This window comes from Dermacentor variabilis, chromosome 8 (genome assembly GCF_050947875.1).
Source record: "Dermacentor variabilis isolate Ectoservices chromosome 8, ASM5094787v1, whole genome shotgun sequence".
NCBI lineage: Eukaryota > Metazoa > Arthropoda > Arachnida > Ixodida > Ixodidae > Dermacentor > Dermacentor variabilis.
In genome coordinates, this window is record NC_134575.1 from 20828788 (window position 1) to 20900876 (window position 72089).

At 44.4% G+C, this 72089-nt stretch overlaps 4 long non-coding RNA genes across 4 annotated transcripts; 3 read left to right on the forward strand and 1 right to left on the reverse strand.

Moving 5' to 3' along the window:
• The first annotated feature begins 3332 nt into the window (after positions 1–3332).
• LOC142589794 (uncharacterized) lies at positions 3333–7685 on the forward strand. The gene is made up of 3 exons (XR_012829941.1): positions 3333–3642; positions 7040–7100; positions 7528–7685. It is a non-coding gene; the product is annotated as an uncharacterized LOC142589794 (long non-coding RNA).
• Positions 3649–28993, reverse strand: LOC142589795 (uncharacterized). The gene is made up of 3 exons (XR_012829942.1): positions 28665–28993; positions 15446–15530; positions 3649–4195 (listed from the first exon to the last, which is right to left on the reverse strand). It is a non-coding gene; the product is annotated as an uncharacterized LOC142589795 (long non-coding RNA).
• LOC142589793 (uncharacterized) lies at positions 15730–30598 on the forward strand. The gene is made up of 3 exons (XR_012829940.1): positions 15730–15964; positions 29007–29067; positions 30130–30598. It is a non-coding gene; the product is annotated as an uncharacterized LOC142589793 (long non-coding RNA).
• A 16051-nt stretch (positions 30599–46649) lies between these two features.
• Positions 46650–58424, forward strand: LOC142589792 (uncharacterized). Its single transcript, XR_012829939.1, has 2 exons — positions 46650–46896; positions 58259–58424. It is a non-coding gene; the product is annotated as an uncharacterized LOC142589792 (long non-coding RNA).
• The last annotated feature ends 13665 nt before the right edge of the window (positions 58425–72089 follow it).

Here is a 72089-nt window from a genome sequence, read left to right on the forward strand (position 1 = left end):
GTAAAGAGCAGGTAGAGAGACAAGAGAAAGACTAGAACTGGCGGAAACGATGAAGTCAGAAAACGAATGAATAACTTTGCAAAAACTAAAATGTAACAGCCGGAAACCAGAGAATATCTTGTGGCAGTTCGCATACGTGGGGGAGAGCACGAGAGAGGGAAAGTACGCAAGAAAGCAACAAAACGATGCTACTAGACAAGGCCTGTGTTGTGGAAAGAGTGCATAAATGCAAAATCGAAGTATACCATGGTTCACTTAGATTCCTTCTGAAATAGAATCCAAGAACATCTAAGCACCTCACGAGTTTTCAGTGAGAAAGAATTCATGTCCAGCTGAGCGCCCCTGATCGGTCATTCAAGCTATGCTCCCCTCGCAGGCAAACGATCTCGGTGAGAAGCTTCCCCAACACCTTCTAGACAGAACAAGGCTGGTACACTTCGGTCCATGACTTTACCTGACTGCCACAGAATGCAGTGAGGACGCTCCGGAGTCATGGGCGGTGAGTTTGACGTTACCGCTTTCGTCACGCAGAGGTTTACAATCGAAATCTCGCTCGAAGTAGTAGGATGCCGTAAAGGAGAGCGCACAAGCCTCTAATCTAGGAGGCGCTGGTTTAGCGCAGTGGTTTAGACACTCGGCCTCTGAGCATCGGGTGTCCCCTTTTTCCCCGCTGCGCTCTGTCGAGCAGCGCGCATGACTTCGTGCACTGCCAATGGGAATCGAGGTGCGTTTTTTTCTGCTACAGACGCCGGCCTTATCGCTCAGTTGACCATTTGATGCTTTCGCATCAATAACACTGTGTAAACTCTTGAAGTACCGGACGTGCCGACGGAAACCGTTATAAAACATCGCCGCATCTACACGTCACAATGAAAGCGGCCGCTCATCAAATGAACAACTTTTGTACCCGCAGCAGCACCCCTGTGGCGATTGCGCTGCAAGAGGTCGCAGGATGGGTCGTGACCCCGGCAGCCGCACTTCGACAGGGGCAAAATTCAAAAATGCTTGTGCTTGTTGAACTGGCGGCACATTAGGGAAACCCAAGGCATCAAAGTTACGCCGAAGTCACCCACGCCCACGTGTCTCATGATCAGGTTGTAGGCTTGGAACGCAAAGCCCTATAAATATAATCCAAGTTGATGACCTCTGCCACCATGCGATACCTGGTATGAGACAATGACAGTGACAACCTAGAGGAACTCACAAGTGCTTAATACTTCCCTACCATAGTTTTGTGGCACTTCGTGATAACTTGCAATTGCTTGTTTTTCCCACTTGCTTCCTTGCATATAAAGTAAACGTGAGTGTTTCTAGGTCATCGAGGTTTTCTGGACTGAGGGTTTTACCTTCTTAAATAGTGCGACAAAGGAGGCACTTCATATGTCCTTCCTTGCAGTTAAGCCAAATTCATGTCCCAAGCTCTTCGGACCTTTCTAAAAATAAATAAATTGTACAATCTCTATTATCAATGCTTGAGAAGCACTAATTTCCCGACAATTTTCCTGATTCCTGACGCGCCCTGCTCATGTGCTAGAGGTAGCACAAATGTCACAGGATTTCTGTGTGTTCCAAAGGTTGTGCCTCAAACTCACCCCACTCTGTTCCCTAAGTCAGTGTTCTTTATAACCTTGGGTATGAAATTTCTCAGATATTTCAAACCAAGCGTCAGATATCCGCAGATCACATTTAGACACAGGTTCAATAGGCATTGCTTGCTTAACATGAATTTATTGTGCTAGATTGTGCACCCGCCACATATAACAATAAAGAATTCATGACGACGACCTTAACACAATGGGATGGCCTTGCTGGAGTGATGACAATAGAAAATCGAAGTTGATATGGTGGTGCGAATGTAATAAAGATAGTCGAATGACTACAGCAAAATGACAACAATATTGCGGCCACAAAAACATGGCGGCCACTCTGTGACCTTGACGAAATGACGACTATGGCAGAACGGTGAATAAGGTATGAAGAAGGCGGCAACGTGATCACAAGGCAGTGTCAATGACAGAGTGAAGAAGGCGAAAGGATGATAATTGCATGATAATCAAAGAACGATCACCATGACATGAAGGCGATGAGATACCAATAATGGAGTGGTGAAGGTGTCACACATGGTGATGAGCATTCCTTGGACGTTTCCAATGAAGTAGACCTGTCATCAAAGAGCGCCCAGACGACGACGGGAACCGACATAGACTGACGCGTAAACAAAGGAGCTGACTTAGTTAAATTCAGTTATATAAGTTAAATTCAGTTATACTAGTATCAGCGACTCCATACCGCACTTTCGTATACTTACCTTTCTTAATATAAGTAAGTTCCAATATGTTTCGTTGCGTTCACGGAATCTATGCAGCTATAATGGATATTCTATTTGCCCTTCGCGGCAACGACACCTTGTGCTTACCGTTTCTGTTTTGCGTGTGTCGCACACAAACTTTTGACGGCATCACAGCGACTTGCATTCACATTGGACAGAATAACGCAGCCTGTCGAGAATAGAAATACGAAGTTGCGCGAGCATTGTAGTTACAGTATGTTAACGCATCGACGCCGCACCAGTTTATTGATGTTTGTAGTGCAGCGCTACGCAATATAGACGCGGCTCCAGGTGCAGAAAACGGCTACTACAGGATGTAGAATTCAGCTTCCTTTAGGGGTGCGGCAGCTCATGAAACTGTCCTTGAGTAATGGGATGAACAGAGAGACCAAATGAACAATATTGCCGGCGAATTTATGCCACAAACATATGGCCTACGCCATGTAATCTTCATCGTCTTCATCGAGCGGTATTAAGAATTCCTTTTATCCATACGTGAAGATTAAGTCCCTAGGTGTGAAGTGAGGTTTTGTAAACGCTAGCAGCACGCATGTGTCGACGTGCTAGGGAGCGCAATAGAACAGCCAACCGCGCATTTGCTCATTGCTCTAATTTAAAGGTGTCGTAGTTTGCGTGCAGAAACTCTGATGACTTACACATCAACACGCAGCTGAAGAGCGACGAGCCTCTGATAGCTAAGTTGGCTTCTTTTTGGCCCACAAGGTGCGCCCTTGATTTACACGTGAAGTGCTTATTTTAATGATGCCTTAAGCTTGTTAAATGTTTTTCATGCTTACAATTAAAGAGAATTGCTAAACTCGGGTGGCGGACAATATATGACGTAGATATATAACCTGTAATGTTCAGTTGTACTGTTCAGAGAGTTTTCCCTCACTGTAGCATTGTTCTTTGTACATCATTCTGCAGCATTGTACCTAAAAGCATCTGTGATCAAACAATAGTCGTGAGAACTTTGATTTCATTTCGCCTAAGTAAATTCATATGAAATGACACGGCACGATTCAAATTTAAATGCGAATATTGTTGCGAGCAACAACGTATGTACACGCGCTTCGTGTTAAGAAACGGACTTCGGCCCCTGGCAGCTATGGGGAAGGTTTGCGTCTGGGATGTTTTTGTAGTTTCTGCCACATTAGTCTTTTTTTTGTCCACGATGAATGGAGGAGGTTGGTCCACTGTTCTTGCACAGCCACATGGTGTACAAGTTGAGGAGAGAGTTTTCGTATTCCGACCTCCTGCTACTACTACTCGTCGGCCACCTACAACAACACCTCATCGACCAGTTTTCAGGGGTGGGTACCCACATATTTTCTTGCTTGAATAGGGGATATGGTTATGGCTAAGCCGCTTTCTCAAGGAAGGACATATAGCGCAGTAATATTGCAGCCTTCATTTACGCATCGAACGCCACCAAACACGCTGCATATACTTTCAGTCGGATGATTGTGCGTTGCAGCGCAGCTAATCTTCTGTTAGTAAGATCTTGATGAGGGCTAGTTGGTTCATATTTAGAACTGAGGGTGAACAGCGCGAACTAAACAAGGACACATGGAAACAAATACCACAGACAAGCTCTGACGGCCAACTGGAAGTTTATTTTAATTTCTCCAGAGATTTTATACCTTTTTCGGCATAGGCATGCGTACACCAGTCGCAAAAACTCCAATCGACGACGCAACCGCGAATCGCGAGCGTTCTGCGTATTCCGCGGCGTCAACGAACCGTGTCCCCGTTCCGTCTCCGTGGCTGTGTGGGAGATCTTTGGCCCTGGCCACTGTTCTCCGGTTGTGTTCCGGGTGGATGTTCCGTGTAGTGGACGTTCCGTGGGTGGACGTTCCGTGCTACCTGAGCGGACACGATGAGGTAGCACATGTAGCTGAGAATTTGGGCGAGTGCCTAATCGTATCGGGAGGAATGGAGCGGTAAAGAGTAGTGAAGACAATGTGAAGGCTATGAAATTTTTACACACAGCTCTTCGAGGACCACGTCCGAATGAGGAACGTGTTTAAGACGGAGATCACACTGTTTTACCTGTAATAAGTGCAGAGATAGAAAAGAGGACAAGTACAGTGCCCACAGCTCACCTACTGGGAAAAGGATACATTTGGGAGGGACCTAGATGGAGTAACAATCGAACCATCCTCTACTGCTTAGCAGCCACATTCAAGAAGTGACTAGTTGCGCACCAATCATATTTATGAAAGAACGCAGGAAAAGGCATAATGAGTGGCAACCTAAAGTCCACAAAGATCCATTAGCAGCAACGAGAATGATGACAGCAGCGTCCATACATCAAACGATGCATCAGAAGCCAACTTTGTAAGGACTAAGAAACACGTTGCGCTTGGCAGCAATCCATCGCTCAAAAAGAATAAACTGTGGCGTGTTGTGGCCTAAAGGAAACTGCATCGGTGAGCAGCCATCTTGCAACGGCAGATATTTGAGAGAAGAGAAAGATGGCCAGGTATAATTTACTGGAGAGCAGTCAGTCACCTCAAGATGAAGACGCAATGTGACAAAACATGCACTTGAGGCACGTCGCTTGGCAAACTCAAGGTAACAAACGACCATGATTGCTCGGTGGAGCATTCTCCAAAAAACGTCGCGAAGAAAGAAAGAAATGTATAATGGTTTCCAGCAAGTACAGAAGCGAGCACAAGAAGTAGAAACAGACAGGACAACGCTGTCTGTTTCTACTTCTTGTGCTCGCGTGCGTACTTGCTGGAAACCAATATACGTTCACCATGCACCAACTGGCCCTGCAAACTACTCTACCAAAAAGAAAAAAATGCTTGAAGACGAAATTACGTTCATTAAATAAAGTGAGCAAATGGAATGACAGAATGCAAAGGTATAAGAGGCTGGACACATTATAAAAGCGGAAAAATCTCACAGGAAGCACACAGGCAAATGAAGAAACAAACTTAACATAATCATAGCTTCTCATTCTTCTTGGAAATGACGAAGAAGGAAACAGCCTGGCTTATGAGGAATAATATGACTAGCTCTAAAGTGTGGTATAGATTTAAGTGCATTTGAGACAAGACACATCAAGAATTTTAACAAGGAGACAGAAGCTAGGTTAACGCTAAACAACTCGAGACTGCATATCTGTAAATGACTGAAAGAATGAAAATCTGTGCGAATGAATGAATGAAAATGAATGAATGAATGACCGAACGAATGAATGAATGAATGAATGAATGAATGAATGAATGAATGAATGAATGAATGAATGAAAAGATCTGTGCGTAGCCTCCAGAGGTGTACAGGCGCGATAGCCTTAGGTTGGAAAACCGCCACAACACATCACGACCGACAGGGTGACGTCCTAGTTAAAATATTGGTGCGCTATTTGATAGATCAGTTGGAAAGACAGAGGCCATACTAACAACGTGCTGAACATAAGGGTATGCGATGTTAAACTGGAGAGATTTCGGAAGCTGCTGCAGTCATTTTCAATCAAAGAAGTTTATTATTTCTCTGACAATATTGCCGTTGGCAGGGAAGCGTGGTTAGCATAAATCTGTGTTGTTTATGCATCATATTTTCTTATTCAAGTAATTCTCGTTGGACAGTTTGATGAAGCGATTCATAGTGATTCATCCTTGTAATGAGGAATCCAAAGAGTAATTACACATTTCGTTTGTTAATTTTAATGGTGTTGATTTGAGAACTGCCTATGGAATATTGGTTGTGCTAAAGATTTAGAAATGATGATCATGATGATGTAATGTATACCAAGATGAACTGTTTTGTATATTCATATTCAATTTTCACATTTCGTGACATAAGCAGTGCAGGGCTATAATGAAGGTCATATGCGCAGTGTTCTACACTGCTTGTGTTCATGATTAGGAGACCATCTACGAAAACAGCCATCCACAAGTGTTCCTTTAGCAAAAAGCTATTTGATTGAGGGGAGGGGTCATACATAACTTGTCACGGTTCTCGGTGCATAAGACCAACATAGAAGAGAACAATCAAGACAAAGAATCAATGAGCAAAGTACGTTAGTTGAACAACAACAAGTACAAGCATTGAACTTAAACCTACACTTGTCCAGGCGTAATATTCAGGTGTCATTAAACTTCACAAATCGCAAGGCAGTGCTCGTTTTCCCAAGTAAGTGTCCTAAACCTTAGAGTAGAAGGTGTCACATGTTTGCATCAGCGATACAGCCGTATCGTAGGACGGTCTGTTTCGACGTTGATTTTGGTGAGCGCGAGATTGTCACCGTACCGTAGGACGTGGCCATTGTTGCTGGGATGAGCGTTTGCCGGAGACCGCGGGGCACAACGCGAGTCATAGAGGAGCAAGCCAGACCAGGGAGGTGCAGCTGGTGCTCACCTCCAGCTGAGGTTAGGGAAATCGATGCCATCGGTTCGCCTGCCAACAATTGCTTATGTGCAACTATTGCCTTTTCCAAGGTCACTTCAACTCTACTTCTTCTATCTTTGCTTCGTTGTTGTATTTCCTTACTATGTTCGTAGCAGGCCTGCTTTTTCCGTCGTCTACATGAAGTAAAAGTAATGCTGCCTTCCTACATACCCTTTTATTCAGTGTACTTGAAGCCAATCACCTGCTCTTCCATTTCATGACGATATGCAACCACTCTATTGAAGCACCTTTCGTTGGTGTAGCTTTTCGCAAAGACGACCCGCTTTGATAAAAACACTTTGTTTGCAGGTCAAGGACGCTAGTGAAACTTCTTGCAGTCGTCCCTCCAAGCACTGAACGGAGCCTAGAGGTGTGCACGGTCAATATTCTCTCTATCTCGCAGAAAAATAGCATGGGCTACTGGCGCCATTACTATGAAACTCAAGGCAAGCAGAGTGGATTATTTTTAGCAAACAGACATTGTGGTATCCATCATCTGAAAGGTAGAGCAAAAACAGCACTTATATGCATAATAAGCAACAAACTGCAATACAGTGATGCAAGTAAAATGTATTCCGCCAAGAATGATGTTACCCCCTATTTCCCTGGAAAGTGCTTATTATTAATGAAACATTTCCCAGCCCCACCTCGGCTTTAAAATCAAGACATGCCTCCGTCTATTTTTTCTTACCATCTACAGCTGTCAACACAAAGAATTATTTTAAATCAAACGAATCACATGTGTGAAGGAAAGGCGTTGTCAACGGAATCTGACATATTCGTGCTTCTTATTTCAGCAACATGGAAGAAATGCCATTCTTTGTTTCAGCGGATAACAAAATACAACAAAAGGTTCATTGGACACCTCGGGCATTACAGTGAAGCTGAAGAATAAAATTTTCCTCGTCTTTCGTTGAAAGACGCTGCATGTCCTAAACATTTGTCAAATCTTACTCATTAGCATTGCTGTAAGACATTTGAGCATATTTATCTTCCACATGTTGTAAAACTTCTTTGAATCGGCTTCATCTTTTAACTCATGTCAACATGATATAAAAAGGACGTTTTCTTTCCACACTCAGCTACAATTTCTAAACTCAGTATCTCTTCTCAGAGCTACTATCTGGTTTTAATACTGACTGTACTGTTTTCAATTTTGCCGAAAATTTTGTCACCGTTTCGCACTAATTACTTTCTCTAAACCTTGATGACCTAAACCTTGACCAAAATGTTCTTTCTTGATATAAACAAACGCTTTCTGCAAGGTTGAGTTCCCACTACATAGTCGCTAAGAATTATTCTTCGTCTTTTGAACCTGTAACATCTGGGTTAACACAAGCATGTGTCCTTGGGCTACTAGTTATTATAATGTATCTCACCAGCTTCCCCGAAAGTTTACTGTATTTCTATGGTAATATATTTGCAAAAACTGTGTAATATACCAAAAAATTGTTAATGCTGTTGATTCTCGTAAACTGCGAAGTAACCGTGATAGAATAGCTTCGTAGTGCAAGAGCTGGAGCATAAATATCATTAATAAATCTAAATATATGCATGTATCTCGTAGTATAAACACGAACAGAATTGCCCTTACTTTTATCATCAATGGTACCAGACTAGACTCCGATGTCTCCTACAACTTCTGCCGTATGGCATCACCTCTAACCTTACATGGAACGCACACTTCAACTACGTAAGTCACAATGCCAGTACTGCAATAGCGTAGTTAAGCCATAACTTTAAACGTTAACCTAGTGAACCTAAACTAAACCTCTACAAGCCACTTGATCGCTCTAAACTAGAATATATTTAAGCAATGTGGGATCCTTCTCAAAGTACTTTAATTCAACTCATTGAAAGAGTTCATAAGCGGGATTCTTGTTTGATATTATCTTATTGTTCTCTTTACACCAGTGTTACGCCTATGAAGCCTCAGTCTACATGAATTCTAATGTCATCCCAATGTGCACAATTATGTCTTAAGTGGGAATTTCTGAAGCAATTTTTAGCAATAAGTTGTATTTCGATTTTTTTTCGTTACACGCCAGCGGGATATAGACGCCGGATAGCTCAACACTTAAAGGTCAGAATCACAAACATAGAGCAACGATTCAGTGTATGGCAGACTGAGATGCCAAAGGATCATAATAACAGCGAACTGAAAATTCTTAAGTCGCGCATAACGCAATAATTACTGATACCCGTTTGGCATTCACCTAAAGCGCTAACGCAGCATCGCAGTTTTGCGAAACAATGTAGTACTCAGTATCTGCAGCAAAATGGTTAACTGGGCGAGCTAATGTTAAGCCAATGGCTGCACGCTTGCTAAGTAAACGCGCAGAGGCAATAAGCACAGGCGTCCTTTGTTAAGATGCATTTGCCCCTTCGCGCTTTTGCTAACAATGAATATCTGTAGCTTTTAAAAGGCAAGGGTCAAGTAGAGGTCAAGCATGCCACACAGCAATGAGGTAGGCGCAGCTTGTTCATAGCCGTGGTGGCCGAGACGGAACTTGGGAAACTATTTAGCGCGTATACCGTATCGCAAACGCACAGTGGTGGCAGCGCCAGGTGTCATTGATAACGTCAGAGAAATGATGTTATAACAAGAAACGCGAAGCGAACCATCATCCATGCGCCGTAAAAACATTCAACAAAGCGAGTGTAGACTACCTCATAAGCACGAAGATCCCTATACTCAGAGATGAAAACGCTGCGAAGCGGGACCTATCTTTGACCCTCTAACCACTTTTCTAGTAATAGGGAAAAATTAGGGGAGACGTAAGATTGCACTGAAGATTGGAGTGAGTCAAGCAATACCTTTAAACGCTTGAATTCAGGAGGTGGCTGTGATACTATAAGTGAATCCAGAAATAAAGGGTGGAGCTCATCGCGCAGAAAAAAAAAGATGGATGATGCGGAATTGACGAAAATTCTTCGAATGAGGGTCCTTTCTTATCAAGCTATTTTGAATGTTTAATTTGTTGGACCGTCGGAGGACGGGCACTAAATACATTGAAACTCGCTCCCGTCTCCTTGTCCATAGAACGAGCAAATGAGAGGTATGCTTTTGCTTCATGATATGCGTCCGAAGATGCACAACTGTGGTTGCAATATAATTGCACTTCACCGACTTTACACGTATTTAGCAGAAAGCTGGAGATATGTTGAGCGAACGCGAGCATTTTACGTTGTGCACGAAATAGATAGCATTATTTTTCAAGTTTTAAGTTTATTTCACAACATTCGCAATATTAACACAATTGTGTGTACACACTGTGTGGCCCCAGAGGCAAGGAATAGTCGTGGAGTCATTTACAAAAAGTTACGTGGGAGTAATCTCAGTTATTAACATACGATTTCACATGTATTGAAATAACAAGAAACATCAATTCAGAGGAAAAGTACACCAATATTTACAACATAAGACTGCCGTAGACAAGGTATTATTATAGAAAGTCAAATAAAAAATACAAAGATTTCTGAGAGATATGATATATAGAAACATACGTTTCGTAAAGTATGTTGTGAAATGGCATTTCACTCATGTTCCAAACGACAGTCGAGTCGTCATGGTCCTCACAATCTATGTAGGCTATCACATACTCCGACAGTTAGCTGACAAAATTATGGAAGAACTCATCTCACAATGATTGTCGATGGCGATGTGAATGAGATTCAAGGAAAGCTGCATCTGCATTGCCGAAGATAAAGAAGATCTAGAGCTCCCTGACCCTTCGCAATGTCAGTGGGTTTATAGCAAACAATGAAAGACACAATGGCCCACTTATAATAATGCCAACTTTTGATATGGTCGTGTTCTCCGGGGCCACATATAAAGAACGGCCACGTTTTTGTGCCAATTTATTTATTCTAGCATGTCATTCATCATCTGGCTAGAATGCCAGAGGATGAATGCTGCATGCCAATTGCCGAGGGTGATGCGACCAAGTATGAGAAACTAATTTCTGTCATTCATCTAAAACATACAAATTTGATGATGACACGATTGTCGTTGAGAGCAACGCAACCCAGCACTCATCGCATCATAAGTGCAAATGCTGAACGAAATGTGGCTGCTGGTTGAACGCCCGGCTGCGGTAGGCACATTTCGATGAGGACAAAATAGAAAAGCGCTTCTGTACTGCGCGTTGAGTGCACGCCACTACTACCAGCTCGTCAAATTTTATTGTGGATTTCCCCACTAACGTGAGCGTCACAATGAGTTCATGATTTTTGCTGGCACGAATAAGTGTGAAAATTGAGGTTAGTTATCCGGTACTCGCTATTAGTGTTGGATTTGTATTCAATAAATTCGATATGTTCCCGTCTCCAGCTATTAGGTAAGCTTAGCTTGAAGTTTACTTCTCGTTTCACCAACGCCAGCGCATACACGGCTTGCCACAACCTGAACACAAGTGTACATACTGTTGTGCAGCGTGCGCGCAGTGTTCATGTAAGCAGCGCATGTAGTATATATAACCTTCGCGCTGCCACCAAAGAAACTGAACGGGCCGCGATCGTAGGTCCACTTCGATTCGTCGGTTGTGCAGACAAACACACTCTAGGCCTTTACAGGTGAGCTTCTAAGCGTACTCGCGCGTGCCGTTTAAGTGTAGTCGATAGCAAGCGCCCGACAACACCCCGGTCAAAGGTCGCACTAGCGCCAACGGTGTAAATGCACGTTGAGCGTTCCTATAACGGATGTCACAATAAAATAAGACTAATAATAATGCCATGCATTTATTAGTTGTATTAGGTCCTGAATGACAGGAGTACAAGCAATCCTCTCATCTTCACTAATGAATGATATTATATTTTTTACATTAGAGTTTTCAATGCAACTGCAACAAATCATTAACTCTTAGGAAATATCAATGCGGGCTTTTAAGGGGAACATTTCATATAGCCTCCGCGTGTAACCCACCGACAATCCTGATTTAGTGCAGGATTCTCCATTTAGTGTTCTGAACATTTCAAATCAAAACTGCCTTAAAATTTTTTTAATGTTGAACGAGGAGTATAGTTACCCATCAAATAAAGCTACTATAGTTTCCCCTGCAGCAGCGGGATAGAAAGCGACACGGCGCCAAAGCAAAACTGTAGGCATAAAATGTGAGGCAGTATTCCTTGTTCATTGGCTTCCGACGCCTATATATGCACGGAAATGTTGCGCAGCATTCAACAGCTCTTAGCCATGGCAACGTTTTCGTCCTTCACATTTCCTTGCGTTGCAATCATGTTTTTCTTCCTAGTAATCGCGATGCAAGGGGAACATTGGTCATGTGCTAATGCAGCTCCACTTCATTACGAGAATCACAGAAGTTATCCGAATCAACATAAGACACCTTATGCCTACCAACTCGGCCAACACCTCCACGGAATACCCCACGTCCAAACCCCAAACCATGTAAGGAGTACAGTTGTTACTTTTAGGCACCAGAACTGAGCAGGCAATTTGGCAAAGGAAGACGTTGCGAACCTTATGTTTTCAAGTATATCTTAAAGTGGGCTAAGATGAACATTACACTTGCGATAAACATATGCTAGGCAAAAAAGAAGTTAAAGTAGAGTAAAATATAAATTTTTCTGTCTGTGGAGTTCGTGCCAAGAACTTCGCCTCAACGCGTGCGGTGCTTCTTCACTGAGTGTACATCAGAAGTGCCTGTTTCGCATGGTTTATTGGCGCTGCGCAGTAAATGACGGGCCATTTCGATAAGCTTGACAATAAGTTAATGACCGCGCAACGTTTGACGAAACAGAAACAAGAAATAGGCCTAAACCTGACACCAAGACGGCGGAATTCTAAGAAACACAAAAAAGAAATAACTGCGCTTTGTGCATGCGATGTCTAGAGGAAGTCTTCAGATGTGGACAAGAAATTTGGAGGATGCTTAGGCTTCGCCTTTAGGAGTGGAACGCCACTGCGTTCAAGAAAATCTCTGACTTGTCACAATTCCTGGCAATGGTAGCTTTATCGCGGATGCGTGGAGGCCAGTGCCATCTCGATGGCGTTATTGCAAGGAACCGAGCGGGCCGCGCCGTTCTATGAATGGCAGAAACGCTTGAAAAGGGCTTGTGTTTCAGTTCTTGCGTAACAGAATTATGTTTCGTGGCCTACTGTAATTGCAATCCGACGCTATCATGTCTGTTGGTTGAGCTTGGGTCGTACTTTGCGATTTTTCTGACGCATTTCACTTTGAGGAATGAGTTCTGTAACGCCTTTGCGCCACGCGGAGGGCCAGCGTGGTTGCGGTTCGGAATGATTATTCGCGGAACTACGTCCAGCGCCGCAATTTCTCGACACGTGGCCCTTAACGCTATCGCGTTAATATAATCGGAACAGAGGAGCCGGAGCCATTGCCATTATACAGCCTCGGGGGGAAGCAGCAAAGAAACCTACGCGCTAACGCAGGCTGGGGCTCATAGAGAATTCTCATTCCTTCATGTGTCAAAATACCAATGAATGGCAGCGCTTATCGCACGTTCTGCAGCTGAAATCTCACCATAGAGAAGCGGCGCCGATAGCGCAGCTATATTCCCATGGGTCACGGAAGCCTACGCTGTAACAGCTATCTTCTCAGCGCCAATGCCCTGGCAAAGAATAACCAGAGAAGCGATGAACGACAGCGCTCTTCACGGAAAAAAACAACAACAATCGAGTGGTGTGAAGTAGCCATAAGTGTTGGCGTGCTCGTACGCATGTATGCATTTCAAGGTCACTCCCGCGGCTGCTAGAGGGCAATATATTGCAGCTCGGCCGCTGGTATCAGCTTAGGAATATTCACACCTTCTCCCGTAGGTGGAGAAGGTGTGAAACAGTGGTCTGTACTACTTTTCTCGATGCTGAAGTGCTTTGTTTAAGAATATCAATTCACACAGCATGATAAACACATGTTGTTTACAAATATATATTTTATGAAGTCTGAATTTCATCCTTAGAGATTTCCCAGAAATGACCACATTGGCTTTGTAATAGACTCGAAACATGCCATAAAACGGCACTGTAATTGTCTGTACAACATCCTAAGTGTGCTTCTATACCGGAACGTACTTTTACATAACCTTAACCTTGCCATAATTAGTGGAGGTGTAAGTACAATAAACAGACAATTCGGCGGCAGCATTTCAATGGCGGGGAAATGCAGACACCCCTATATCCAGCATTCAGTGTGTGCTAACGAACCCGAATTGGTTAAAAATTAAAAGTACGACGTGCCTTATTTCGACATCGTCAATTTCGAACCTAAAACGCCGCAATTTCCGTAAAGCAAATATACTATTCGAGTATTTGTGGAGGTGCATCGGCGCAGCACAAAGTACGGTACAACTTCCTGTAAGTATTTTCTTCCTAAGTATTTTTCTTTCCTATTGCGTCGGGCTAATCTGGGTTATGTCCTGCAGCGGACGACGCAGCGGCATTGTGGCGTCGTGGTAAGCACGCCCACGTTTGCCAGTGCAGCATTTCAATGACTCGGCAAACAGCTCGGTGACAGTTGCATTAACAAACAATGAACTACTCAGCGTTTTGATGGTAGGACAGTTTTTAGAAAAGCATGAATACTTATGCAGACATACCCAGGAAAGGGCTCCCTTAAGCTGTACTTCTTCTTATTACTTTTTCTCGCCAACGACTTCTTTGTAAACTTAGTGTACCGTCTTCAGGTGATTTTTTCTCTCCGTAGTGCATATAATTGAAGCAGGAACGCTCGAAAGCGCTCAGTATCTTAACAGCAAAATATCTATAATGAGGCAGTAGATCCAGGAATAGGGCATCTATACAGATGCACTTTCACCACTCCCAACGCCCCCATACCGTTCTTTCATACATTTACCTGTCTTAATATGAGTAACTTGTTCGAATGTCTGTCGCTATGCTGATGAAATCCAAGCAGGCATAATTGATTTTCTATTTGTCATTCGCGCCAACGACAACTTGTGCTTACCGTTGCTGTTTTACTACGCGCATTAGCACAAAATTTTGACGGCATTGCAGCGACTTGCATTCTCCCTGGACAGAACATAGCGTGTCTCGTTTAGAAGTACTAACTGGCGCGTGCACTGTAGTTCAGAGTAGGTTAACGCATCGACGCCGCCCCAGTTGAGTTGATGTTTATAGTACAGCGCCACGCAATTTCGGAGCGGCTCCAGTTGCAGAAAGATGCTCCTACTGCATGTAGAATTATCAGCTATCTTTGGGGGTGCGACAGCTCGTGCAGGTATCATTGCACATTAGTACGAACGGACACACAAAATTAACGGTATTGACGGCGAATATACGCGGCAAACATGTAGTTTGCGGCGTGTAATCTTCATCGCCCTCGTCCAGCGTGATTACAGATTCCTTTAATCCATACGTGAGGGCTAAGTCACTACGTGGGAATTAAGGCTTGTGTAGAGGTCAGCAGTACGTATGTGTCGACGTACTAGCAAGCGCAATAGAACGACCCACCACGTGTATTCTCACAGCTCTACATTAACGGTCTCGTAATTTGCATAAAGGCCGATTACTCTGGTGGCAGACGTGTGAATATGCAGCTGAAGGGCGAGAAGTGCCTGGAAGCCGAATTTGCTTTTTTTTTGGCAGACAAGAGCCTCCTGCGATTCACGTGTCAAACGCTTATTTTTAATAATGCTTTTTTAGATATTGGTCACGCCAACAAGTAAAAACGATTGCTAAAGTTGTGTGGTGGACAACATATGAAATAAATATACAACCTGTAGCGTTAGTCGTTCCTTAGACAGAGTTTGCTGTCAATGCAGCATTGTTCTTTTCGGCAATTTTTGCTTGACCTAGAACCACCTGTGGTAAAAGAATAGTAGTTTTGCAACATTTCTGTGAAAAACTTGCGTCACACTCGAAAGAGAAAATTATAATTACATTTTGCGTCAGAAAATTATTAAAAATATAACGTTTTTAGTTTCGAAATATAAAGGCGATTTTTTTTTTGTCTCTGTGCATGCCTTGCGAGCGAGAACACATAAATGCTTGTCGCCTCGGTCTAACATAATGACTTCGGCGCCTGGTTGCTATGGCGAAGGTTTCATTCTGGGAGGTTTTGATAGTTTCTGCCACATTAGTCTTTCTTTTCTCCACGATGCAAGGAGAAAGTTGGTCAGCTGTTCTTGCAGAGCCACGTAGTGTACAAGTTGAGGAGAGAGTTTTCGTATTCCGACCTGCTACTACTACTACTCCTCGAACAACCACACCTTCGCGTCGTCCAGCAACCTTTCGAGGTGGGTAAACGCCTAATTTCTTGCTTGAAGAAATGGTATGTTATGGTAAGGTCACTTCCGCAAAGAAGAAGATATAACGCAGTAATATTGCAGCCCATATTTACTCGTCAAACAGCACCAAACACGCTGCAAAGGCTTTCGATTGGATGATTATGCATTGCAGCGCAGTCAATTACGGAATACAAAAAAAAGAAATGGTACGTACTTGCGCAGCCGAAAATGTGGAGCACTGACTGCAATTATAGACCCCTGATGAAATATTATTAATTTTCACAATTTATATGCCGTAAAATTAGAACAATAGCAATAAAAGTAGGTTTATAAAGGAACAGTACAACTGTATGAGAAACAATTAGTTTCCCATCTTTTCGTCTTCTTTATTCATGTGCTGTAAAAACGGCGCACTATGCTAATGTTTCGTGCTTACCATTCACTTGAGGTTTTCAGCACTTTTGTCGTGGTGGTATTTTTCTCGTTCTTTTTCTGGAAATATTCTCTTATAAATGGCATCCTGAAAACTGCATTTGCTGCTCTTTTTTAAATTGTCACTAATTGCAACCCGTAAGGCTCCGCAAGGCACTGTTGCAGTCTTTTTAAAGAGCACTAAAAGAGGTATATTACCTGTAGCACGAGTTATTGCTACTGTAAATTTTCCTGTCACATGCACCGTTAATGCTGGCTGATTTCGTATTCATGCACTACGCCGAAAAGGCATTTACTATAAAGGATGTGCAACAATATAAACAAAGGTCCATGACGGTTGCGTAATCTAAAGTAATGGCACTCGCTACAAAAGTTATAAACAGGGATAAGGTGCCTCAGAAAGGCTGGCCAAAGTTTCGATAGGAGGACCTGTCTTCGTCAGAGGCAGCCTCATCATCATCGTCAAGGTATTTTTAACGAGTTAGCATAGTGACGCCACGTGCAGTTGTCGTCGGTGGCGGCCGGTTGTAAAGGAGAGACTTCAAAGTGAAAGAGCGCTGTCGCCTGACATCTGTGAGCGTGGTTCCGAAGACGAGGGGCAGGAGCGGCAAAGTAGGAAGGCGGGGAGGATAAAAAGAGAAAAGAGAAAAAAAGAGACCAAGAGTTAAAAAAAAAACCACAACGGAAAATGAAGGGCATGGAAGGGTGTTGGGAGGAGCGAGAGTTTGGGGAGCATTCAGGTTTGCCGTTGGTGGCATGTATTTGTGGCTTTAGAAGAGCTAGTCAGACAGTCAGTGCGCGAGTAACACAAAAGGCCCAAAATGACTTCAGTTGAAAGAATGGCTTCAGTAGCGTAGCAGCAATGCGTCGGGTAATTTTGGAGGAGTTATGATAGCGAAAAGGAGCGTGGGGTGCAATGCATGGGGTAGCTGGAAGGTAGCGCCTTGGTCTTTCAAGGGACGTTAGCCCCAGTAGCTCAACGTAGGCGTCGACACGGCAGCACACAGAAGTCGCGACACCTTGTGTAGCTGAGGCGCCAAAAAATGTATCCTGGCGTCTGGGACTTAGGAATGCGTTGGTGAGAGTGTTTCAGAAAATAAAATTAAAAACAGACAAAGACAAACAAACTAAGAATGGTGGGACCTAAACTCAAATAATATATAGGAGATTCACAAGAGCGAGAGCGGCCGCGGGCTGATGTATATTGGAAAAGGGGTCATACTGTTGATATATGCACAAAATATGAAAGAGCGTGTTAAATTTAGTAGTAGTGAGGGAAAATTGGAAATGTAGGAATTGGTGAGGTTAATACTTAATGGTTAGCCGGTGGCACATGGTGTTTTGCACTTTGGTTGATGGTATGAGAATTTCAGATTTAAGTTACGGCTTTTAGAGATTCTAAGTAGGCACGTGCCAAATTATTTGTCGAGTGTTGGCATTTAAACTTGTGTATGAGTTATGTATATGATAGTGTATATTTCCTCTTTCGAGGTGCACGGAAATTTGATTGTATTATATACAGCCTTGCTTTGTCGAATATATGACCATGTACATTGAAGTGGCTGGCTACTGCTTTAGGTAAATTTTGTTTTGCACCTGCACGGTGACCGTTGAATCTTGTATGAATTTGTTGTCCACCCTCACCTTTGTATTGTTCGCAACAAGCGGCACATTCTAGACAGTAGACTACAACTACGTAGCTTGATGTGCAGGTGAAATTCGAAGTTACCTCGTTTGAGTAATTGTACGCTGTGGTTCTTACTATATCAGTAGGTTGAATATTTTTGCATGTAGAGCACCTGAGGTGGCCACAGGGACTGGTTCCTAACTTCATCTTTGTCATTAGTTTGGCATGTACAAGAATATCCTAAAAATTATTGTGGCGTCTGTAGGCTACCCTGGGCAGGTCGGCACGTATTTTATTAGGTTTCTGGTTGCTGGTGCGAATTGGGTAGTATTTACTCAAGTTATTGTTCGCATTTGGGAGCGCGGTTGAGAATTTAGTCGTAAGAAGAGACGTTGTTGTTCTTGTGATTCTAGGGCAGGGCTTGAGGACCTCAGCTCGATCAAGTTTGGTTACATCGGCGTAGGTTTTTTGAAAAACACTGTTTGGGTGATTCCTGTTTGATAGCGTTTCGTTAAGGTGATCCGGTCTATCTATGTAGTGTTGGTTTTCAACGCAAATGGGACGCAGTCGTGTGGCTTGGCTTTTAAAGATGCCTTGTTTGCAATGTCTGGGATGGTGGCTTGTATATTCTAGATACTGTTGTTTGTCACAAGGTTTCCTATACAGCGTTGCGTTTAGTATCCCATGGTCAATCTATATCGTTGTGTCCAGAAAGTTTATGTGCTGCGTTGAAAATTCTGATGTAAACTTTATTGTTGGGTGAAAAGGATTTACAAATGCTACGTATTTATCTAGACTTGCTTGCCCATGTCCCCTCCATATTATGAATATGTCGTCTATGTACCGAAGGTACGTGTGGGGCTGGTCAGTGCAGCGCGATTGGAAATCTGTTTCTCGAATCCCCATCAAGAAGTTCACGTAGGTTGGTGCAAAAGGCATACCCATACTTGTCCCGTGGATTTGTAGGTAGTACCTATCGTGAAACTCGTAGTTATGTGGTAGAAATAATTCAAGCAGATGCAAGTACATTTTTATAGGGCGTTGCGCATTGTGTTTAGAGAGCGTTTGTTTTGTCGAAGATAATCCATCGGAGATTGGAATGTACGTGTACAGGGCCGTGACGTCAGGCGTTTCGGGAATTACGTTTTGGGGTAGTGTACTTTTAGTATTAATGTCCCCATAATTCTCAGTAATTCTCCATAATGCTCATATCCTGAACCAAGGCACAAAACACATTGTGCATCTAGCTAACCTTAATTCTTAGCCTCACCTATTCCTCCATTTCTAATTTTCCCTTACCTACTACTTAATTTACCATACTCCTGCATATTTTTACGAATATATCGACCGTGCGACCTATTTTCGGATATAAATCAGCCCTCGCCCGCTTTTACTCATGTCACCCTCCTTTTTGTTATTCCGGTTTTGGTCCTCCCCCCTTTCTCGTTTGTTTTTCTTTGTCTGTTCTTTATTTTATTTTATTTTTTCGGAACAACCTCACCAACACATTCCAAAATCCCTGACGCCAGGATACCTTTTGCGGTGCCTGAGCCACACAGGTTGTCGCCACTTCTGTATACCGCCGTGACGACATCAAGAAAAATAAACTGTTCATATAAGTGACATTGCTATCAGAGGCTTGCGCACAAGGGAGAAAGAGACTATAGTCATTCCTTGAAGGCAATACACAGCACGCTGACAAGGGAGCGGTGTTTATTTAATATTACCACGGCTCTCTAGCCAAACGCGAGCTTCGCTCTCACTCGTTTTGCGCAGCGCACCTATCTTTTAGAAAAGGCGCCGCAACTGCAGCAAAGGTGAACTATAGCCAGGTGATTCATAGCGCAGGCATTAAGCCGTAGTTGCGCCTTTCTCTGTCTGCCGCTCGGTCGCTGGTTACGTTCTCACCGACTAGGTTCAACCCGTCTCTTCTGGCAGCGGAAATCGAACTTCGGCACGCCTCTACAGCTGCCCGATGGTCCAACTATTACGCCACAAACGCGTGTGTGCTTCTCTTGCGCCAATACGAACTAATTCTTTAAGAGACTCACCATGCATCGAAAATGATTAAGAGTTCCATACTATAACGCACACCCACATTGGGGGTTCGGCCAAGAAGTGGTTGTTATAATCTGGTGCAAACACCGACTAGCGGTTCGAGACTATAGTATTCATAATTTCGATTATTTCCGTGCTATGACAGATACCCATAATGAGAGATTGGCCAAGAAGCGCGTCCACATGTTGATTTTAATGAAGATTTCCATGCAATCAAACATACCCACAACGGTGGAGGTGGAGGGGTTGGGGGGGGGGCGATTGAGTGCAGGCGTCGCAAAACTGGCGAATAATATTTGGCGGCACCAATTACGCGTCTACTATGTCGGTAAAAAATATTTTGCATACAATTCTTTCAATACAATAATTTCCATACAATGATTTCCGTGCGATAATATTAATATTATCATTTCCATGGGATGATTTCCATACAATAGCACTACCCGCGTAAGAGAGGATTGGTGAAGAAGCGGACAGTTCATGTCGTACTGTTCCCAACGTGCTGCATTAGAGGATTGGCGCAGTTTTATGATAATTATGTTTACCATACCATGAGACATAGACCCAACGAAATATTTCATAAGAAGCGGCGGGTACATTTAAAAGAAATAAGATGAAATCAAGAAGTACCAATGCACATAACATTTCTCACAATGTGTAGCACACTTCAATAGAACATAATATGTGCGTTCGATCCCCCTAGTTCTTATGTTCTAGTGACACCCAAACGGAATGCAAACACGGCTTCTGAAGATATGGGACCGACGCGAGGAATGGCATTTGGCTTGGGGTTGATTCCTGAACCAGGACCTTTATGTAATAGAAACCTTTCTTTGCTTTCTTTCGTCACTTAACGGTTTCTCGCTGCTGCTGTCTTATTAATTCTACGGCAACTTGCGCCACTGCCTTGTTTCACTAGGCTTGTGCCCGGAAAGACAACTTGTGCAAGCAGGTTTGTAATACTACGCATGTGCCATTTACTATGTGATCAAATAAACAGCTTTAGAGACTGGATATGTGCAACTGCGCATATGCTATTGGGTGTGTGAACATTGTCCAAGCCCCCAGAGTTGTTCCGTTCACACTGGGTATGTGTCTGGATAGAGAAGCGGAACACGAGGTAAAATCCGAATATGTCTTCGACAGAAAATTTCAGAAAGCGGCTAGAGAAAAGTGAAATTGAGGACGAAAGCAGCCAAGTGTATATAAAGAACCACGTTAAGGTAATGAAATGAGACGAGAACATGCATTGAGCGACGTAGCATTGAGCAATATAGAGAACTTTGCGACACTGAGTGCGGCTTGTTCGCTCTGACTCCAGCGCCTTTATTTTCTAAAAATATCCAGACGAGAGACACATTTACCGACTGATATCAAATCTGCGCTAGATGAAGGAAGATCAGAGCTTATATCCACCATGTTACATAGCTTTATTATATGTGATCGAAACGACTTGGTCATTGGTTAAACAAGTTCGCTGTGAAATTGAACTTTATTTCTTGCGTCTATACCTTTTAGCTAAGCTCTATCTTTTCTTTATTCAAAACCACTTCGCTAAAAACTCAAACTAGCATCTCAAGATATTTAACTTTAGAGCTCACAACCTTTTTCTCATAGATTTTTATCTTCTGCAATGAAATACGTTGGGCTATTGTTCCAAGATCATTTTATAAAATGGGACTTCATTGCTCATATTCGTATTTTGCTGGAGTTTATCTTCTGTTCCTGAAAACTACTTCGCTACATATTGAAGAAGCAAGACGAATTCCGACTAGATGAGAACCATAATGTTGCTTTTGAGAGAAAGAAACGACCAGAGATTTTTATTCAAAGTCAAACATTTCTAGTGTATCTTGACCTGGTTTTATGGTACTATACCCGGAGAAGTAAATGAATAATGTGGAAACCCTCTGGAAAAGCGTGCATAAATATTAGTTAAAAAAAGAAGGATATGATAAGAGGTCACACGTGATGTGACACAAAAGTAATCATTTCACAAGAAGCCAACAAATAAACACACCAATTACATGAGAGAAGAAATTGCATGTACGTAATAGTTTAATTGAAGACGTGATAAATTAATGGAAAGGAGTTGATGAAAAACACGTTCATGTGACGCCTACAACAAAAAGGCGGGGGAGGAATGGGGAACATCCGCTGTCAAGGCCGTGAGCTCTGACCCTGGCTAACTCTCCCAGGTTTGTTTAGTTCTAGTATGTGAATATAAATGTCGCAGAAAATGGATGGCAAAGCGGCGCCGCGGTAGCTGAATTGGTAAGAACCTCGCCTGCGTAATCCAAAGACGCGTGTTCGTTCCCTACTTGCCGCCAGCTGTTTGTTCATCCACTTTTATTTTTATTATTATATAGTTTCTTTATTTCAGTTATTAGGTAACATATATTTTCGCTATGCTGTCCTTGGTGTCTAATTGTTGGCTTATGATATGACTAATGACTTATGATATGACCGCCCTCCGTTTCCTTTCTTTTCGTTCATAAAGATGAATAATCGTTTTCGTTGTTTAAATTGACTTTGGTCATGGTTTGTAAACCTTCTCAAGTGAGCAAAGGTCAAAGTGTAAAGGGCCTCAAAAAGACAAAGCATGAGGCAGTTAAATATTCCTCTGCAATATTGGCGGTCTTCAGTATTATGCTACTGATAGCGTATCATGTTGATGCGAATAACAATAGTGAAAGCAGATTTTGCTTTCTTTTAAACACGTTAATCTAGAACTACAACTTTTAAAGCTGTACATGCCCCCTAACCCCACCCCTTTGAAGGGCATTATTTTCATCTGCAATAGAGCGTATGTCAGATTGTTCTCGCTTCCGGTGCTATGTCTTCCAACTTGGACTATTTTCTACATCTTAGCTGACATGAAATATTGGACGCAAATATTGCAGAATATTTTTACCAGCAGAAAGCGTGATTCGTAATGATTATTTCTTTCCTGAGCTAGAACATCGACAAGTGAGTTGGCCAAACGGATGCTGAAAATAATGGGATGTAGCACCAGCAACACAACTGTTGCTTGATGTAGACAACGAATAAAGTATCGAGCTTCACGAACATAACAGAAAAAATTGTCCAGACCCAGACACACTGTGGAAATGGACGGCGTCGAAGCACTTTGCAAGCAGCTGGCTGTGCAGCATTGTTTTGGGCTCCCCAACGCGTTAGCAGCCTGTCCAGTACGTTTGTCTAGATCCATTGTTTGTGTCTGTGACGCAAATTGAGTGAAGTAGAGTTAAAGCTAGTGCGTGTGCTCGAGGACAGCAGTATGACGACGGCGGTAACTATGACTACACGATATTTACGAACAATCGTATTGAATAAAGGGCAAATAAGGCATCCACCCGTTCGTAGCGATTGCTACAAAGGAAACCCATACGGGTTCCTCGAAAGAAAAGTCTCATAGTTGAAGAAAAATTCGTCCTGGTCCGGGACTCGAACCCGGGAACACCGCCTTTCCAGGGCAGCCGCTCTACCATCTGAGCTAACCAGGCGGCTAGCAGATGGCAGGGCGAAGTCGAATTTGTCGACAACACGAAGCAAAGGCAAGAGTTTGACGTAGTAGTTCTGCGGAAACCCGCAAGGTGGAGAGAAGTTCTGCGCGTTTGTCATGCGTGCATGTCATAACCGACACGTGGTCTTTAAGGAAATAAAAATGAATGAATGAATGAATGAATGAATGTCATAGCTTGACATAACGACCATGGCTTTCGAGCCAGTCATTCTATGAAAGACACTGCATGACATGTTATTAATATCACACATGCATGTTATACTGCACGCATACCCAGAATATATCCAGTTAAAATCGTTCTTTTAATGTTTTTGAATCCATAATAGTTATCTCGCTGATGAAATTTGCGTCATTCACGTAAGTTCCATTTTCTAACATGACATTCATGACATAAATTGCATCACATGCATGCCACGATGTGAATGTCATTATTGAAATAAATGACATGAGGTGACGGTGCCCTAGTGATTTCTTGACCGGATTTGTATCAGGATATGTGTGGCCAGACATCCGTGCATAACATGACAAGAATGAATAAGTAAGTGCTCATGCTTGCCTCGTCATTAGTATGATGTAATGGCAGGCATGTCATTCATGTGACGACATTAATGGCATTTGTGTGATGCGATTCATATCAAGGTATATGTCGATTTAACGGAATCCTGAATACTCCCTCGGGCTTCGTGAAAATGCAATGTTTGTGGATAGCAAGCACTGCTCTGAACATCTCAGCCAATTTTAGCGGTCGTGCGGGTCGCGTGAAGATCACAAACGGAGCGCGCAGTCACCTTTCTCTCAAGCGCGTTCTTTTCAACAGAAACCTGCTCCTCACATTTTACTGGTCACTTTGTTTCACAATAAGAAGAATTCCAATACGTGGCTACTATTGGCCAACGGCTGACGTCAATCAAGTAGGGTGTTTGGATCAATGAGCTTGTTGCCACTGTTACTGTGTATATTTATCGACGAAGTTTAGTAAACAGGCTGTAGTAAGGTAAAAGACGCTTTTTAATTTCGATAATAGTTACTTCCAGAAGAAGCCAACTTTCGTTAGCTCAAGCTCGTCCATGGCCGCCCGCTTAGCAAATAAACTTTCGACTAGTTTTGATTGCTCAACTAGCCTCGAACCCTACGAAATTTAGGCCTTGACAACACGCACGCTTGCCAGCACGCGCTAACACCTGTGCGCTACTGGTTAGAGGCCTTGGCTGACTTGGTAATAACGCTTCGAAAGGCGCAAGATGGATGCGCCTACCGTCCGCCGGTCAAGCTGTCAGACGAGCCTATGAGCGCGAGCACGCACTGAAACCAAACGAACGCAGCCCCTATGCACTACACTCCCTAAAGTTGCATGTAGCTGCGGTCCTCCTACGTAGCGTAGATACCTCTGCCGCTGCGGTGTGTCGCGACGGGTCCACTGACTGAGGACAAGCTCACTGAGGGCTACAGCGTTCGGTTTCCGTTTGGCGCGTCGTAGGCACCAAAATTTGGATTAGTTGCATCCCCGTTAACACTTAAAATGAATCTTGACCTTCGTGCCACTGTGACTTGCAGTAGGTGGAGCGTTGTGGGACACGCCCCACTCTGCCGTAGCCTTCGCAGGGCAAGGCATTAAAGATGGAGCGGAAGCACCACGAAGCGCGTGTTTGATTGCTAATAACTCCGCTTCTGCAGGACGCATTCAAGTCATTTTTGCGTGAAAATATTGATGTCATGAAATGACATGCGCTCATGTCTTGTCATTCATGTCATGGCACGCATGTCATTCATGCCATGAGATTTACGACATGTAATCCATGTCAGCGCATGCATGCATTTTATTCATATAGTGATGTCATACGGGATCATGTCATTCGTACCATAAATCACGAGACATCATTCTTGTTATGTATGCATGCATGTAATGCGTATGCATGTATGCATGCATGCATGTAATATGTGTTCTGTTTAAAACGCCAGACAGAGCGACAGACAGACAGACAGACAGAGAGACAGCAACACTGTCCACGTCACGATATAGGACATTTACTTCTGAAAATGAACAATAGTTGGTGATTTGTGAAATTTATTAAGACAACTAAATGGTTTCCCGTGACAATCGCAAGGCTAGGTTTGCTGACATATTATTTGTACTTACGGTTAATGCATCTACTGTAAATAGTTCGTGTAATATATTACTGCTGAACGAATGTTGGTTTCAATTTATACATCTGTTTTGATTGTTCTCGCCTATCTTCGTGTCTTTTCATCCTGGGCCGAAAACCCTGTCAAAACAAGTTGTGAGCCGGGGAGGAATCTCGCTTTTTCAGTTGCTATGAAACTAGTGCAGAGAGAAACTTTAACGTAGACAAGTTAATAATTTTTCTTATGGCATAAGGATGGGGCTCTAGTAGACACTAAATAGAGTTATTTTACAGTAGCCTAATTTACAAGGAGTGCAAGTAACTTTACGAAGAGAAAGGGCATCAGGATGTGAAATGCAAGATAAGAGTAAGATTTCCGAGGCAATACCAAATGAGGAAATAGGGCCAACGTGTAAAGAACTTAGTGTGGCCGTGATAAGTGTATTAGGCAAAGAAGACACTGTAGTTTACATGGAGGATGAAAGAAAGCTTCTTTACAATATGTAGCACTACGCGGTACGGAAAGAATAGACAGAAATAAAGACATCTGGATGTAATGAAGACCGTGAAGCGATTATGAAGCTATAAAGAGAGAAAAGACAGGGTATTAACGAACATCAAATAAAGCTAAGTTGCTTAAGACAGAAACCAATGAGTTCATTTCATACAAATGACGAAATGCGGCAAAGGAACAGGAAGAGCACTGTCGTGAGATGCAAGACAGGAGAAGCAATACTACAGGCAGCACATGAAACTGAGGAATTGGGCAAGTGCTTAAGCGCCGGTGGAAGAATAGGGCTTTAAAGACTAACGAAGACAATGTGAAGGCTATGAGATTTTTACAGATAGCACTTCGAGGACTACGTCTGAATGAGGAACCTGTTTAAGACAGAAATCAATCACTCTGTTTTTCCTATAATGAGTGCAGATATAGAAAAGAGGGCAAGTGTTGTGCCCACAGCTCCCATACAAGTAAAAAGAAATACTGGGGAGGCATCTAGATGGAGTAAATATCGAACCATCCGCTACTGCTTAGCAGCCACAACCAAGAAGTGACTAGTTGCACGCCAATCATATTCTTGAAAGAACGCACGAAAAGGCAGAACGTGTGACAACCTAAAGTTCACAATGGTCCATTAGCAGCAACGAGAATGACGACAGAAGCGTCCATAGGCAAAAAGAGGTCTTCCACGAATACACACCGAAGAAGGAGACTAAAGGGCAGAATTTATGCCTTAACAGAGTGAAGGATGTGAAATAACGGAAAGGAAAAGGAAAGATGCATGAGAATCCAACTTTCCACGTACTTAATAAATCGACCAACTGCATCGGTGAGCAGCCATCTTGTAAAGGCAGGTATTTCAGAGAGAACCAGTGAGGTATATTTTACTGGATAGCACTCAGTCACCTCAAGATGAAGAGGCAACGTGAGAAAATATGGATCTCTGGCACGTCGGTTGACAAGATCAAGGACAGCAATGACCATGATTGCTTGGTGGACCATTCTTCAATATAAGTCGCACAAGAAAGAAAGAAACGCTTGATGACAAAATGATGTTCAACAAATAATATAAGCAAATGGCATGACAGAATAAGAGACTGGACACATTAAAAAAACTGAAAAATCGCACAGGAAGCACACAGGCAAGTGAAGAAACAAACTTGACATAATCAGAGCTTTTCGTCGTTCTTGGAAATGGCGAAGAAGGGAAGAGCCTCGCGTATGATCAAGATTATGAACACGCTAGAGTGCAGAATAAATTTAGGTGCATTTGGGACAAAACATATCAAACATTTGAACAAGCAGACAGAAGGTCGCTTAGCGTGAAAAAACTCGCGACTGCAAATCTGTAAGTGAGCAGTTATCTGTACGTAGCCTCCAGAGGTGAACAGGCATGATAACCTTAGGTTAAAGAACCACCAGAACGCATCATGATTGACATGCTGACGTCTTAGTCAAAATATTAGTGCGGCAATTAGCAGATTAGTTGGAACGACAGAGTTCATAGTAACAATGTGCTGAACATAAGGGTATGGGACGTTAAACTGGAGAGATTTCGGAAGTTGCTGCAGTCATTTTCATCAAAACTGTTTTTTATCATTTCTCTGCCAAAATTAGCGTTGACATGGAAGCGTGCTTAGCATAAATCTGTGTTGTTTATGTATATCTTATTATTCAAGTACATTCTCCACGGACGGTTTGATGAAGCCATTCAGAGTGATTCATCATTGTAATGAGGGATCCAAAGAGTAATATACATTTGTTTGTTAAATTTAAAGGCGTTGATTTCAGAAGTGCATATGGAATGTTGGTTGTGCTGGGGATTTAGATACCAAGATGAACTGTTTCGTGTAATGGTGAATTTTCATATTGTGTGACAGGCAGTGCAGGGCACTAGTGAAGGTCATATGCACAGTGCTCTGCAATGCTTGTGGTCATGATTAGGAGACCATCAACGAAAACAACCATCCGCAAGCCTTCCTTTAGGAAAAAGCTATATGATAGGGGGAAGCTGTCATACTTAATTTGTCATTGTTCTCGCTGCATAAGGCCAACACACGAGAGAACAAGCGAGATATACAGAAACAAAAAGCAAATACATTAGTCGAACAGCAATAAGTACAAAGAATATGCCAGTGAGTATACCTTATGCTTCTCCAGGCGTAACATACAGGCTGCGATAAACTTCACAAATTACAATGTAATGATTGTTTTCCCAAGTGTCCTAAACCATAGTGTAGATGGTGTCACGTTTGTGCATCAGCGATGCCGCCGTATCGTAGGGCGGTCTGTTTGGGCGTTGAATTTGGTGAGGCCGAGGTTGACACCGTACCATAGGACATGGACGTTGCTGCCGGAGCAAGCCTTTACCGGAGACAATGGTGCACAACCGCGAGCCATAGAGGAGCAAGCCATACCAGAGAGGTGCAACTCGTACTCACCTCCGCCTTAGGTCTTGGCAATCGATGCCACCTGTTCGCTTGCCAACAAGTGCTTGAGTGCACCTCTTGTCTTTTCCTAGGCCATTTCAACTCTACTTCTTCTATGTTTATTTCGTTGTTGTTTTCCATTATTATGTCCGTAGCAGGCGCTGCTTCTTTCGTCGTCTACATGCAGTAATGGTAGCGCTGCCTTGCTACTTTCCATTTTCTTCAGTGTCACTTGAGACCAATCACCTGCTCTTCTATTTCATAACGATATGCAACCACTCTTATGAAACATCTTATGTTGGTGTGGTTTTTTGCAAAGACTACCCACATTGATATGAAGCACTTTCTTTGCAGGTCAAGGACGCTAGTGGAACTTCTTGCAGTCGTCCCATCAAGCACTGAATGGAGCCTAGAGGTGTGCACAGTCGATATTCTCTCTAATCTTTCGTAGAAAAAAAGAGTATGTCGTACTGGCGCCGTGGTTATCATATTTAAGGTGAGAAGAGTAGGTTACTTTTTGACAAACATTCGTTGTGATATCTTTGACCTGAAAGGTAAGCAAAAACAGGCCTTCTATGTATAATAAGCAACACACTGCTAAATCAGTGAAACAAGAAAAATATATTCCGCGTAAGAGTGATGTAACCCCCATTTTCACTGGAAAGCGCTTATTATTCATGAAATATTACTCAGCACCACCTCGCCTTCAAAATCAAGACATGCCTCCTCTCACCATCTTCAGCTGTCAACACAAATGATAATTTAAATCAAACAAATCATATGTGTGAAGGACACATGTTGACACCCCTATGTTGTCCTTGGTGTCAGTGTTTTTTGGCTTCTTTTGAAATAATTTTCCCTATGTCGTCCTTCGAGTCAGTGTTTGTTGGCTTTTTATGACGTAATTTCCCCTATGTTTTTCTTGGTGTCAATGTTCGATGGGGGGGGGGGGGGGCTTCTGATGACATGGCTAATAAAAATCGGGTCCCTCGGTTAACCCACTTCCTTACGTATGGAGGGTCTCGAATCCAGCAACATTGATGCATTCAGGTAGCATGTGTTGGTTTATTGAACGGTTGCCTTCACCCAAAAAAGATCACGTTCTCGTGACGCCTGCGGCAGAAAGGATGTTCCACATTCGCCGCCAAGGTCAGTGAGTTGTGGCGCTGGATAGCACTCCCAGCGTTCTACTAGCAAACATAAATACCCAAGAAAGTGGATGGGGTAATGGCGCCACGGTAGCTCAATTGGTAAAGCATCGCACGTGGAATGAGAAGGCTGTGGGATCGTTCCCCACGTGCGGCTACTTTTTCCATCCCCATTCATTTCCATTATTTATAGTTTCTTTATCTGATTTACTAGACACAAGTAATTTCGCCTATATTGTCCTTGGTGTCAGTGTTTGTTGGCGCCTTATGATATGAGTGAAGGAAAGGAATTCTCAGCAGAATCTTAATTATTTGCGCATATTTTTCAGCAACATGGAAGAACTGCCATTCTTTGCTTCAATGGATCACAGAATACAAGAAAAGTTTGGTTGGACACCGCGGGCATTACAGTCGAGCTGAAGGATAAAATTTTCCTCATCTCTCGTTCAAAGACGCTGCATGTCCTAAACTTTCGTCAAATCTTACTTACTACCATTCGTGTAAGACATTTGAACATATCTATCTTGCACACGTTGTAAAATTTTTCTTAATGGAATTAATTTTTCAACTGCTGTCAACATAACTTACAAAGAAGGCTTTCTTTCAACACTCAGCTACTATATCTAAACTGAGTATCTCTTCTCAGTGCTACTATCTGTCTTCAATTCTGACTGCACATTATTCGACTTTGCCGAAGCGTTTGGCACCATTTGACACCAATGTCTGTCTCTAAAGCTGGATAATGTAAACCTTGACCAAACTGTTCTCTCTTGAAATAAAAGATTTCTGCAAAGTTGAGTGCCCAGTAGGTAGAGGCTAACAGTTATTCTTCGTCTTTTCAACCTGTAATCTGGCGTAACACTAGGATGTGTCCTTGGCCTCCTGCTTATTCTCATTTTTCTTACCAGTTTCCCCAGCAGTTTACAGTGCTTCTCTGTTAAATTATTTGCAGAAAATTGTGTAATCTACCACAAAATTACTAAAGCTGGTGACTCTTGTAACCTTCAACGTGTCGTTGACAGAATACCTTCGTAGTGCAAAAGCTGGAACATGAATCTCAATGTTAACAAAATTTAAATATACGCATGTATCTCGTAGTATGAACACGAACAGAAATGCACTCCCTTATATCATCAGTGGTACCAGACTAGACTCAGATATCCCCTACAGCCACCTGCCATGTGATATCAACTTCTAACCTCACATGGAAAGCACACTTCAACTATGTAAGTCGCAATGCCAATCGTCGGCAATGCGGAAGCCTTGTCGAAGTACTCTAATTCAACTCATTCAAAACGTTCATAAGCGTGATTCTCGTTTTATGTCGTCTAATTGTTTTCTTTACGCAGGCGTTACGCCTATGAAACCTCAGTCAACATGAACTCTCATGTCGTCCCAATGTGCAAAATTGTGTTTTTTGCGTCAAATTTATCATTGAAACCCCATTATAAATGAGCAAAGTATAATACGTCCATCATGAAATCGTCGCGCTACGATCATAGCCTTACAAATCGTTTACCATTTGTCGTACAAAGCTGTGCCATCATGCTTATACAACGAGAGCAAATCATCAATACAACCACCTGCTCTTTTCCATCTCCGTTATTCCGGACAATGCAAGCTTCCAAACGGCCGTGAACAACACGGTATGTGCAACTTTACAGTGGGAGATATATGTCTTTGTTATTTATGAACAACTCCTTTCTCTAGTGCCATCAGGCTTGTAAATGAAACTAATACTAAATAAATAAATCTGTTGTTACTAATTTGAGTTTAACGAAAATTTCACTGCGGAAAGCATTTCAACAAAGTGTATTACAAGAGTGGCCACTGCAGTACAGTAAAGTTTATAGTTTGTAATAGATGTAAGAACATAACGCGGAAGTTCTAAAAGAATATATTTCTTGTAGGAGTCATAAACACTCAAATAGGCGACCTGTTGAAAGACTCTAAAACCAGCAAGACCGCAGTTTTTGTCTATGCGAAAATACATTGCCATAGCAACCAGTGCAGTGCCGTGGCGCCGCATTCTGCAGGTGTAACCAGGCGGCCAGGCAAGCAAGCGCGACAGACAGCGTGTGACCGCGTGTTTTTGCATACGCACCACCCTCACCGACCGTGTTGTTGTCGGTTCGCCTGTTTTTGCGCTGTGTGTTGGCAGCAACGGATGGCACATCTTGCATAGAACGACGAAATTGCCAGCTCTGCAAAAACGAGCGGTCAACCGCCATCGCACGCTCTGGCTTTTCTGGCCGCCTCATTAGACGCGTAGAAACACGGCGGTACGGTGCTGCACTCGCCGCCGTGGCAATCCATTATTAAAGCCACATAGGCATGCAGCGTGACCCTGGCGGTGGGAAGCGAATGCGCAAGTTGGGAACTGGAACCAGGAACTGATGAGCAGGCGTCCGGCTCTTTCTGCCGCACATGGGCAGTGGACACCTATCTTGAACCCAGCGAATAACGTTACACGTAGCTGCCTTGCTCGACTGAGCTCTGGTGGCGCGTTCTAAAAAGGGCTGTTCACCTTTGTAGCTATAATGTCGGCGTACATGTATTTGCAGAAGACGCATATGTTGCAGAGTGGCATATCACACGGAGGAACGGTGGAAAACGGCTTCAGTAAACTTTTTTGTCCCCTTTTGGTATTTGGGCTAAGATATTCCGGGCTCTTTCCTAGGCGCGTGTCTTTAAAAAGTACCTAAATACGCAAAATCTGTGTGGCTTTTTTTGCGCATAGACTTCTCGTGAGCGTTCTTCAACGTAGCAATGCGCATGTATCTCCTACATCCTCTAGACTGCCCTGAATCGACGTGCAAGAGTGTGAATCCGCCTCATTTTCTGCTTGCAAAAAGCATAATTCCAGTGTCGCGTACTTCAAGAACGGTACATAAACATTCCATTAGACTTGCACGGCCCAACACCGGAAGCCTTGCACCTAAATTGTTCGTCAGTGAAGCTCAAGATGCTACCACTAGATAACAAGCCAATAGCTTTGGTATTGATGTCTTAAAATCTTCTCAAATTAAATTATTATATTCTAATGTTGTAATTTGTTATCATGAATGTTATTAACAGCATGTTCAAAACATGCATCCTCCTTGACAGAATAAAACACGTTAAATCCTAGTCTCAAAAAGGGTGACAGGGAATCGATTAAGATTTCGGCGCATCTGGATGTTATCATTGTTTAGAAAAATAATTCGAAAACTACCGTAAACGGCCTAACAAGCAAGCGTAACAAATTTAACCTTCTATATTCCAAACAATACTCGTTTCGTAAATTTTACGTGACTGAATTAGGTATTGCATCGTAAACTTTGAAAATAAAACGTGCCCTAGGGTTTGGTAATATTGAAGGCTCAGTTTTCATTGATTTATGCAAACTATTTGAAACTCTGCAGTCACGTTTTTTTCCTACAAACTATAAGCTCTGGGTATTTGTGGGCCAGCCCTTCCTCATCAGCTATTACCTAACAACGAGGACGCAAGTTAGAGATTACATTACAGGGGCTCCCTATCGCATACTATACACATAACGAAAGGTGTCCCAGAAGGCTCGCTTTTGGCCGTGAATGAAGTCCTTTGAAGGGTGGCACATATTTACACGTACTCAGTGACCGGAGTTGATCGGACGGCTGGTCTACCACGCTGTTCTCTTGGAAGAGCAGCCCAATGCACTACCCATTCGACAACGAAATGCCCAGTAACCCAGGAAGGCGTGTTGCGTACTCCAGGGTAGCGTACCGTACTGCTGCCGAGAAGTAGCGGCGCCTGCTTATCGAAGCTCGACCGACATTACTCACTGGGTAGCGTGGCGTTGCGGGCGGGCTGCAGGCATCCGGTAGATCATGGCGACCAAGCAGGGGCGAGACAATTTGCTAGTGCGAAACTTGCACGGTTTATTCAAAGGTAGTTGAAAGAAAATAAGAAAAGCATGACGTATCAAGTATCATGTCTGAAGTCTCTCAAAAGTACATTTCGGAGCATCTTAAATAGGCTCTCTACAAGTGTGGGCGGGATCTTGCTTCCGTCCAATGACACATGATAGGCACGGAGAGAGGTCGCCCGTGGGCTCCGGCTCAGGGGTAGGGTGAATGACCTCTCCGGCGCCCTGGGGTCCGGCCAAGAGAAGGTGGAGGGGATGAGGTCGCTCGTGGGCTCCGGCTCAGGTGGTAGGGTGCATTACCTCTCGCCACGTGGTGTCAGACGCCAACCCTAACAGCATCTCCGGCGGGGGAGGAAGATCCCGACGTGTAGGGGCCAGCAGCCGCTGTACGAGGGATCGGCGTTTCGGTATCAGGATTCCCCGTAGAGGTCACGAACCCTTCGTTCGTAGCAGGTAGATTCCGGGGAGTGGTCATCCGTCCTCGTGGCGCTCTTGTGACTTTTCTCCTTGGTCTGGTCCGGTGAAATTGGTCTTGCAAGCAGGTCTCCGTCTCCTGCGTGGGCAAGCAACCATCCCAGAACAGTGCCGGACCCACAACTACAAAGCAGCGAGCGCAAGGCCACTCTCCCCCAAGACACACCCGGCTTTTAACAAAAAAGAAAACCCGCTACACCTTTCCCATTTCCTACGCGCGTCCTCCCCCCCCCTTAACACTAAAAACAGCCATTTCTTGAAAGCGTTAAGACGTCGTTATTAAAATCAGCTAACAATCGGCTTCACTTCGGAAAAACATATGAATGCCCGAAAAATATGCCACCGAAACCCGGATCAGCATGAGGCTTTCGATACTCTAGGGGCAACGACTTAAACCGTCGGCATTGCCGTTAAGCTAACCCTTCTTGTAGCGAATATCGAAGGTGTACTGTTGAAGAGCCAAGATCCAGCGCAAAAGACGTCCGTTTTTCGTAGACATGGACTGCAGCCATGTGAGGGGACAGTGGTCAGTCTCTATGGTGAATCTTGAACCAGCGACATAGCAAGCTAGTTTCTGTACCGCCCAAACTACGCAGGCGCATTCCTTTTCTGATGCACTGTATGCTGCCTCACGAAGTGAAAGCTTTATACTGGCGTACAGTACAGGGTTTCCGTTCTCGTCATCTTTCTTTTGACAAAGCACCACCCCCATACCCCTGTCACTGGCCTCACACTGGAGAATGAATGGCTTAGAGTAGTCGGGCGCGTTCAACGCTGGCTGACTCGTTAGTGCGTTCTTCAGCATACTAAAAGCCTTTTCTTTTGTGTCATCCCACTTTACCGTTTGTGGTTTTGTTTTTCTGAGAGCATCCGTTAAAGGACTCGCAATCTCGGAATACCGCGGAATATATCTTTGGTAATAACCCGCCAAACCAAGGAATGATCTGATGTCACGCTTGGTGCGTGGTTGCGGGAAGTTGTCTATCGCGGTCAGTTTAACCTCGGAAGGCCGACGATGGCCTTGCCCTATTACATGACCTAGATAAGCTACCTCCGCGCGTACCAATTGGCATTTGGGAGCCTTCACAGTTAAGTTGGCCTCTCGTAGCCGACACAACACGGTTCGCAGGTGTTGCATATGGTCCGCCCATGATGAAGAAAAAAGAGCTATGTCATCGAGATAGGGAAGTGCAAAGTCCTCCATTCCTCGTAGCACCTGGTCCATTAGACTAGAGAAGCAATATGGCGCATTCTTCAATCCAAAACTCAGGACTTTCGGACGAAAGGTTCCCATCGGGGAAATAAACGCTGCAAGCCTGCTTGCCCTCTCGGTCTACGGAACCTGCCAATACCCTCTGACTAAATCGAGCGCAGAAATGAAATTAGCACTGGACGCTTTCTCAAGCCTTTCCTCGATATGCGGTATTGGATAAGTCTGGTCCTTCGGGATTAAATTGAGCCTGTGGTAGTCGATACACGGCCGCGGCTCTTTTCCTGGGACCTCAACCAAGATAAGAGGTGAGGTATAATCACTCTCTCCTGGCTCGATTACACCTAGCTCTAACATCTCGTTTATTTCAGCGGTCATGACTTCACGTTGACGAGGCGAAACGCGATAAGCTTTCGAACGAACAGGGTCCGACGAGGTTAACTCGATATCGTGAACGATCGCAGTCGTCCTGCCCGGTGTGTCTGAAAATAAGTCTTTAAATTCAAACACGAGTTCCCTCAGTTCGGACCTCTGAATGGGATTCAACTGCGCCTGTTCTACTAACTTATCATTGGTCTCGTCAATGACTTTTGTCTCCGTCACCGCTGGTAACTCTGGAAAGTCGACAGGCATTTCCTCATGTTGGTTATTCAACGAGGGTTTCTCGATCATTCGCTTTTCCCAAACTTCGAAGCGTCGCGTGCGAGCCGTTCTTTCATAGTAATGCTTAGCATTGTTTTGTGCTTTACGCATTTCCTCCTCAGCAATCATTGTTGCAGGGCTTACGTTTAACAACTTTCTCCTACATTCTGCCTCTCGCGACATTTCAGGCTCCGCTGCTTTCCTGGTTTTTTTCATTAGCTGGCGTACTTTCCGCCTCATCCCCTATAGGGCTATCCTGTTCAGTACTGGTTGACGAATCAGCTGTCAAACCTGTTCTCTCCACCACTGGACATTCGTGCACTGACTTGGAACGAGTTAGGGCTTGCACTGTTCCCTCACTAAACCCGATTCCTTTGCGTCGTAGCAAATCCTCTGATTGGTTAGAAAACAAATATGGGTACTGCGGCGGGAGATGTGCCGAGACGGCGGCTTCAGTGTCCAGTACTGCGAAAGGGCCTTCAATACGAATTTTGGCCGCCGGGAGACAAACACTGGAGGCCTCTGCGGCTTGCCTTATCGAAGCACATTCCCCTGTGAATGACGTAGTAGTTCTGCGGAAACCCGCAAGGTGGAGAGAAGTAATTGATAAAGGGAAAATCAGACATCCACCCGCTCGTAGCAATTGCTACAAAGGTTTCGGTACGAACGGGTGGATGTAGCAAAAGGGTTTCCTTTGTAGCAATTGCTACGAACGGGTGGATGTCTGATTTCCCTTTATCAATTCCCCTGTGAACTGGCCTGCCTCTACGTACGGCGGATGCACTACGTCCATTGTGGCTGCCGAGTCGCGAAGCACTCTACGCGGTTTGCCGTTTACCACGAGGTCTCGATTGTACGGTTCGAGCAAGTTCAGATTCTCTGCGTTACTACTTAGTGAGATCAACACTACTTTGGGATTTCTGCACCCCATGGAGATATGCCCCGTTTGCCGACAGTTGTAGCAAACTACTGGTTTCTTGGCCTCGAAAGCCTTTTTCTTTTGCTTTTCTGCCCTCTGTTCGGGTGACTCCTTTTCTCCTTCGCTGTCCTCGCCACTGCTTTTCCCTGAACCTGATCTTTCCTTAGTTTTATACTGACTCGACTTTGACCATCGTTTTGGCTTGTCGTGTCTGCATTTATTCATCTCCTCCTTAGGGGCTTCGCTGCCTTCGTCCGCACGGCGAGTAACGTACTCCTCAGCGAGATCGACCGTTCTCGAAACAGTGTCTACGCCTGGCCTATCCTGAACCCAATGCTAGATGTTTACTGGCAGCCGGCGGTAGAACTGCTCTAAGACAACGCAGTGCATTGTCTTTTCGGCATCGCCGAGTGCACCTTCTTCTCTGAGCCATTTCTTCAGGTTTACCTCCAAGGTGTATGCAAAATCTGAACATGATTCACTTTTGGTCTTCTCGACTTGCCTGAACTTTCGCCTGAATGCTTCAGCCGATAATCTATACTTTTTAAGCAGATTTGCTTTGACTTCGTCGAAGTCCTATGCTTCTCCTTCACCCATGCGGGCGATAATATCAGCTACCTCACGTGGCAGTAACGTAAGCAAGCGTTGCGGCCACGTGTTTCTCGCGAATTTTGCCTTCTCACACGTGCGCTCAAACTATACCAGAAAAAGACCTATGTCCACTCCTACTGCGTAGGGTGCCATCAAGTCTGTCATTCTGCGCTCGCTTTCACGTGCGTTTGTGCTAGGTCTTTCGCTATTTTGTGCTTTCAGAAGCTCAATCTCTAGGCGCTCCAGTTCGAGGTCGCGCTCTTCTTTGGCCTCACGTGCTGCCAGCTCGCGCTCCTCTTTTACCTCTAGGCGCTTACGCTCTTCTTTGGATTCACGTGATGTCCGTTCGCGCTCCTCTTTTTCGTCTCTTTCTTTAATGCCCTCTAGGCATTCCGTCAGTTCCTCGTCGTCTGCCCCGGTCGCTTCGATTGCGTCAATGATCTCCGGCTTTCACTTTCATTCGGCAATTTGGAAGCCCAACTCTTTGGCCAAGCTCAACAATTCCGGCTTCTTTAGTGCCTTCAAGTTCATGGCTGCCCTTAGTGCTGCTAAACCTTCACTCTATAAAACCTTAACGTACTCAAATTTCCGTCAACGGTTTAAAGAAAAATCACTGCAATGTACTTTCCAAAAAATACGTAAAAGCCAAGTGATATCTCAGTTAAGAAAAGCCGTGCACTCACCATATGCAGTCATGATTCAGACACCTTCCTTCCGAACGTTGTTGCCAGGACGAAGAGGCTATGATCTAGTAGTTGTCGTCAAAGTTGTGGTCTCCGGGATTCCGTATCCCAATCGCTGCCAGCCAGTTTGTTGCGTACTCCAGGGTAGCGTACCGTACTGCTGCCGAGAAGTAGCGGCGCCTGCCTATCGAAGCTCGACCGACATTACTTATTGGGTAGCGTGGCGTTGTCGGCGGGCTGCAGGCATCCGCTAGATCATGGCGACCAAGCGGGGGCGAGACGATTTGCTAGTGCGAAACTTGCACGGCTTATTCAAAGGTAGTTGAAAGAAAATAAGAAAAGCATGAAGTATGAAGTATCAAGTCTGAAGTCTCTCAGAAGTACATTTCGGAACCCCTTAAATAGGCTCTCTACAAGTGTGGGCGGGATCTTGCTTCCGTCGAATGACCCGTGACAGGCGCGGAGAGAGGTCGCCCGTGGGCTCCGGCTCAGGGGTAGGATGAATGACCTCTCCTGCGCCGTGGGGTCCGGCCAAGAGAAGGTGGAGGGGATGAGGTAGCACACACGATGCCATGACCAAGAGAAGGTGGAGGGGATGAGGTCGCTCGTGGGCTCCGGCTCAGGCGTAGGGTGAATGACCTCTCCGGCGCCGTGGGGTCCGGCCAGGAGAAGATGGAGGGGATGAGGTCGTTCGTGTGCTCCGGCTAAGGGGGTAGGGTGAATGACCACTCGCCACGTGGTGTTAGACGCCAACCCTGACAGGCGGCAATACGGTTAGGTACACAGATACATAGGAAAATAGATATTTGGCTGCCGGAAAGTCGTTAAGTACGCTAAATGTGCTGACGAAATCAAAATCACGGTCTCACGGCCATAAGCGTGCCCCAAGGCTAGGTAATTTTTTTTTCTGTGCTTTTCAACGTAGCACAGAGGACCCTTTCCAACGTGTACGAAAAGATGAACACTGCTCGACACGGCCCCTGCATGGACTGCGTAAGCATACAAGCGCTTGGAGGTACGAAGAGAAGACAACAAGACGCTTAAGAGGAGGCAGTAAAGAGAATATAACGGTGTCTGACGACTTGTCGACTATCATGTGTCTCCGATCAAAGCGCGAGCTTTCAGCTAATTTGTGTGCTGGAGTACTCAAATGTCTTAAGGGCAGAGAAAGCATCGGGCTGCTGGGCTATCGAAAGTTCTTGCGGAACCCTTCGTGGCGAGAACTTGGGTCACTGGGTATTTACAAACGTGTTTCCGTCCAACTAGGGTGACTTGGTGTGTGGCGCTGGCCATGTGCCTCTCTTGGAAAAAAGAAAAGAGAAGCTTCTCTAAAATTTGCCGCTGCCTAGCGGAATAAATTTAGCATCAATATTGACATCTGTACGCATCACCCAAAAATCATGTGATAATTACTGTTGTTTCCAGAGACACTGTAGTATTCACGCCTAAATAAATAATCCGGATAAAAATAAAATCTGAAAATATATATTCAGGCAATCTTGTATAACATATGTTCATTTACGCGCACCCGATTGTGCGACAACACCGCCAGATGGCGCCATTTCTCCATAGAGAAGCGCAAAAGAGTCCGGCTGCGTGCACGTCTTAAGCATAATGCTATTTACAAGTGCAAATATATTGCGTTCCCACATTCTTCCAACATGTTTACGACACTGGTTATATTTAGACATTTGGGCAACTGCAATGACTATTTCAATAAGAATAGCAAGAAATTGTACAATCGGTAGAATGGTTCAAATGTTGCGGCATACTTTTGTGCGGCTTTTAAACAGATCTGTACCTGTGCTCCATTTCTTCGGCGAATAAATGAATTCTGAGGTTTTACGCGCCGAAACAGCGACTTGATTATGAAGTACTCCGTTGTGGCGGAGTACGGATTATTTCTGAGCATCAGGGGACCTTTCGAGTGCCCCCAATGCATGGGACACAGGCGTTATTGCATTTCGCCGCCATCGTAATGTGTCCGTTGCCGCCGGGATTTAATCCCACGACCACGTCCTGAGCAGCGTAGCATCATAGTAGCTAAACCACCGCACGGTGTCCAATTGTCCTGTACTCTCGTAGTTGTAACAACTAAACATATCTTATCCAACTCATATTTCCTGTGAAGTACTTCAGGATGTTTTATGCTGATTTATTGTAGTATGCACGCTATTATACACGGTGTCCCACGTGTCTTGAGCTCCCAAACAATAAAATGCCAATTAGCTGGACAGAACCAAGGTAATGTTGTTTGCCTTCTCTTGGAGACACTCAGTTTATTGATATTTTATTTCCCACTAATTATTTAGTCATAATTAAATTTTCAACTTCTCAAATATTGTGACAATGTGAAAAGTGTCAATGAGAAAGTTGTACATCAACATGAAAAACTCCTGATGCAGCTTTTAGTTGCTCAACACCTGCTACATAAAAGCGTTTTTCCTAGAGTGAAAGAAGCCCGCGCACACGCGCAGAGTCGCGAGCGGCCAGTCGAGCGGCAACTTTACGTGCATTGGCGGGGTTACTTCACGCTCGCAAAAACTCTCTTATGTAGCACGCATTGAGCAATTGAAAGCTGTATCGGGAGATTTTTCTGTACGTCTACAATATTGTAGTTGATATTTCTTATCTGATTATAATACTAGAATAGTTGATTATCTAATTGAGACTAATTATCTAATTAGGCGGAATGAAAAAAAAATGCGTATCCCTAAGTGATGCCAAACAACGTTAACTTGGTGCTGTCCGCCTACGTGGCATTCGCATATTTTTAATGTTTGGCTCAGGTTACGTGGCACACCCAGTAGAATACGCTTGATATAAAGTCTCGCGTGCTTGGCTTACGCAAGAATCATAGCGTCATGGCATCTGTGTATTCAGATGCCTGAAATTGATGTTTTGTATTTCGTTTTTGTTTAAAACAGCTGTGTAAAACAAAATCAGCGCAAGAACAATACTTTGAATATACTGTAACCTGAGAGTTCCACGTACAGCAGCGTTCTCATTGCTTTATTTTTCCACTAGACTGTATAGTGAATACGAAGCGTATACTGAAACATTTCTGCGCAATATTTTTAATAATTTGCCGGTACTTATCTTCTTAATAAATGGTTGCTCAGGTACAATAATTTACTTTTAGACGTTGACTGCAAGTAGTAATCCAGTATTGCGAATTTTTACTTAAGTGTGCTTATCTGTCTTGGATAACTGTTTTTAATCACGTTTGCAGCTGCCGTGAAATACCACTCAAAAACACATTTTGCTTTGCCAAAACCACTTTTCTGTGCATTATTTTATGAAACACAACAATAAATTACTTAGAAATATTACTCTTGATTATATCAAATGGATCGAGTGATTCAGACGTTTTGCTATAGAATGAGATAGTTTACAATCAAATAAATCTTTAGCTTATTAATATGTCGTGCCATGGGTTGAGAAGGTGACTAAATGACCTAAGACCGAAGAATATTAAACACCGGAAAAGTGAATTACCATGTTTTTACAGCTAGAAAAAGTGCACTAGTCAATCGGCCTATCATAACATTTGCACCTCTTTTTGTTAACCCCAGCAAAATGAGTTTTCTATTGCTCAAGCAATTCTTAAATGAAACAAAAATTTGTTTATATTTTGTTTCGTTACATACCAGCAGGATATCGACGCCGGATAGCTCAACACTGGAAGGAAGATCAAAATCACAAACATAGAGCAACGATTCAGTGTAGCGCAGACTGAGATATCATAATAACTGTGAACCTAAAGTTTTTAAGTCGCGCATAATGCAGTAATAAGTGAGATCCATTTGACATTCACTTAGAGCGATAATGCAGCAACGCAGTGTTGCGAAACAATGTAGTGCTCAGTATCTGCAGCCAAAATGGTTAACTGGGCGAGCTAATCTTAGGTTATAGTCTGCGCGCTTGCTAGGTAAGCGCGTAGAGGCGATATTGTCAGGCGTCCTTTGTTGAGACGTATTTGCCCCTTCGCACTTTACTTAACAATGAACATCTGTAGTTGTTAAAAGGCAAGGGTCAAGTAGAGGTCGAGCGTGCCGCACAGCAACGAGGTAGGCACAGTTTGTTCATAGCCGTGGTGGCCCAGACGCAACCTGGGAAACTCTTTACGACGTGTTGCTTCCAACGAAGAGTCGTCTGAACGTGCACGTATACCGTATAGCGAACACATAATGGTGGCAGCGCCAGGTTTCATCAATGGTGGCCGAGAAACGATGATATAATAACCAGAAACGCGAAGCGCAACATCATCCATGCGCTGTAAAGAGTACCTAAGAAATCGAGTGTACACTACCTCATAAGCACAAAGACCTCTATACTGAGAGAAGAAAGCGCTGCGAAGCGGGACGTATATTGGTCCAGTTAACGGCTTTTCTAGTAATAAGGAAAAAATGAGGGGAGAAGTAAAAGTGCATTCAAGATTGTAGTGAGCGAAGCACTAGGCAGTAACGCTTCAAATTCTGGAGACAACTGTCAGTCTGTAAATGGATCTAGGATGGAAGGGTAAAGGTCTTGGCACGGAAAAAACGAACGACGCGCAATTGACGAAAATAATTCGAAAGTGAGTCCTCTCTTATAAAGTTATTCCGACAATTTTATTTCTTTAGGCACTGGGCGGACGGGCACTAAATACACTGGAAAGTGATCCCGTCTCCTTGTCCATGAAACGTGTAAATGAGATGTATGCTTTTGCCACGTAATATGCGTCAGAAGATGCACAGCCGTGACTGCAATACAGTTGCACTTCACCGACTTCGTAGGCATTCAGCAGAATGCTCGAGATATGTTGAACGCATGCGAGCATGTTACAGTGTGCGCGAAATAGGAAGTATTTTTTTTTTTTTCAAGTTTGGACCTTATCTCACGAAAGTCGCAAAATTAACACACTTGCATGTACACACAGTATAACTCCACAGGCAATGAATAATCACGCAGTCATGTAGAAAAAGTTACTTGGGAGTAATCTCAGTTATTAACATACGATTTCACATGTATTGAAATAACAAGAAGCGTCAATTCAGGGTAAAAGTGCACTAAAATTTACTCCATAAAAGTGGTGTAGAGGCATTGTTATTACAAAACGGCAAATAAGTAAATAGAAATCCTATTTAGAGATACGATGTATAGAAACATCGGATTCGTAAAGTATAGTGTGCAAGGAAGCCCTTGATTAATGTTCCTAGCAACTGTCGAGTCATCAGGGTCGTCACAATCTAATTCATTTCATGATGATTGTCGATGGTGGTGCAGTTAGTATTCGACGAAAGCTGCGTTAGCATTACCGAGAATAAAGAAGATCTAGAGCACCTCAACGCTTCTCAACATCAGTGGGTTAATCGCAATTGCAAAAGCCTGGAACTTAAGATTTGTCATTCCATACTCGCTATTCGGGTTGGATTTGTATTTCATAAGTGTGACATTTGCCATGCTCCGGTTCTCCGTGAACCTTTATAAATAACAGCTCTGTTCCTGTTCCACTTTCTTTTTTCAATCATGTCACTGCGCAACTGCTACAGTGCCTGATGATAAACACTGCTTGACAGTTACAGAGAGCGCTGCGACCAAGTATGAGAAACTAGTTACAGTCGTTCACGAAAGCACACAAATTGTGTTATGACATGGCTGTCGTTGAGAGCAATGCAACCTGGCACTAAGCGCATCCTAAGTAGTTCACGCCTGATGCATAATTAACTTCGGCAGAGGCAATACGCTGGGCCGTTATAGAAACTAAATGCCAAACGCATTACTGTCCACCAAAGGAATTGGCTCGGCCGATTGTTTTTTTAATGATTCTGATCTTATTTCGTCAACTATTCGTTTAGCATTTTTGAAAAGCAATTCGCACAGCAGCTAGAAAACTTTGTTTACAACCAGGTTTTAATAATGTCAAACCCATATATTCTTTTTTGCCTCAGATTGTTTGTTGTCTTTTTTTGTTTTTTGCATTTGTGAGTGCACGCTTAGTACCTACTTATACCGCAATAAATATTTCTGCTAGTATATATATTCATCTGCGCTTGATTAGTTATCATTATTTGATCTAATATTTGATACAAAATCGCCACTGCAACTTCGTGGCTATTGCATAATGCTGCTAAGTACGAGGTTGCTTCTTCAACTCCCGCCTGCTGTAGCCATATTTCGATGAGGACAAAATACAAATATGCTTATGTATTGCGCACTGGGTGTACGTTACGAGCGCCAGCTAGTAAAATTTTGTCTGGAGTTCTCCACTAACATGTGCGTCGCAATAATAAGATTTTGTTGGCACGGAAAAGCCTGGCACTTAAGATTTGTCATTCCATACTCGCTATTCGGGTTGGATTTGTATTTCATAAGTGTGACATTTGCCATGATCCAGTTATTAAGCAAGCTGAGCTTGACGTTTACTGTGTATTTCGCCAAAACCAGCGCGCACACACATCAGCACAACGGCAACACAAGTGTACGTGCAATTAGTTATGGAGGTGCCCTTTTTTCAGCTGCACTACATTTTTTTACAAGATTGTCTATGGCAGATCAAGGGTTAGCATAATGCTGTCTTCCATAGGCATTTGAAAAAATTGGTGCAGCTAAGAAAGATGGTTGAGGTTTAACACTTGTACACCTAGTTGTCACGAGCTAAAGGAGTGTTTGGCTTAGTTTTGCAAAGAGTATGCACAGGGTGTTTCATTAAGCTTAGGCAACAGTCTTTCACACACGTTACACAGGCTGCCGAACGGGTTTTTTGTAAAACCGCGGTGAAACCTAACCGTCGTATCGAGCTTGCCGCAAGCTGTTCGTCAAACGTTATTTGTGGGTGCCGTCACTTGTCCCCTTCTCCTTGTTTTGTTCATGTTGCTGAAAGACAGCGGTGGTTGCAGTAGGATTGATCTTGGCACGCTTCGGCGCTTGGTAAGCTCATCCATAATCTGTTAATCTGGCCTGCCTTTGCTCCGGTGTTTCATCAGGCAACTTCGCCTTCGCTCGAGATTTCGCAGCCCACCGTCTTGCTATATCTGCTGGATGACCAGATCCAGCCGGTTGCTTGCGCTGAAGTGCACGCGCGCCAAGCACACGCCCAGCCGGCATGCCATCCATGACGAGAGTGAGCGACGAAGTGCAAGCAAATGCACCCTTATGCGTCTCCGACGTTATCGGCGCGTAGGCGAGCGTCATTCAGCGCCGGGCGCGTCGGAGCGCGTTAGCTGCATCGGGTTACGTTGGCTGCGCAAGTGCGTCAAACTATCCGCCTAATTATAGACGCTTTTGTTCTCCCCAACCTGGCGCAACGTGTGCGCGCGCTCGCGCTACGTCGGACTACAGTTAGCCGTTACTTACCGTCGCCTAGTAACGTGGTACCACAGAGGCGAGGTTCAGAGGTAGCGCACCTGCGACTAGAGCTTCTCCGCAGGGGATCACGTGGCATTTCGTTTGTGCATCTCGAAGTTGGCCCTATATACATTTTTCTACATTCCAGAGGTATTGAATACACCACGGCTTCTGTGCGCTCCACAAAACGATTCTGGTGATCTATACGTGACCCTTGCTGGTTTATCGGCTCTTCAGCATTAACGCATCGGCAGAGGCTTTTCAGATTTTCCGGGGCAGTAAGCACTACATTAACTCCAGCTTTGTGCCCAATTTTTTTCAAGCAGTGAGATAAGTTTTGCACGTTTAAATCACCAGAATCGTTTTGTGGAGTGCACAGAAGCAGTCGTGTATTCAATACCTTTGTAATGTGGAAAAAGGTATGTAGGGCAAAATTCGAGATGCACAAACGAAAGACTAATGGAACGCAAACTTAGCGTCGAGCAAGCTAACACGAATCTAGGTATACATGTCAGGGATTGCCCCTCCAAAGCCTGCGTCGCAGAATTCGGACGCTGTGAAGTGCTGAAGAAAGACAATGACCAGCTGGTCCGGGAGATAATTGAGGCAGCCGATATTACCAGACTTCGTGACGAATGCGTTAGCACGCCGTCCTTGTTACTGACAAAAAAAATGAACTTGAGCTTTTGCGCGTACACCCACTATCTTAAATGCGAAAAAAAGTGAATGTGTCATATGATGTGCGATCACGTGACTGCGACACGTGTGGGCAATGGTATAAGAAGCCGTGTTTCTTTCAAAATAAACGTTGTTGATAGTCAGCGCTTGTGGTGTCGTCTTCTAGTCTCCTCTCTCATCTCGTCTCTGTCTACATTGCGCGCTGTTAACACCAGGATGGAAAACCAACAAGTCCCCCCCCCCCAGCTGCTATTCTAGCGAAATAAATTTCTATATTCTTTACACCGAACGAGTATATTTAACGGTCAAGCGAAACTGCTACTGAGCGCGCAAGGCATTGATAGAAAACCACAGGAATAAAATGCCAAACTACGTGCATAAATGAAATGTCAGGGTCTATTTTTTGTTCATTGTCTTCCGACGCACATATATACTCGGTGACGTTCAGCATTCAGTGGTAGTTAACAATGGCAACGGTAAACTCCTTCGCTGTTTCTTTCGTTGCAGTCATGTTTGTCTTGCTAGTGTTAGTGATGCAAGGGGAAGAATGGTCATATGTTTTTGCAGCTCCATATATTTACAAGCGTAGTAAAAGCCATGGAAATGCACGCCCCACACCTTTTCCTCCAGTGACTCGGCCAACACCAACGAGGAGGCCTCCAGGTCCAAACCCTAGGCCATGTAAGAGTACAATTGTTATTTTAAAAAATTTTGTATAGGTGGAAGAACTGACTAGAGAGAAATGTGTCTAAGGGAGGCGTTTCGGAACTCAATATAACTCAATATATTTCAAGGTGATGAGACCTAAGATGATAATAATATTAAGGGTAAACATCATATGATAGCAAAAAAGGAAATGAAAGGTGAACAAAAAATAAATTTTCCTGCCCGTAGGGTTCTCCCCGAAAGCTTCTCCGCAAGGTGTGGATTGCACCTTGATTGCGCCTATTTCACAAACGCCTTTTCCGCATGTTTTATCTGCACAGCGTGCTAAATTATTAACGGGCCCTTCGATAAGCATCAGAATAAGGTAATTGCCGCGCAACCAGTGAGCGAACAAAAACAAAATAAGCGTAACCTGACACAAGACAGAGGGACTGGAGAAATCTAACAAAAACCTGGCTTGCTTTCTGCGTGGGATGTGAGAAACGTTCGGATGTGCACAAAAAATTTGGAGGGCGCTTGAGCATCGCCTTTAATAGTGGAGCGCGATAGCACTGAAAGATCCCTTACTGATTGTCCCGCTTTCTTGCGGATACGCGGAGGCCAGCGTTCTGGATGGTGTTACAAAGAACCGAGCGGGCGGCGCCCCTCTATGAACGCTAGAAACGCAGCAAAAGGGGTTTGTGTTTGAGTTTCCGCGTGAAAGAATTATGTTTCCTCTATATTGAAATTACAATGCGGGGCTATTATGTCTAACAGTTGCCTTTAGGTTGTACTTTACAATTTTTCGGATGCATTTTACTTCGAGGAATTCGATTAGTTCGGTAATGCCTAAGCGCCACGCGGAGGGCCTGTGTGGTTGTGGTTAGGAATGATTTTTCGCGAAATGATATCCGGCGACACATTTTTAGCGACACGTGGTCCTTAACGCTATCGTGTTAAAATAACAAGGGAGCCGGCTACACTGTGATCAAGCAGCCTCATGGCAAGGTAGAAATAAAAACGCGTACGAACGCCAGCTGGCGTTCACAGAGAATCCACACCGCATGGTCTGTCTCCTTACCCATGGACGGGAGCGTGGATCGCACCTTCTCCAGCTGAAATCTCGCTATAGCGCAATGGTGCCGATAGCACACCTACACATTCCCATGTGTTACCGAAGCGTATGAATTGTCAGTGCCAATTCCCTGGCGAGCAATACACGCAGAAGCGATACAAAACACTGCTCTTCACGGGAAAGAAAGCGATCGAGTGGTGTGAAGTCAATGTAAGAGTCAGGTTGCACGCATGTACATCTATATTTATACGTGACCTCCGTGGCTACTAGAAGGCAACCTAATGCAGGTCGGCCACTGCTACTGTCTTAGAAATATTTTGTCTGCGTCTGTACGACAAGCCACTGGCCTTGCATCGGCGTTCTAAAATTCCGTTTTTCTCGATTGTTCTCTCATAGGTAGTGCTGATTGAGCTTTACAAGATGTTCTCCTTAGGCTAAATTTTCCCGAACACGCCCACAGTTCGCTCTTGGCCTGCATTTGACCTAAGGGTTTACCCGAAAATAAATGCCACCACAACCTGTTTCACGTGAGTTTTGATGCGTATGATATATTTCTTGGAATACATTGCATTTCTTTCAGTTACGTGATTAGACGGTCGCACAAAAACAAAAACTCCCGGCGGGTTGTTTCAGGGACGCTGCCGCAGTGAGGTTGCTTGAAGCGTCTGGTGCCTGCTCCAAATGAAGTATGGGCACTGTGTTACAGCATGGCTGTAACCAAATACATGTTTTTTATTTAGTCACCCATTATAGCGATTACATGCTTAACTCATGCTACAGCTAGTTGTCTCATGGTCCAATTTGGCAATAGTTCTCCCTTTCTATTAGTGGCGGACCCGTTTGCTTCTTATAGAAGAGGGCGGGGGTGCTTGGGTACAGAAATGACCTCATACTGATGACACTCGCAGCTGCCCGGCGCCACACGAGCCCGCCGCATTTGTAAATAGTTGGGGCTCCAGCGCATTCGCTTCCTATGGAGATCGACAGATACCATCGTAGTCAAAGTGTTTGGGTGAGGCTTCGCATGGCTCTGTCTTCTGGCCTCAGCCTATTCATGCTATTTCTGGACCATAAGCGCGAAGACAATGGGGCACCATGGCCAAGGAAGCGTCAGATGTCGGAAAGAAATTTGCTACTTCTAAGCCTTACAACTCGTGATGAAAACTGGTTTAGGGTCGATAGAATACGCCCACTATAGTATAGTGAGCTTCCTTAAAGCCACCACTCCCGCTCGAAGAGGCAAACGTACTGCCGAGCTAAACCTCTTCCAACGGCACGCGTGAGGCTCAGAAGAGTTCCGATTCAGTCATGCGTGGTTGGACAACAGCGGCATCTGCGTGTGCAACACATTCAGAATCGAGTAATGACTTCCTTTCGCTACGTAACGGTACCAATGTAAGGCTCATAGGTAGCACCAGTTGCAGAAATATAAGCGATATATTACTGTTACATGACATCGTTACATAATGGTCTTAGAATACGGCCCTCTATGCTGCCGAAAGGAAGGACCTTTCGCCTCATTAATTAAAGTGGGCAGCCCATTTAATGGGTAGGGCAATTATCTGGTGGCCTGTTAAAGTTCGAGAATCTGTGCCAAGGGAAGTGAAGCGTATCTCTTGTACGAGAGAGAACAAAGGGGTGTGATGAAATTAGAAAATTTGCTGGCTTAAGGTGGGGTCCCATGGCACAAGGCAGCTTAATTGGAGATCGTTCGTAAAGGCCTTCGTCCTCTATATACAGTGAAGGAAATGATCCTGAAATCAGAAGTTTGTGATATGTGTAATTCGCCATGATAAAGAGATGTTGGCTGCTCTTTGGGCTAGGTTTTGGTCCGAACAGACATCCTCGGCACCATGCATGTCATATCGGTATGTGTGCATTCGCGACCAATTCCACAAGATGAATGTGTCAAGGTATGTTGCTTTAAATAGAATAGAAAATGTCGCCCTATGTGCAACCCACACAATCGAGTAGAAGGTGGCCGCTTTATGAATAGCCGTTGCAACAAAGTTGAAGCTAGAATTCTAAGGATATTGGGGGATGCAAGGGACTCTCAAATGGGACGCTGTGTATACATTAGGATATACTAGCTGTCTAGATCTGTGTATTCAGCACTGTTGCTGGTAGCGAGATTGTCACAGTGTGTGCTTGCTGTATATCCTTAAGGCTTCGTATGTAAAGGGCGATAAAAGGATATGAGGCAGATTACAAAAGAATGTTATCGCTTTCCTTTGTATTCATATTTATTTTTTCTGCGAATTTAATGTGTGTTATCATTGCGTTCAGCGTAATGTGATGGCATTGTTGTTGCCCAACACTATTAGGTAGTATAGTCTCCACTATACTTCCAGTGGTTATATTAAAGCCTGAATTCTTGTACAACAGAACTAAAATATTAGGTAATTGCGCCGCCAAAACCACTCTCGGTGAGCACATCAATATCCGCTAATCAATATTAAAATTGGGTTCGCCTTGTTCGACCATACATCGATCCATCTGTGATCCCTCCATACAATCCGTTACAAGAAAAATGACAAAAGCTATATTGTAGCCCGGCAAGCTTGCGGGAAGTAGGGAGAGCTTCGGCACCCGTTTTGACATGGTGGCTGGGACCGGAGCATCACGGACTCCTCCGGCGATGGTGGCCCCAGTCTCCTTATAAAGGCGAAAGCCTTAGACGGCTCATGGGACGAAAAATCTCATGTCCGGTGTTATGCCACCAAAATTCACAACGATTCGAACACTCAACTTTTGGTGGGTGTAGCGCGCACTACCTGTGGCGTTAATTAAGGTGAATTTAATTAGGACCCACTACATTTGGTGGAATTAGAACCCACTACCTGTGGTGTTAATTAAGGCGAGTATAATTAGAATCCACGACCTTTACTGGAAGTAAAAACCTCGACATCTTGTGTTAATTATGGCTCTTAGGCCATCGATTCCTTTATATGAAAGCGTGAAGCCGAGGCGAAGAAGGCGCTTCAGCACAACCTTCGGTGTTAAGGAAATTTAACGAATATATAGTTAATTAAGGTATTCGGACCCCTTACCTTTGGTGGGGATCAAACCGCCTTGGAGATTTGGTCGAACCGGCGTTACCTCCAATGCAAAGTTCACTACAGCCCCTACATAGACAACAGTACCGAACGAACGACGACGACAAGCGCCGACTTCCAACTGATTTTTTTTTCGAATGGCAAGCCTATATAACCAAGACACCAAGTGAAAAGCCAGTATGAGTACACATTCAAAATTCAAAATAACCATAACCGCCTATCTAAAGACTAATCAGAGCGCATGTGCGATCTCAACAAAGCAAGTTACATATCTGTTAACGTAATTGACGGCTTACTAACCGGACACCCTTAGTGATCACCGCTGCTTCAATGATAAGTTTAGTGTTTTCATTAGGATGCCTAGCCAGGGTACTTGTCTTTTCAAAGAACGGAGTACTGCCACATTATGCACAATGGGCACCTAGAAACCTCTCTCGCCCTTTGCGCATTTTATTGCTATGTTCTTGCAGTCTAACATTTAGACATCCACCTCACTGCCCTACATAAAACAGACCGCATCTCAGGGGTATTTTGTAAACTGCACCTTTCGAACAATCTGCAAGCTTTTTTGTTGGGATTGATACTCCAAGAACTACGTTGTTTAGCAAGATGATTAGCTCTAACGGAAAGCTGTGTATGCATTCTAGGCCCAGAAAATACTACTTCCACACCTCCTCTTTGAACTATTTTCTTATATTTGTGAGATATCCCATGGATCTACGGAAGATCAGCCACTTTAGTTCTTAGGTCATGTACCTGGGGCTCGATCCTCTGAGGATCAATGCCTAACCTGCTTCACAACTTCTCTGAGAGTGAGGCACGAAGACTGCCAGGGTGCCCAGCCGCCTTCAAGTTAGCGATTTGTGAACTGAAACTAAGTTCGAATAAATTATAGCAGTACTTCTTTAGTGCATCATGCAAGCAAGTATGAACGATACCTCTCTTAATCAGTTCTGTATAGGCGTATTCATAGAAAATTAGAGGCTTATTGGCTCGCGGCTCATAAATCCAGCATAAAGAATGCCGAGTGTTGGATAGCTTCACATCTGGAAACCTATAAGGGATCCATTCTACGGAAGTCCATGCATCAATGAGAGCCGGGCTAGGCATTCCTTCAACAGAGCCAACGTCTGCCGAACAGAGGACGCCACACAGCTGCCCTCACAGTTAAGCAGAACCAGAAAATCATGCACAAAACAAAAGGCTTTCCCTTTTTTCACTGCCCAGCCGTGACTGGACGTTCTTTTCTGGATAAGCCAAAAATTAATCGCTTAAATAGGGAGCGATAGAAGACCCTCTATATATCCAGCTTTCTTTTCATGAAAACTGTCTCATTCCATTCGGCGAAAGTTGAGGATAGGTAAAGCTAAAGCAATTTGATAAAACCGGCAACAGAAACACCACGTTAATAGTACAACGCCAAAGCACCAGAAGTGAAAATAGTTTCTTCAGTTAGAACTAAGAGTGCCTCACAATACAAGTCTTTAATATCTATGGCCATAGAGTTAAACCAAACGTCAAAATACTGAGAAAGGTAGTGCATAATGGCGAAAGGTTCCTTAACCAGAAACGGATCATTGTCATCTAATATTTAGGCCACAATGCTTGAGACGCACGTGCCCACGCAGTCATAGGCACCTACTACGGGGCGACTCTGGGGCCTGAGCCCCCTCTGGACTTTTTCGGAGGGGCCACGGTCGCCCCCCGCACATATCGTAACTTCCTCTGCCCTACCCTACCACCTGAAGTGTCATTGCCAGTTTTGTCACTCAGATCAACTCAGATTTCTTTCGAGTTGCCTCGAACTTTTCACTTAAAATTTTATTGTGCGAATAGCTTACTTCTTCATTGTTGGCACGTACTTGTAGAGCTTGTAATTCATACTTTCTTATTATTTCTGGAAATCCTGTCACTATAAGGACAGGCGTATTACAAGCATCAGCGGCGGCTGCCTCATCTGTATTTCCTTATCTAAACAATGCTTTAATTATCCACTTTAAACATCATGTACATACACAACATATTTAAGCATATGCACAGAATAAAGCTTATTATATTTTTGAAGGAAAACGATGTAGCCAATTACCAATTATATCTTAAGGTATGGATAGCCTTATGTTGCTTCATGTTCACCTCGATTCAAGTAGCTTTGTGTGCTTTTTTGACCCTGAAGGAAACGTATGGACTTCAGTGACCCCTTTGGCAGACTCTTATCAACGGCGTGTGAAATACACGTGAATTATACGTGTCTTAGTATTGCTTCTCGTTTCAGTAAGCAATGCTTACGGCTATTGAAAAAAGTCGCTTATAATAATTCACACCATCTATAGGGATGGCAACATCGTTGCATGCATGCAGAGGTCATAAATGTATACAGGGTGTCCGAATTAACTATCACGCGCTAAAATTTAAAAAAGAAGAGCAATGTGTTACTCCGAGAAAACCAAGTCCATATTGTGTACAGTACAGTGGAGTAGATGCCAGTAACTTTTTCGTTACTAAGATTTATTTAGGTAACTGTAAATCATTGTCTAACTCGAGACGTTCTCTCCTAATTACCGAAGTATCAATGAGGCATCTGTAGACACAACGAAGGTACTGTAAGAAAGAAGAAATGCACGGTGCAGAGCTCCTCAGCCGGATCGCCAGCGCTACTGAAGTGGGACTCGGACTAGACGATGTTCCTGGTGTAACTGGCTAAGCCTACGCTGTTGCGTCTTCCTGTCGGCGGCCTTCTTGTCATCCACTGCCGTGTCGCACTTCTTGTGATGCCATTCGGACTCTGCATGGCGCCCGCGGCTTTTGAGCGGATGATGGACACGATTTTTTGAGGCCTCAAATGGAACACGTGCTTATGTATTTTGGATGATGTATTAATGTTTCCACCAGACTTTCCTACTCACCATCATCACTTGGAGCAGGTTTTACGCTGTCTAAGTGACCTTAGCCTCCAACTAAACCTGAAAAATGTAACTTTGGGGCCCGCAAGCTGACAATTCTCGTATATGTGTCGAAGGACGGCGTTTTCCCTGATGCCGCTAAGCTCCGTGATGTTAAAGAATTCACGAGGCCAACGTCTCTAAAAGGATTGCGCAGTTTTATTGGGCTCTGCTCGTACTTGCACCGCTTTATTCGAAATTTCGCTTCGATTATGGCAGTCGACAGAGCATGTTCGGGGAAACCCCGATCTTTCCGCGTGACCCCCCGCTTGCGATGATGCCTTCGCAACGCTACGTCGCCTGCTCACAACACCACCGATACTGCGCCATTTCGATCCAACTGCACCCATGGAAATTCACATGGCTTATAGCGGTGCTGGTCTTGGCACTGTGCTCGCCCAGCGAAAGTCCCGTTGCCAAGAATATGTTGTTGTTTGCGCGAGCCGCACTCTTATGAAAGCTCAAGCGAACTAGTAAGTCACGAAAAAAGAATATCTGGCTATCATTTGGGCCATTACAAGATTTCGTCCATACCTGTATGGCCGGTCCTTCGATGTCGTTACCGATCACCACACGCTTTGCTGGTTGTCGTCTCTCAAGGATCCCCGCGGTCGCCTAGCTCGGTGGGCACTGAGGCTCCAAAAGTACGATATCTACGTTGTCTACCGCTCAGGAAAGAAGCACGCCGATGCCGATGCTCTTTCGTGCTCGCCTGTCCACGCCGCCATTTTCAGTGTCTCCGTTCTAGACGACCCACTTCTTCCATTCGCTTCTGTCGACATGGCTTTGGAGCAGCGCAAGGACTCCTGGATTTCATCTTTCATAGATTACATCTCTGATTCACCTGCACGTCCACAATCTCGAACATTACGTCGACAAGCATCGCACTTCGCCGTGCGCGACGGAATCGTCTATCGCAGTAACTAAAGTTTCGACGGCCGCAAATGGCTGGTTGAATTACCCCGCCAGCTCCGCACTGACGTATGCGCCGCTTTCCACCCAGACTCTCAGTGCGCACACGCTGGTCTCTTCAAGAGACCAGCGATTGGCGTGGAATGTACACATTTGTGCAAAAATACATTCGCTCTTGCATAGAATGTCAACGCCGCAAGTCTGATCCTTGCCGTCCTTCTGGACCACTGCAACATTCGCCGTGCCCTTCGCGACCCTTTGACCGGGTTAGGTAGACCTATACGGACCTCTGCCATACACAGCTGCTGGCAATCGCTGGGTCATTGTAGCTATAGACCACCTCACTAGGTATGCAGAAACGGCCGCTCTACCTGCCGCGACGGCTCGTCAAATTGCCTGCTTCCTGCTTCAACGCTTCGTTCTACGTCACGGCGCTCCCCGCGAACTTCTTAGCGACCGAGGCCGCGTTTTTGTGGCCTATGTCATTCAAGAACTTCTCGCTGAATGCCGCGTTATTCATGGCTGTACCACCGCATGTCACCCGCAAGCAAACGGATTGTCAGAGCGCTTTAACCAAACTCTTAGTGACAAGTTTCCGATGTATTTCGCCTCCAACCACATCAACTGGGGCCTCATCCTTCCCTATGTCTCCTACGCCTACAATTCGGCACCCGAGTCATCGACGGGCTTTTCTCCCTTCTTTCTTCTATATGGCCGCGAACCATCATTTCTCATTGACACTATTATTCCTTACCGCCCCGACTTACCAGAGGGTACACCGGTTTCCGAAGCCGCCCGGTATGCAGACGAATGTCGGCAACTAGCTCGCTCCCTTACAACGCAATAACATGTGCGACAGAAATTTCGCAATGACGACTGGCGCCCTCACCACCAGTTTCCGCCTGACGCTCTCGTTTGGTTGTGGGAGCCTCCTACTTTGGCACCAGGTGTCTCCTAGCAAGTTTGTATCTCGATACCACGGGCCCTACTGTGTTCTACAGCAAACTTCTCCGGTGAACTACGTCATCGGAGTTCTGACGCCCCCTAGGTACCTCCGTCGCAGAGGCCGCTAAACTGAGCACGGAGATCGGCTCAAGCCGTATCACGAGCCCTTCGTCCTCACAATGCCTTAGGCCTCCTGTGTGGCTCCGTATTTAGCGAGAGGGGAAGTTGTGAGCAAGAAAAATGCGCCGTGCAGAGCTCCGCAGCCGGATCGCCAGCGCTTTTGAAGTGAGGATCGGGCTAGACGCTGTTCCTGGTGTGACTGGCTAAGCCTAGGCTGTTGCCTCTTCCTGTCGGCGTCCTTCGTGTCGTCCACAGCCGTGTCGGACTTCTTTGCCATAGCCCATGTAACTGTGGTGTTTTCAGTGACGTGAAAATGGCGCACTAATTTTTCCGACTGATAAATAAACCCTGCTAAATATGGAAAATACCGCGTGACTGCGGTCCTACACGTATCATAGATCAGCGCCCTCGAATAGGCTCCCTCCGAGATAGCCGGAACAAAAGAAAGAAAATAAAGGAAGGACATCGCGATCGAGCTAGTTCCTTATCTGCCGCGCCCCGGCTCAAGTAACACATCGCGTTAGGTGTTGGTAGGAAACAAGCTGTTATAGCTGTTAGCGTAGATAAATTGCACGGATTATAGTTTTCTTACTTTTTTGTCACAAAACATGCCTCATATGAATCATGGAACTGTGGCAGTAGACCAAACACTTTGACTATCATCATAAGTTATGAAAAGCTGAGACAAACTAGCAGCTTCATAAAATAGCGGCGGAGGACTCAATCTCTGAGTCCTAGCCTACGCACAGATGTTGTAGCATTTATGGCATCAAACCGTCATACTAGCGTGCGGGACGAGGCCGCCCTGGTACCAATTTCCAAGTCATCAGTTTGGAGGATTTTATTGGACCACCTTTCACCCGTACCATCTTAGCCAACACCAATGCTTGGAAAATAGGGACCTGTAGATTTTTTAGATTTCTCGAATTCGGTCCTCACAAGTCACCGGACTATTTGAGCAGCATCATGTGAACAAACGAAGCCAATTTTCACAGAAACGCCCAGGTAAGTTTGCATAGTGTACACACTTGGAGGGACTCCAATCCACACTGGGTAAAGCACAATCGGCACCATTACCAATGATCGTTCAATGTGTGGTGCGGAATTTACGCTGGTGCTATTATCCGTCCCATCTTCTTCGATCACAAACTGGCTGGGCCGCGTTACGCGGATTGGATTGGATTGGAGAAACTTTAATTATGCCTGCAGTTGGGCGCTCGCGCGCCCCGACGAGGGCCTACGTCATCCTCGAAGGTGCCGTTACACGGCGCGGGTCTCCGCTCGCCGTTGCCGGCTCGCTGGGTCCGTGCCTTTCGAGCGCCTCGAGGACCTGCTGGACGGCCCAGAGCTGATCGTCTCGGTCGTAGCTCTTCGCGGCTGCCTCGAGCCGCGGTGGGAGTGCTCTTGAGTTAGCGTCTTCTGGATATTTAATGCAGTCCCACAAGATGTGCGTGTAGTCTGCGGTCCCCCTCCGGCAGACTCTGCACATATCTGTCGGATATGTCTCGGGGTACATGCGATTTAACAGTTTCGGGCTCGGTAGCGATCCGGTCTGGAGCTGTCTCAGTACTACCGCCTCCGCTCGACTCAGTCTCGGGTGCGGGGGTGGAAGAGTCCTGCGAGCCAAGCGGTAGGCCTTCGTGATTTCATTGTAATCCGTCATGCGGTCCTTGGTTCCGAACCATGTCGGACGGTCTGTCGCCGGGGCGCGGTTGGTTAGCGCTCGCGCCGCGGCGTGTGCCGTCTCGTTATGGTTCTCATTGCGTTCCGACGCGTCGCCCGCGTGCGCCGGGAACCACTTGAGTCGTACTTTTCGTTCGTCTAGTTTTACCGCTCGCAGTACGCGCTCAGCCTCCCTGCAGATTCGCCCTTTGGCGAAGTTTCGCACCGCCTGTCTTGAGTCACTTGAGTCACTCCGCGTTACGCGGAGAAAATCCGTGAAGGAGTGGTCGATGAGTTTTTCAGCGAAGCCCCATTGTCACGGCTTCCACTTCTGTGGTATCAGCAAGATGGAGCGCCCGCACAAAGCAGTAGCCGAGCACAAAACTGACTGGATGCGACTTGTCATGCGCAATAGATTGGAAGACACAGGCCTGTAAAGTGGCCGGCTAGGTCATCTGGCCTCTGTCCGCTCGATTCCTGTCTTTGGGATAATCTGAAACCTTATCTTCAGATTTTGGTACGCACTTCCCGTTTGCAGAAACAGCTTGTAGAAATTATTGTAGTAGCAATATTATATATTTTATGAGACCAAATGACATGTACCTTGTATTTTCGTGTATGTTTTATGTTCACCATGCACTTATATGCGAATTATTAAGTGCAGTACTTTGGAATCTTATCTATTGCAGTTGGTGGTCGCTAAAGCAGGATGACAAACGAACGCCGTTTTCGGTAGATCTGGAGCTTTCTTGCGCCTCAAGACCATCAAGGGTTCTGCTGTCAATTGCCCCACACAAGGATAAATCTTCTAAATAAAAATTGGCAATGCACCCTGCGTTGCTGCGCCTACGTACAGTTCAGTTGTTTAATCACTTCTCTTTTTGGTCAAGACCAGTAGCGAATAAACCGTGCCTGCTAATTAGCCGTGTGGTGCTTCAATGCACAGCACGCTGTCGTTTCGTTAATTTCCTGCCGCCCTGCAAAACTTCAATAAATGCCAATGCAAAAACGTCTCGTGCAACACGCTTATGGAACAGGTTAAAGAATTCCCTTTGTTAAAAATTAATACGGAGCCATGCACTCGCAGAACAGGAGCTTACAGTATACTGTGAGCTCCGGTACTGGAAACCCAACAATTTGATGATATTAAAGAGAAATTGTAGCGCTTTCACTAGAGGACATCAAGCACAAAGTACATCTAAACATTTACGGATTGTTTTTATTGCACATATTCGCATGACTTAGCAACATTGGATTCTGCAGCTCTGTGTGAGTTTTCCCTACTTTTACGTCGATAGTTATCGCAAATTTTAAAAGCTAGGTTTTAAAAGAAACAATGGGGATAAAAGTGGAATTGTAAAGCGAAACAGAAAAAAATAAAATTGAATAAAAGGTACAAACGAATCTCTTATTCTTCTGCAAACAGCGCGAATAACGGGACACAGAAAGAGGCACACGATACAGGCCTCTTTCTGTATCCCGTTAATTGCGCTGTTTGGAAAAGAATGTGTTCTTACCAGCTATCCCGGCTAGCCACTATTCTGAATATCTTAATAAATCCTAATGAAGTGGTATGCAATAAACGATATTGCGATTGTCGGTTTCGCGGTGTATTCACGTATGTATGCTCATGATCATGCACACGTTTACGTAAATGTGCGCCGTTATGCGTACATGCCCTCATATGCTGTTATTGCTGCAATATATATATATATATATATATATATATATATATATATATAAGCTGACAGAAAAAACCTAGCTGTTAGGAGGAATGAGGCAAGGCAACAACACGGACTCCTGTCGTAGTCCTGGTGTCTGCGCGGTATTTATGCAATGTCAAATCTCACATTACTCGCCCAAATTACTACTACTATATTGAGATAGCTGGAAATGAGCTTTAATTTCGCATGTGCATACGATGTGATGCAGATCATCATCAGCAGCAGCATCTATTTGATTGCAGTTCGTGTAAGCTATTATCGCCAGCCTTCCTTTCAGTGACTTTATAAGAGCAGTCTTATATGTGGAAGATCCACCTTCATGGTAAATGATGGTGTGGGGCAAGTTAACTTCAGAAATCTGCTTCGCTGGACGCAAGGCAAAGCCACTAACTGCCTACGATTGTGTTCCACGGTTTTACCTAGGCGATCGAGTAAAGAGTCGCCTTTGCCTTTTCTCACAGTGCGTGGGGTCTCCACGATTTTTTTTTTGATTGTGGGAATACTCCCCTCGGAATATTTTCCTAAGTTATCAGACGGTAATTGTACCACAAGAATTTTGTAAAACAACGGCGACGCTATGACCACATTATACTACAAAGGCGGTGGACTGAAATCATCGTGGAAAATGCAAGCGATCAACAAAGTTTGAAAACAATATCGGTCAGCATCGTGTGCCCCTGAAAGCCGGAACGTGCAAACTTATGAACTAGAGAAATGTAGTGAAGCTTTACCGTTACAGCGTTAAAGTGATCTTTGAGGAAATTGGGGTTTCTAGTGTCCAAGGTACGCAGAGGGACCTCACTCATCTATTGTTGCAGTCATGTAGTCTATTACCAACCGAAACAAAGAGACAAATATCGGGAAGAAAGACGTCCGCGAGAACTGCATACACAAGCTCACTTCAGTAGCATCACTTCCCCGAGGCACCTACAAAAGAACAACTTATGTTGTTATGAATAAATATAGTATATCTACAGCGAATGTGCTGCTTTGTGTCATGCCTAAATCAGTCAACACTTAAATTTTTATTGCGATAGTAATTATATGAACTTTTCGCTGGCGGATTTCTGCCATCGCCGTCGCCGTGAGGTTCCGTATGAGTGAAAGCGTGTGAGCGTAAGCCGGCGAACGCGGTTCCATCTCGCGTGCGCGAGCGAGGAACGCGGCCCGGATGCGTGCCCTCTGCTGTCAGACGAGATACAAGGGCTCAGGCGAGGGAGGAGGGGCGTTCTTCTCCGGCAGCTGCTACGGTGCCTTGATCTCCTCCTCGCCCGCCGCTCTGCACAGAGTGGAGAGAGAGAGATGGAGAAAAGCTTTTATTGTCAAGGTTGAGTGGAGTTTTTTTCCCAGTGGTGTGGGCTAGCGTGGCGTCTGCTTCGCCGCGACGCTATCAGCCCATTCCGCTAACAGTATCTGGTCTTCCGGCACTCTGTGCGCAAAACAAACAGGGACGAAGAATAGGGGCAACGCAAGGACTAACGCTTTCCTTGTGTTGCCCGGATTCTTCGTCCCTGTTTGCGCACAAACAGTTTTAAGATGAATCTGTTCCAACTAGGCAGACTCGCAGTTATGGTCTTCCGGGTTGTAAGTTTTCGTCTTCATCTCCCACTCTTCGCGTGAAGGAGCTCGCCTAAAGAGTTCTCTCGGGCGACGGTTTTTTGGCATCCCCACAAGATGTGTTCTCGATCCGCCAGGGACAGTTACAGTGTTTGCAGTTTGGTGAATATTCACCACCGGTCATTGCAGCTAGTCATTTTGGACTAAGTGCAGACCTAGTCTGTACTCTCCTGAAGTTAGTAGCCGGTATTCTTGTCAATGTCTTGTGCGCGGATGGATATATTTGCCTCGATTCGCGGTAATAAATGGTCATTTCGTTAAAGTTGTGGGTACCTTCATGTCAGTCAACCCCGTCGGGCAAGCCCACCTCCGGGTACTTGCTGCTCGGACAGCTAGGTGGGCGGCCTCATTACCAGGGTGCCGGAATGAGTGGGTACCCACACTAACTTCAAATGATTGAGTTGTTTGTGGATGACTTTGAATGCTCGAAAGGAAATGAAACCCGAGGTGTTGTTACGAATCGCAGTTACTGAGTGATTGAGTGATCATGATCTTGGTACAGATAGTGTTAGGTATCCCGTGTCGTTGCGGAATGTCTAAGGCTGGGCGATACCTCAAGATGTGCAGGATCCGGTGTCCCGCGTGTGTGCCGGATAATCGAACTGTTTGAGCCTATTTGTGCACCGCTATGATTTCCTCAACGTTGCTATGCACCCCTAGACTCAAGAGTACCTTCGTATTAGTCCATTTTGGTAGCCCAAGAGCCTGTTTCAATAACGTTCGGATTAGACCGTTAATTGGTTCCAAGTAGATAACAGCGGCGTTTACTACGGCGTTGGCCACGCGAATCGCGGACGCCGTAGTAGATGCTTTGGAGGACGCCGGAGGAGCGATCTGCGACGTGACTGAAGCGTGCGCCCACGCGGGTCTCATCTTCAAAGCGATGTGCGATGTTTTCAGAGCGCACGTAGTGCTGGTACCTTGGTATGCACTGTGCTTTCGACGTCCCATTCTTGCTGAAGCAAGAAATGCAGGAAGGTCGATTCGCTTGCTGCTGCCGCCATTCTTTACTCCAGAGAGTGAGAGCAAATGATAAAAGAAAGGTAAGGAGGTTAACAAGGACTGCTTACTTCATAATTTTCACAGAGTTTCCGCGATCATGCGGCGACATATGTTCATGTTTACCTGTGCGCGCGACACCATGCTGGTTAATTTAATCATAACACGTTGACGGGCTAGTTTGTTTGAATTTATGACAGAATGTGTAAGCCCGACTGAAGAAGGAAGAAGCAGACTCACAAAGACAGCGCTGTCTCTGTGTCCTTATCTTTCTATGGCCTCGTTGAGTGGCGCTTACGTATTCTATCATTTTTAATTTAATTAGGAAGCGATATTTACAACTTCAAACAGCCGATAAAGCTACTATCCTTTCTACGCACAGCCATCTAATAATTTTCTATGCCGATTGCTGCTTCTCTTTCGGGAGGAACTGAGAATTCTTTCCCGCACTAAAAAAAATTGTGCAAGCTAAAAATATAGTGTAGGCTCGTATATTTTCGCTCAGTGCATGGTTGTGCAACAAAAAGTGATCTAGTGGGTGGACAAACGTTATTTGAATCCTACATATTACTCTCAGTATTGGATACATTCCCTTTTTATTTTCCGTATCAGATACCTTATTCAGACATCTTATATTTGACTTTTCTTTCTTTAATCATCCACCCGCCCAATCATCTACATATTGCCTGTACTTAATGACAGAAAAAGCAATTTTGGTGTCAAAGAATCTTCTAGAAACAAAGGACACGCAGGACATTCCAAGAAGTACATACATTTTGCACAAGGTTATTAAATCTTTACGAAAAAGGTGTGAATTCTTTAGTGTACATTGCTACTTGTTCCTGACAGATCACAGCCTGTGTTTCAAAAATGTCAGTGAAGTGTTTTACGAGGACGTGCGCTTTTCTCTTAAAATAAAAGGGACATGGGCCTGTTCTTGCTGCAGTTTTGCAGAAAAACTGCAGTTTCTGGTCAGAATCGTGCAGAAGCCCATGAGTAGAAATCGGTTGTGGGTGTGTAGCGCGCAATTACCCGCAGGGGTCCTGGCCTGGCGACAACAGCGGCGTACGTGAGCGGAACCGGTGCCAGAGCTGGCTCTTTAACGAGTGGCGTAGTAGGTCGTTGACTTGTTCGTGTGTGACGCCTTGGAGGAATGGATACATAGAGGAATCAAACGCCTCGGTGGCAGTAAGGAGTGACATATGGCGCGCGACTTCCTCTGGAACACAGTTTAATTTGGTCACGGAAGTAGGAGAGCAGCACTGCAACTGTCGGTTATGGCCGAAAGCGTGTAGTACGGTGCGATTTACCGGCGCCTACATTCATATTTTGTAGTGCTCATTGTATATATGATACAAGATAATACGCCACAGGCAGACCTAGGCAACCGTTTGTGGCTTTCTCGCCACGATAATTTGGAAGGCGTATTCTATTATGCCTTTCACGGCGTTCTCCTTCTTATCAATTTCAGGCATCGCAGTATTAGTGAGCCGGCAAACGTCAACTACATCGTCAATGTAGCTGGAGTTTCGCCCCTATTGCTGAGCACGACCCCGCAAACGTTGTTCCGCGTGGAGCTTACACACAGCAGGGTGACCGACGGCTTCTTGAAGCTATTCGCAACTGCAGCCCCGGTAGAAAGGTGAGCTTCATGATTCCGGAACGATGGCGTCTCCACAAAGATAGAAGATGACGTTAGTGAGCTTAGCTGTGTCATCCGATTTGTTGTGCACGCTCACACCGCCTTGTGAAGAAAGCCAATCCTCCATATCATGGGCGTCCGTGGCGCGAAAGACGGGAGAATCTCGTCGGCCTAGAGCACATGAACAAGCGACCAGCGAAGCTTGGGGAGGGTCAGGCTGCGTGGCGGCCTTTAAAATCGCAGAGACGCGAGAGAGTGCCCGTTTGCAGATTTTCTGCTCTTTAAAGGGCCCAACACTTCCACCGAGCGTCGAGAGGCGTTCTCGTCCTTAAGAAAACCCTCAGACAGAGCAGCACAGCCGCGAGAGGCTACACAGCTCAGGCAATGCAGGCCCAAGGCTGCCACTGATTTGTCATCATCCTCTTGCTCTAAGTAGTGTGCATACGGTTCATTCTCCAGTACCATAGTAACACTTAGCACAACTACTTGCTAAGTCGTTAAGAAAGAAAGTGTGCAGCTGCTCAAGGCAGTCTCGTCTTTGGGAACGTGCAGCGAAGGTGCCGCTAGCTATACCGTCTGTCGCCTCTTGTTGGATGCAGTCGCCCCTTATCGCTATTCTGCTGCCGCGTAAGGGTGTGATAGCTATATTTGATCATGAATGTATCCTAAACGTTCTTGTCCTTTCTAAAGAGGCGGGCCCATCGTATTAGTTTATGCGCTTGCTGGAAGACAGTTTTGGCGTACGCTATCGCTTATTGTAGCAGCTGCAATGCATGATCTGTGGCCGGCGTGACGCTCGAAATAATATCGCAGTTCCGCCCAAAAGGCGGAGCGTCGATTAAAATGGCAAATTAGTAGACAGCTATAAAAATAATAATCGTAGACTTATCATCATCGTAAACTTGTAAACATTCAATTTACTAAGTTGAGAAATGCGGCGTTACTCGCGCACAGGTAAACATGAACACATATCGCTCGGTGACCGTGGAAACTCGCACACAAGATGGTCGAATGAGGAAACGCGGCAGCGGCAGCAAGCGAATAGACCTTCATGCTGGCCTCTCGCTTCAACGCGAAGTAGGAGTCGCAAACTGAGGGCATACGAAGCTACCAGCACTCAGCACACTTTGTCCACAACGCACGTCGCTTGGAATATAAGGCCCGCACGACCGCGCCCTTTGTTCACGTCGCAGATCGCTTAAAATATACGGCGCCCGAACGGCCTCGCGTAGGTATCAGCCGCCGAAGGAGAACGCCTCCCACCATCCTTCCCTAACCACCTTCCAGTGCTTCTCGCGTGACAGAAGACGGAGCGCTTACTCCTCGCTTTCCTCCCTTGAGCACAAGACATTTCAAGCCGCGTTCCTCGGCTGAGCCTCGCAAGTTTCACTCTCACATACAGTTTACGGCGTGCGGCGAAGGTGTTACCATGTTTGGACTTTATACGGAACATCACGGCGACGACGATGGCCGAAGGGTGTCTGAGTGTGCATATAATTAAAATTAAAAGTGGAAAAGGTGTCGCAATTAGAGCACAGCGTATACCTTTGCTGACAGTCATCGGATTGTTTCGCCGATCGATATTACGCTCGGCCGTCGAGCATATATCGTTTAGTTAAAAAAATAATAAAACCGAATAGTTAGGAAACTGGGGTTTTGATTCTCAATGTCAAAACAAGTTGCGATAAGCGTTAAGGATGCCCTTTCTGTTTTGCAGGCCACTGTATTGACAATCCGCCGAGAAAGCAGACGATGAAAATAATGAGTGTATGCTTATTGGTGGTAGAGCAAACACCTCTCCCCTTTGTTTTTGAAAGCTTCTCTAGAGCCACGGCAATCGCGTTGTAATTTGCAATACGCAGATACAAGTATTGGTCGGGCAAGTGTAGCGATTTCGATTCTATTGCCGCCACCAAGTCGTTTCCTTTTCTGTCATGTACAAGTACGCCCGATAAACTATCTACGCGTAATAATTACCAGCCGACTTCACCTTTCTTTCTACCTTGCCGGCTGCCATCATCACCCACAATATTAAGCAAATTATATTGAAAACATAATTTTTCGTTCGGTTTCGTGATACATGTAAGACAAGTAGAACTTCGTTCGGAGTTCTAGCATTGCTACAAAGGTCTCGCTACGACATTCCTCACGACCTTATTGCAGATGTGTCGCAAAATTTGTAATCCGCTTAGTTTGTTCCACCATTATCAAAGCGTTACTGTCACCTTGCCAAGACAACCAAAACAAATAGCACCGAGTTTTTTGGTTTTTTTCGGGCGAGAAACAGTAAGCTCTGGAAAAGAAAGTCTCAGTGGGAGTTTGATCGTCAGATGAGGCTGGGAAAGGACAGAGCGATGAATTGAGGCGTCATTGAACGCGTACCTTCGAGACATGGAAACATTTCTTGAAAAGTGCATCAATTCGGCTGCACTCAATGTATGACGGCAATCTGGTCAGAACAATACTCTTTTGGGTGGTTTTCAAGACCTTCCTCTAATATGTTGAACGTGCAGTATGCATTTTCTTTAAAATACCCCGTAGGCTCAGTTTCGTGTGAACTGTATGAAGAAAAGGAATGATGTCAGACGTACGTTGTGAATTTAGGCATTTGTTCGAGATCATACGTGATCTGAATATCTATGTTTACACAATAACTAACTGAAAGCATTTCCACTTTTCTGGAAGACTCGTTTCTGGCACAGAATGATTTATTGGTTTTTTCAAATTATTTATGGCTTTATAGAAAGAAGACACCACTCGCCCTCGCACACACACACACTTTTTCCTTAATAATGTGACTAGTGAAGTCAAACATGTCGAGCAACATTAGTATTTGGGCAATATTACCTAAATGTGTTCAAGAAGATTGTAGCATACATGTATGGCAGCTGTGTATAAATTTTGAAAGAGGAGGGTGCAACTGTGGGAACGATGATTGTCTGCGCAAGGACACTATGCTGCACGATCTTTATGCAGATATTGAAATGCGCTACAATAATTAGTAAATATAGGCTAATCAGCAGACTGCCCTAAGAGCTTTTGGAATTACTGAAAGAATTAATTACAGTAAGGAAATGTTTCTTAATTACCAACCCTCTGGAGCTTTCTTTTCACGGCGGACTTTCCTCCACTCTCATATTGAGTTCCAAACTGATATCATTTATGTTCAGCATAAGCCTTGCATAGCAGATATGCTGACGTAAGTCCATTGTAATGCAAATTCAAGTGGCAACAAATGCGTGCCATATGACATGACTTCCCATTTATCATAAGACGACTTCAAAAGCCCATTCATTATCGAATTTCCAGTGCACATTACAACAAGGGCTCTCGATATTCTCTTCAGGTACCCCTTTGAGCTTTACGCTCTGTCAGATGCTGGTAGCTGTGCTCATCATTAAAGCCTACGTTGCCATAGACAGAACCTAACGCTATGGCCACATTTCTCGAAAGCAGGGTGAGACGTCCAGCGCTAACGTAAACAAAATCTTCACACATTTGTAAACGTTACATTACCACATATATGCAAGCAATTCCACGCGGGATATCTGATGTCGCTAGATGACGTTCTTGTGCAATTAATAAGCTCATATTCTTTCAAAAAATTTGGTGGGAGCCTCTGTTTAATGCTGCCAGAAAAAAATAACTAGCATAACTAACAGGTTCATGAAAAACTGTCAGCAAAAGTGATGTATTTACGTAGTCTGTCCTGGGCGAGTGCTTCGGAAGACTTCAAACAAACCTGCACACTGCCTTCTGGCGCAAGGACAGATGGTCCAGGCAAGGGGGCAGCACGGCGAACTGGCCATTGGCTACCGTCTATAAAGAGACAGAATACAGAGCGCCAGGTATTCACATTTGCTCACATGACATGCCATAGTTCGGGGCAACAGCATGAACATGCATGCTAACTAGCGGTGTAAAACTTTATTTGTGTAAGGTGTGCACATTGCATCAGTTGAATTCAGACCTGTCTTTTTATGTAATTAGCTATAAAGTATTAAAAGTGTTCCTGTTTTCTTGACACGAAAGTTGGTTAGAATTTCTCTCTGCACTGAACCCCTATATTTGCTACTTTTTCTTCATCAATAAATAAGGAAAAGAAATCTTACGACAATTTTTGTTAAAGTTTATACCGCTACACCCACAAAACAAAACAAAAGCAGCACTCCATGCATGCGAAATGAATGCCTACGATTATGGAATAAAAGCAATGTTAGCAAAATAGTACTTTCAATCCAAATTACAAAATTAATATAAATGCCAAACATTAAAAATGTGCAATTGCCACCTAGCTGGACATAACCAAGGTAATGTTGTTTGCCGTCGCTTGGAGGTACGCAGGTTATTATTATTTTAATTCCGCCTAATTAGGTAATTAGTCCTAATTAAGTATTCAACTTCTCAACTATTATGACAATGTGAAAAGTGTCAATGAGAAAACTGTAGAGCAACAAGAAAAACTCTCGATGCAGCTTTCTGTTGCTCGATAGGTGCTACATAGAATTATTTTTGCGAGCGTGAAAGAAGCCCGCCACACACGCAAAGAGTTTCGAGCGGGCAGTCCAGAGGAAATGTGTGCATTTGCGGGGTTCTTTCGCGCTCGCAAAAACGCTGTTATGTAGCACGTATTGAGCAGTATAATGCCGTATCGGGATATTTTGTGTACGTCTACGATTTTCCAATTGACACTTTTTATCTGATTATAATACTAGAGAAGTTGATTACCTAATTGAGACTAATTATCTAATTAGGCAGAATAAAGAAACGAGTATCTCAAAGCGATGGCAAACGAAATTACCTTGGTTCGGTCCCGCTACGTGGCATTTGTATGTTTTTAATGTTTGGCTCAAGTTACGTAGAACACCGTGTAGAATACGCTAGATATAAAGTTTCGCGTGCTTGGGTTACGCAAGAAGCAAGGCGTCCTGGTATCTGTGTAATCACATGCCTCAAAATGATGTTTTGTATTGTGTTTTTATTTGAAACAGCTGCGTAAAACTAAATCTGCGCAAGAACATTACCTTGTTCATAAACTAACTTGAGAGTTGCACCTAAACAGCATTTTCATTGTTTTCTTTTTTCCACTAGAGTGTATAGTGATTACGAAGCGTATAGTGAAACATTCCTGCGCAATATTTTTAATAATTTGCCGGTACTTATGCTTTTAATAAATGGTTGCTCAGGTACAAAAATTAACTTCCTAACGTTGACATCAATAAATACTGCAGTATTGCGAATTTTTGCTTAAATGTTCTTATCTGTCTTACCTGACTGTTTTTAATCAGGCTTTCAGTTGCCATGAAATACCACTCAACCCTACATTTAAATCTTAAAGTGGCACAACAGCTCGGTTCTGTAAGTACATTGATTTATGCCACGATTATATTGTTTTCCCAAGAGAAACCGACATCCGGGAGAAAGATCCTTTGAAGCCATAAAAACAGTAAAATAAAGAAGGTATGGAAAATATGCGAGGAACGCTTCCATTTAATAATGAAGGCTTATTCTGTGTCCATATGTTTCGAAATGTAATAGTGTATTCACTGTATTTTGCCTGTACTTATGGGCAGGCGCTGTGCGTTCGAATTACGTGGCCATAGCGGACGTCATCGTTCGTGAAAATCTAGGCTGCCGCTAAATTTCTCAGGTCCACATTAAAACAAGCTCTGGATTAAATGCCACAGAAAGTCCACTGACGGGAAATCAGTAGCGTCAGCTAAGCCGCTACACACGAGCCGCATGATTTAAAGGTGCTACACTTGTCACCGGTCGGCATCTGCCACTTCCCCAGACAAACTTTTATTTGCCTGTAGCTTTGAAACATCCAGAATTCTGCTCTAGTTGATGCTACCAGGAGAGAAAGACTCAGTTGATAGCAAGGACAGTGTAGTGTCATTTCCAGCGTGCCAATGTGTACACGTGCAGTTTTGCAAGGATCAGTGCAGCAACTTTGTAAGATGCAATTTCATAAGAGGTTCAACTACGCGGCGATGTTCCACTGCGTATGTTGTGTTAAAGATGAGTTCAAAAATAAATTCGAATACCAAAATTTTCAGCAAACAGCGTTCCCTTCGTTGTCCTCACTGGTCATTTTTTTTACTGTTGACAATTTTCATATGGAAATTCAGTTTTACATTTTCACCACTTTGTTGCTCGATAAAATTGATACAATTGAAGCATTCATTCAACGGGATTCTCAGTATATGCTTCACGAAGAAATTATAATGTAACAAGGAGAGGTAACAATACTGGATAAAGAAATGAATAAGAAGCTCTTTTTACATACCTGCCTGTACTTGCCTTTCTTATGGATAGTAAGCTGTTCAAGTATGTCTAGTTTGATTTGCATAATCAATGCAGGTTTCACGGAGATTTGATTTGTCGCTTGAACCAATGACAGTTGTACTTCTCGCTGCATTGTTTTGCACTAGGGCCACAACCGCGGCCGACATCGTCGTGGCTTGATTTGTCATTCGATAGGAGAACACAGCGTGCCAAGCTTGTTAAAAATAGCAAGGTTTGCATGGATTGTAGTTAACTGAGTGTTAAAGCACCTGCGCCACACCAGTTGTCTTTAAGGTAATGGTCATGGGATGCACAATATAGGTGTGGGTATTGTGGCTTAAAGCGGCTGCTGCTGTGCAACACAGTTAGTTTTTGAGCTGCGGCAACTCATCAGAGAGGCACGACCAGAATAATGGAGCAGAATGAATAGTCATTCCATCAACTAATATACCACGGACCTGTGCTCCGCGACATGCAGTCTTCATGTTTATCCAGCTGCACTATAACGAAGAAAGCAAAACGAGAGGTGAGAGGCAGTGTGTTTAACCAGAATAAGTGGCCGGTTGCGGTAATCGTTACAGGGGAATGCGGTAAGAACAGAAGAGATAAGGAATAAAGAGAAGATTAAAAAAATCGCTGTCATGCCTATAGAAATCGAAGTTTTGCGAAGCACTTTGCGGGGAGCCTACCAAGTAAATGTAATGACCATGACAGCACGAAGACGTAGGCGTCTGTTTCATGATGTAAAATACGCATATCAACAGATTCATGTCATGATCTACCTTTAAGCTTCTTTGAACACTTTTGTCACACTATGGCACTTTTGGCACAAACCTAGTTAATGAAAGGACCATGAGATCACTAAAGCGTAAGCAAAGGTTACACGACCTATATGACACGCATGTCGTGACATTCATGTAATCACCAGGACCTATCATTTATATTCATCATTCTGCTGCCGTACTATGCCAATTTTTGCGCATACCAAGGCTTTGGCGGCTCTTTAATGACGTACATGACACACGTATCCTAACATTCATGCCATGACGTATCATCTATGCTCGTACACTCTTGACATACTACGACAATTTTTGTGCATACCAAGTTAACAAAACGACCATGAGACCACCAAGACTTAGGCTGCTGGTAGATGCTGCCAAAGTGAGAAATGTTCGCCGAAAATGCTTCGCATTTAAAAAGGCATGCATGAGCTTGCATATTCTGTAATTTTTCGACTAGTTCCATTTCTTCTAGAAAGCATGCTAGTGCTTTTACAGCAGTTCGTGCCGGTGTCGGCTTGCATCAGAGTCCAATAATTTTGGTTTCCACAAGCGGACGGATGTTAACCTTCTCAAGCATGGTGCTGCGGACTTTCTGCATTTAAATGACGATAATCACAAAGAAAGTGCGCTGTCATCTTTTTGCACCATGAAACTACACAATATGAATTTGTGACAATTCCATTTAGATAGGACTACGCATTGGTAAAAGCTACTCGAAGCCATAGCCGACAAATGGGAGTTACCTCCTGTCGTGGTAAACGATGTTGAAGGCGGAACTTCCGATCAGGATCCAGGGAACAAAGGCGCTGAATTTTTGGGTTTGCCGAATTCCATTGCCGAACTTCAGCAATCGAGCAAGTGCATGGAGCTTCCCCGCTGCGTCCGTTCTTAGCATAGGTATAGCGAAGCAATCGGCACTGCTATGGCATGATCGATGACTTCGCCTGCTTGCTCCTTTCCAACGATACCGCAATGAGTTGGAAACCATGGAAATATGATGTCATGTCAGTTTTCAACCGCCCTGTGCTAAATTTGTCGTGCGTTCGCGACATGTCCTTCGTGGAATCCACGGGGTAATGCAGTGTGCAAAATCTGGAGGGTGGCTTTGGAATAACAAAAGATGACCATTTCTGCACACCTGATCAATCAATTGAATTGCTGCATGCAGAGGTGCGAGTTGGGCATCCGTCGTTGACATTAAGTCGTCGTCGCCATCATCATTATCAGACTTTTTGTGAAGTGGGATGATGTTAATTTTATAAATATAGATTTTTCTGGGATAAATACTACAACAGCTGAACTGAAGTGTAAAATCTCCCCATCGGTGTATATATAAAACCAGTTATGGCGGACCTCATATAGTAGCAATAATGCTGCCGGATTCAATGCTGCTGATGGCATTTGTGCTCCTTCCTGATGCCTTGCGATACTTGAGGTGAATGCAGAGCCCACAGTGGCAACGAAGACC